At 47.6% G+C, this 72,089-nt stretch overlaps 1 protein-coding gene across 1 annotated transcript; it reads right to left on the bottom strand.

Moving 5' to 3' along the window:
• Positions 1-25,103: 25,103 nt before the first annotated feature.
• On the bottom strand, positions 25,104-52,497 carry LOC144807250 (uncharacterized). Its single transcript, XM_078673100.1, has 4 exons — positions 52,357-52,497; positions 48,402-48,456; positions 27,051-29,938; positions 25,104-25,157 (listed from the first exon to the last, which is right to left on the bottom strand). The coding sequence occupies exons 3-4, from the start codon at positions 28,554-28,556 to the stop codon at positions 25,104-25,106; spliced, it is 1,560 nt and encodes a 519-aa protein (XP_078529226.1). The 5' UTR covers positions 28,557-29,938; positions 48,402-48,456; positions 52,357-52,497.
• Positions 52,498-72,089: the final 19,592 nt, after the last annotated feature.

Below are 72,089 nucleotides of genomic sequence, written 5' to 3'. Positions count from 1 at the left end.
CCTAACCATTTGGATCAAAAACAACTTGGGTTTTCACGCAAAGGAAATTCTGGTAGAGAATGCTGACCTCCTAGGTATTACCCTGAGCAAAGCCAATACAAAGGCTTTTCTCCTAATTGATGTTTATGCCCGTGGCTGTCCGGGTGGGAGGAAACAAACTGTCCTGAACGACCTTGATCAATTTCTTAGGAAATCTAAAACTGATCAGTTAGTTATAATAGCGGGTGATATGAATACATCTTTCGAGCCCATTCTTACCTTGGCAGAGGATGTGGGATCCGAAGAAGATACTGCCTGGAACATCCCCCCGCTATCTATTATCAAGGGAGTCAGGGGCACCGAGGCAGCCTTGTACTGGTTGGGTTTCTGTCTGGAGTGGGGTCTTCGGGCAGTTAATGGGCACACACGTTCTGATAGTTCAGGGACAGCAACCTTTGATAACGGTCTGAGCTCCAGCCGTATCGATTATATATTGATTAATATTGAATCATGGTCATGTGTGAAAGATATGGTGGTGGAGTCCAGACCAGAGAGTGACCATAATCCTCTTTCCTTGGAGATTTTGGTCTCCGGTATGGGTGCCCCCCTTATGGGAACCAACTATCTAACGTCAGATGTAGTTCTGTGCGACAATAGGCGGCGAGTTAAATGGTCTAAGGTTTTAGATGATCTAGTGCTTATTCCTAAGATTGAGGAGCAGGTTCTCAATGTGTGGAGCAGGATGTCATCAATATCCCCCTCTGGTAATATCGATTTTACAATTACCATTCTTCATGAGGAGTGTTTTTTGGGCCTTAAAAACCTTCTTACAAAACCATTTAAGTCTGGCATTGTAAAGGTGCACAAAAAATGGTATAATAAAAGTTGTAGAGACGCCCACAGCAACTTAATAGTTGCTGTAAAAGGCCGGAATATTGATGATATTAGGATAGCCAGGCAGCGCTACAAGCATACTCTTTGGGTTGCCAAGCGGGACTGGGACGATTCTTACTGGCTTGACCTCCCCAGAGCATGTGAATCCTCTAACCAAACTGAATTTTGGTTGATTGTTAGACGGGGCAGGTACTCAGCTCCCCAAGCTCCGGAGAACCATGTCTCAGCCCAGTCATGGGTGGAATTTTTCTCGGCCCAATTCAAAGACTCAAGTGTAGCACTGGACTCATCCACTGTAATGGCACCACAGTCCACCCAACTACAATTGGGGGCCGGACTAATGTTTTTAGAATCTGATACCGTTCATGCTCTCGGGTCTGTCAAGTCTGGTAAAGCCCCTGGTTTAGATACCATACCAGCCGACCTTTTTAAACTAAACCTTGACCTATGGGTCCCCTATATTACGCATCTGGCGAATAACATCGCTGCTGGGGCTGAGATTCCTAAATCCTGGAAAGGGGCGGAAATTCTGCCAGTTTACAAAAAAGGAGACCGCTCCATCCCAAATAATTATCGGCCTATTAGCCTGATCGACTCGATCCAGAAAATAGTATCATGGATGGTTTTAATAAGAATCCAGGGCTGGATCGATTCAAACAACATTCTTTCCCCTATGCAGGCAGGGTTTAGATCTGGTACCAGTACCATAGATCAGGTGTTCCGTTTCTCTTTGCTTTTTTGGAAGGTGGTTCTTTTGGGTGGTGGGGTTTTATACGCCGCATTTGTCGACCTTAAGTCGGCTTTTGACTTAGTCCCTAGGAAGAAACTATGGGAGGCTCTTAGACAAATGGGCCTTCCCTTAGAGTTGTTGAGTCTAGTCCAGCGTTTACATGAGGATAATTTCGCTCAGGTAAGGTGGGGGAGCCAGGGTCAGGTGACCAAAAGCTTTCCTGTTCAACGAGGGGTGCGCCAAGGCTGTGTCATGGCCCCCACCTTGTTCCTTCTGTTTATAAACCAGGTGGTCCAATACTTTAACAACACACAGTCGGATGCACCCACTCTGGGCGGTCTTAAATATCCCATGCTAATCTTCGCGGACGACACCCTTCTCCTCTCGAAAACTAGGGGTGGGTTACAGGTAGCCCTGAACAGATTTTCAGAGTTCTGTAAAAAAAATGACCTGCAGATTAACGTTGAGAAAACCAAATTTATGGTTTTTTGCAAGAAAACCCCCTCAATTGTTCTGTTACACTTAACGGCGTTTTAATTGAGCAGGTCAAGGTCATGACTTATTTAGGTGTGACTCTTGACCATCAACTCAACTGGAATCCCCAACTGGAGACAACTAAACTTAAATTTAATCGCCTGGCTGGTTGTCTGGTCCAAGAACAAAATAAATCTTTCACGAAACGCATCACCCCTGCCCTAAAAATCTATGACGCCAAGGTCATCGCTGCAACCCTTTATGGAGCTGATGTCTGGGGTTACAAGGATTTATCATGTTTGGCCATTGCCCAGAATAGATTCCTACGGAACCTGGTAGGTCTCCCGCAGTCTGCACCTATAAAACCCCTGTTACTAGATCTTGGTTGCAGACCTATCACTGAGCTGGCACAGTATCGCCTAGTGGCACTATGGCGTCGTCTCTGGACAACCCCAGAGCTTAGCCTTTTCTCCCGTGAGCTTGATGAGGTAAAATCATTGTGGGGCGCGCTAAAGATACCATGGCTCAGGGAAGTCAAAAACATTCTGCATATGATGGGCCTACCAGAGCTATGGTCTAACCCAGGGGGGTGCATCTTCCCATCTAAACTTGAGTTTAAGGCCCTTTTTTGGGCCTGGAAAAGATCTATTTTAGTAACCCAATCTTCAGATGTAAACTTAACTGGTTTATTCTTGATGCATAAAGTCATTCCTTCTCTTGAGCAGTATTGGGATCTGATCTCCAAGGTATTAGACCGCAAACTGTACCACCAGTTCCGTACAGGTACCTTGCCTGTCAATTCCTTTACAGCGAAGTGGGTAACGAAAACAGGAAGCAAATGTTTCTGGTGTCCCGACCAGGAAGAAAGTGTTGGTCACCTATTCTTTGCTTGTCCTGTTTATCGATCCCCTCGTAACAAGTGGCTAAAACCCATATGTGCAACCCTGGATTGTAGCGGTCATCGAGATGCACTCTCTAAATTACAAGAAATCAGATCAGAAACGGTTGTGGTTTGCGTTGCCAAATTTTTGGGTTGGTCCTGGTTGATTCGAGCTAAGAGATTGAACATGCTTTTAAATTGATTGTTCTAACTATATGCACCTTTTTGTATCCTGTTTGTTGTGTATTCTGTGGATTACTAGCGGTATTAATTTATGTGTATGTTGTAATTATCTTATTTGTACTGGGGTTTCGCTAGTGGAACCTTTTTATTGCGAATGGTTTGTATGTTGTCTTTTATGAATTTCTTTTATTCGAAATAAAGACAAACTGAACTGAACTGAACTGATCAAACCTTTTCAGGACAAAAAAGTTCAAGTCTATCTTATTAACCCAGCCCAACTCAAGATAATTCATCATGGAAAGACCTTATATTTCCCATCAGAAATTAAGGCTAAAGAATTTTTAAACTCTATATAGATTTCAGACTGCGGATTCATTTCCTCTGCAGTATGGTGTTGGGGGGGGTAGACTGACAGCTATTAGTATGTATTAGTAGGAACCTAGAAACGAAATGAGTTGGTATTTGTGAACGCATACTAAAGGATGTAGGTATCGTAAGGATGCCCTCAAGGTTTAGGCAATGAAGTGAATTGTCAACCGAGGTATCTCTTTATACTAAGCTGATTTGTATCTGGATTTAGGAAATATGAGCTCTGTGGTCAAGCCCATTTAGGCTACTAAGCGGTATGAATGGAGTCCTCGCTGCAACGCTGCTCCCATCGTATGCACAGACTTAGTCTGAGCACCTCACAGAGGTGGGTGTGTGGCCAGGGGGCCAGTAAGGGAGGGGGCGGGGTGCATGGGCAGAGTGGGTGGGGGGAGCCTTGGGGGGTGTGGGAGTAAACAAAAAAGAAAAGAGAGCACGTGTTACTAATATACATATAAATTCAATTCGAAAAGGACAAATGAAGAAATGTTGTAATTTTATTTCAAAAAAGTTATTTTGTTGTTTGAGAAGCTGGGAAGGGATGGTGCAGGAAAATGCCTAAACTCAAGATTGGCTCCATAAACATTAACGGTTTGAACGACTGGAAAAAGAGGCTTAGATTTGAGGAATACCTTAAAGTAATAGATATAGATATTTTGGCAATACAAGAGACTCATCTGCCATGGAAGAATAAGCACTGGCTTAAGTTAAAAGGGTTTGAGATCCTGTCTTGTTCCTCTCAAACGTCTACCACAAGGGGTGTGGCTATTATTGGGAAGGTGGGCCTCGGTGGAGCTAAGCGCTGTAAGGCAGATGCCCTCGGTAGGTGGGCTATATGTGAACTGAACCTGGGTTGTACTATCTGTTCAATTTATGGAGCCAACTCGGATGATCCTGGCATTTTTGATTCTATCGAGAAAGAACTGATAGACTGGCCAGCTCCATTAATAGTCTGTGGAGACTGCAATATTTCGGCAGACTTTATTAACGATGTCCCATATACCGGACGTAAACCCAGGTATATATAGAGCCATATCCGCGTTGCTGCTATCTCATGGGCTAAGAGATGTTTGGGGCAATAAGGAACCATTGGACACTGGGTTTACTTACTTTTCACATCCTTTTAACAAATATTGTAAATTAGACTACTTCTTTGTTTCAGCCACAGAAATAAATAAGGTCAAAATCAATAAACTCCATATGATATGGATGTTAATCGACCTACAAAAGGACCAAGACCATGGACTTTCGATAGGAAATTATTAACTGATAGCGTCTATATTGAACATATTAGAAACTGGTCAAAGGCTTTTTTTGATGCCAACAGATATAGTGCTTCCCGGGGGGTAGTCTGGGACACTTATAAGGCTGGGTTAAGAGGGGAAACTATTAGCTACACTACTAGACAATGGAAAAGAACCAAGTTGGAAAGGGAGCTATTACTGGAAAGTTTGAGTAATGCTGAAAGGCAGCACCAAAGGGATATATGTCAGGGGCGGCAAGGACTGGAAACTCTTGAGAGGATTAATGCTATAAAAGCGGGATTACAGACTCAACTGGCCAAAAAATCCGCCCGGAATATCATACAAACAGAACCAGGCTGTATGAGACAGGGGAACAGGCTGGAAGGGCATTAGCGTTGCGTATCAAACAAGTTACGTCAAAAAATATAATTACAAAAATAGAGGAACCAGGGAGAGTATATGAGGAGCCTGCCGAAATTTTGGAGGTTTTCAGAAGGTTCTATCAAGATCTATACCAGGAGGAGGTGGTGACAGATACCCCAATTAACAGCTGGGAAAGTATAGGTCAAAAATTGGGTCAGCAGGAGAGGGAGGAGTTGGAACAGGTTATTACCATCGAGGAGGTAATAGGAGGACTGCAAGGTCTGGCAGCAGGAAAGGCAGTGGGCCCGGATGGGTTACCACTTGAAATATATAAATGCTTGCGGGAGGAAATATCCCCTCTTCTCTTAGACTTATTTAACGGGATTATGATCACTGGCAAGATACCCGAGTCATGGAAGAGCACCAATATTGTGGTGTTCCACAAAAAGGGTAAGCCCAAAGAAAATCCAGGGTCTTACAGGCCTATCTCCCTGGTCAATGCTGATAATAAGCTGTTTGCCAAGATATTGGCTACTCGTCTTGGGAGGATCATCGCGACCCTGGTCTCACCCTGGCAGCATGGGTTCATCCCAGGAAGAGGCACGACGAATCATATTAAAAGAGCGATTACCATATTTGACATCTGCGCTGCCGGGGGGGAGGGGGAAGCGATGGTCCTCCTAAACGCAGAAAAAGCATTTGACCGGGTGAGGTGGTCTTTCTTATGGAAGGTGTTAGAGGAGAGGGGGTTTGGCCCAAGGTTCCGACAGGCCTTGCAGGCAATGTATTCACCTCCCTCAGCCAAGATTCAGTTGATGGGTGGGAGTTCTGGGAAAATTAATATAACGAGAGGCACTCGGCAGGGTTGCCCCTGCTCTCCTATCCTATTTGCCCTGTATATAGACCCATTAATTATACAGATATTATCCAACATGGCGATACAACCAGTAATTATAAAAGGATTTCAAACAAAATTGCTTGCATATGCAGATGACCTAGCCGTTATTACGAACGATCCGGAATCTGCTATGAGGGAAATCGTGAGCATGACAAATTTGTTTGGGAAATTCTCAGGATATCGACTGAACGAAGCTAAGACCCAAATTCTGTGTTCTAAGAATATAACTAAAAAAGATGCTAGGTATGTCAATTCGGTGGTGTATCTTGGTATAACACTTAATTCACAACCAGGGAACATAATTGGAGATAATTTTACACCCCTCTTGAAATCAATGGAACAAGAGCTAAGGAGATTGAATACACTTCATTTATCAATAATAGGCAGGGCTAACGTCATTAAAATGACTATGTTTCCCAAGATTCTGTATAAACTTAGATCTATCCCATTTAAATTGGAAGATAAATTAATAAAGGAAATTGAAGCAATCTTTGTGAAATTCCTGTGGCAATATGGCAAGATTAGAAGATCAAACAAGTATATGTCTTTACCTCAGGAAAGGGGAGGTTTAGGTATGCCTAATATCAGGAATTACCACTGGTCCTGCCTCCTTACAGAAATGGCAATCCTCTTCGATCAGGGGAGGGCGACTCAGGGAGGGGGCCCTGATGATATTCCATCGATATTTCAACTGACATTGGGTGATCAAGCATTTGGGATACTTTTGAGAAAAACGGAAAGAAGGTATTATAAGAAATCACGGTACAAAATACTCGAAGGTATAGCCGGGGTCTGGGCATCTGTGCAGAAAGTAATGGGTATTCCAAGGTATAACCACCAAACTCCTTTATGCAACTCTGGTCTCTTCCCAAACCTGTGCATGGATGGATCCTGGAGACATTGGGAGCAGCAAGGCATTGTAACACTTGGGCAAATAATGGTGAAGGATGCATGCAGATCATTGTCCGATTTAAGGCTGCGATATACATTACAGGAAGGGCAAGAATATAAATATCTTCAGGTGGTAAATACAATTAGATCAGTAAGACCACGAATTACTTTGGGGAAAAGGAGTAATTTACTGGATTATCTGAAGGGAGGTGGGCGAAAAATTAATGGATTCTATAAAATCCTTATGGAAAGCTCTCCAGAGGACATGCTTAAGACCGAGGCAGCCTGGGCTGAAAAATTGGAGGATCCAGAAATTGATTTGGATAGAGCTCTTACTTTTGATAAGAGATTTCTGCGCTCCTCCAACCTTAGAGCTCAACATTTTAAAACCCTATTTAATTTGTATTATACCCCATCCAAGCTGTTTGAGTGGGGGATGAGGGCTGATAGTGACTGCCCCAGATGTGGCAAAGGTCCTGCAGATATTGTTCATATGTTCTATGGCTGCGAGAAACTAAACCCTATTAAAACTGAGATAATGGCTTTCTTGGAGGGGCTCCTGGAAGTCAAAATAACTCTATCCCCAACCCTATTTATTTTTGGATGCGATATCAATTTAAAATTAAGGATTGAGGAGGAAGCTTTAATCTTTATAGCAGTATCAGTATTCCGGATATTAATAACAGCTGCCTGGAAAGATTTAGAGGCCCCAACATTTCAAATGTGGATATGTAGGCTGTTGGGCATCCACAACATCGAGGGTGCTCTATATGAGCATAAGGGTTTAAAAACAAGACAGATGGGGTTACGGTTGTGGGCACCAGTGGCCAGATGGAGAACTATAAGGATGAGAGGTCAGGGGAACGAGAGTTAATGGTGTTTTTTCTTCTTCTCTTTAGTCTTTTTTTTTTTTTTTTCTCTATAATCTTTTTCATTCTAGTGTGACGCCACCAGTGATACTGAATATAAGAATCGGTTAAGATTTAAAATGACTTAACTATGAAAGTTCTTCTCCCCGTGGATTCCATGTTTTATTTATACATGTTCACAATTTGTCTAGGCTTGCTACTTTTTGGTATATTGTATGTTCAAATCTGGAAACAAATGTATATTGTTTTGTGTTATGTATACACGTACTCTCAAAAATTTTTTTTTTTAAAAATGGAACAGATAAGACCACAATAGTGCATGCAAAACCTATGCAAGAGGAAGCGCCTTTATATGTTCCTCCTAAAGGAGCGGGTACCAGTGACGATAAGTTTTCCACTGTTGCTAAGGGATATTTTATTTATAATTGGGTGTATACTCCATGGAATAGGGCAGATGTTATGGCATTAAAAGCTGCATTGCCTGATCCGCGGAAAAATCCTGCTGCCTTTTATGAGAAAGTTAGGGAGCCATAAATTCTTGCACCATGACGTTAGCTGATACTGATTTATTTTTCGGGCTAATATTACCTCCCGATATGTGGAGATCCATAGGTAAAGTTGATGATCATGCAGCTTATGGGGCGAAATGGGAAGATATTGAGACAGAAGACAAGGAAAGGAAACCAGCGAAAAAGCCATGTCAGTTGATTTTAGATCTCCCTGCTGCAATACTAACTAAGTTAAAAACAATCATTCCCCCTAGAAAGATTGACTGGACTATTTTAGCATCCTGTAAGCAAAAGGTAGATGAATCAGTTTCCGATTTATTTACGCGGTTTGAGGAAGCCTTTCATGATTTTAGTGGCTAGTCGCTAACGGATGATACGGGCCGACATCTTTTTGTAGATGAATATGTTATGAATTTATTGCCAGGAGTGGCTAGCCGTTTAAAAGCTAGCGAAACCTCTTGGACTACATCGTCTCCGGCATCCCTCCTGACGATGGCTCAATATTACGAGCGTCAGGAATTAGAATCGAAGGGTAGTGAGGATAAAAAGTCTAAAGAATTGAAAACAAAGGTTATGTTATCCCAGGTTTATGGTCCGCCTCCTAGAGGTAATGATAGAGGCGGACGAGGATTCTATGGTTCTTCATATACCCTTTCGAATTTGACTGTTGATCAATGTGCGTACTGTAGAAAATTTGGCCATTGGGCTGATGAGTGTCCATTGTTGCGCGCACAATGTTATGTTCGTGGTCGAGAACTAATGAGAAATCGAGCGGGATTTTCAGGTCCCAGGGGTAATACGAACGATCGTGCTAGGTTTGATTCTAATGGTTCAACACTTTTGATCGGCGTAATCAATATCAAATGTCTGATTATGTGCTGCCTGATTTACATGATTCTGCTTATGCATAGGATTGCGTAGGATGGGGTAAGGAATCAGTTGAAGTTCCGGTAGATCAGAGGGGTCCTTATGTTACAGCACATGTTTTTGGTTCTACTGATCAGTTTCTGGTTGATACAGGAGCTACTCGTAGCACCCTGTCTAAAAAATTGGTTCCGAGGGCTCCCCTGTCTGGCTTAACGATCACATCGATAGGGTTCGATGGAGCATCTTCCCTTAGCCCATTGTCACAACCACTTGCATTCCATGTCGATAAGTTTACTTCACCTTGTCCATTATTGCTTTCCCCAAACACACCAGACAATATTGTGGGTCTTGATATACTCAAGTATCTCAGAGCCACAATAAGATGTTCCCCTGAAGGAGTACGCGTGATATTAAACGATAATCATTCAGTGACAGACAGAGTTTGCATTATTAAAGAGGATACTGCATTAGCCTCCCTACCTACAACTTTGTGGGCTACTTCAGATACTGATGTGGGTCAGATGGTTATTCCTCCGGTGCATATTAGTGTAAAGGAGGGAGCCGTGTTGCCACGTTTGCCTCAGTATAGAATTTCACAGGAAGGTGAGGAAGCACTTACACGAATTGTACAAGATCTCATTGAAGCGGGGGTGGTTGAAGTTCCATTTAATGTTTGTAACAGTCCGATTCTCCCAATTCTAAAGCCTAACCACGCCCACTCCAGGAAGCGAGGAGCTTCAGTATATTACCGGCGCGGGCAAGGGCGGCTGGTTACTACAACGGGGCATACCAAGATAGGAACCAAGTAGGTTACCTGAGTACAGAGCAGAACCCACAAGTAAGTCCTATATTTCGAAATTTGCTGATACGCTCCAGGACTTTTTCCGTGTTCATACCCTTTTTTTACCTAACAGGTTACGTGAGCACACGGCTCTTGGAACCCGGACGCACATGAAGCGGATAATCGCTGCTTTCTGAGTAAGGCATTGCTAGTTTTAAAGGTACCTAGGTACCGAACGCTACATTTGACATTAACAATGTGTAATCCGATCCTTAGGATTGAATGATGTGGCGAGTCCTGTGTGTTTGTGAGACACGTGTGCTTTTTATATCATTACATATTTTACAACACAAGGGAACCCAAGGCGCAATTGTTAGGGACCTATGGGTAATACTTTTTTTACAGAGACAATGGTCCCTAAGGTAACTGAGTAAATTTAATACAAAATAGACTAAATAGTTCTATATTGGTGTCCAGCCGGACAGTTTAATTGCATATAATAAAAAATTTGTATCAAAAATTCGGTTAAAAGATATAAGTGGGACACCAGCCGGTGCCCGACTCAACAACCTTCAACAAGGAAAAAACATACAACATAAATTGTGTAGGCAAAACAAAAGGCAGTCTGATTAGTATAAAATATATACAGACTATACATAAACTACACATATGCACACATAATTACTAATAGAATAGTGACATTTGTGTATTAAGTCGACGACGTTTCGAACTACCATTGGTTAAGAGTTCATCTTCAGGACAATTGATCCTTTGCCTATTTACAGATACTAACATAAGTACCCATATTAGTGACACAATTGAAAAATAACATAAAAATCGACATACAATTACATGTAAGGGAAGAAAAAGAAATTAGAACAGAATGATTAGAAGGTTTTGAAAAATAAAGAAATTCGCATGTAAGTAATTCACAACTTAGATTACATTACAGAAGATCACTTTTGACCAAACAACTTACATTAGCTCAATTATAGGTGAGTGATTGCACCAACCCATGCAGCCCATGTGACATGGTTCTCATCTATATAGAATTTTAAGTTTGACAACGTGTGCTCGGGAAATATCAAGTTAAGAGGAAACTAAGCAAACCAGTATTTATCAACATAGGGGCTAATTTTAATTACCTCTGACATTAGGTTGTATTCAGGAGTTGGTAGATAATAATTATGGGCTGGCAAGCCCGTCGATTTGGTAGAGAGACCACCACTTGGTTATGGGTACATGGGGCTATCTATAAATTAAGAGAAACGAATATTACACCCCTTGTCACGTTTTTGTAAAAACGAGGGTCAGTGAAATAAGTGCAGAGGCTTACCGAATTACCTCTTACGCGTTGCCACTTTTAATTAGTAGTTTTGGCCGGGTAATGCAGTACTTGATAGAAGCACGTTCGGAAGTAACATTCTAGGGAGACATTAATTACAATTCCAGATAAACAGCCAACTCCATAACGTGTGGATCAACACTTACTAGCCACACAGCAACCAGACGCTTACCGGTGATAACAGAGGAAACGTCCACAATGGGGATCCGATTTCCAAAAGGGGACGAAGCCCTAGGTTAAAAGAGGATTGCAGATCATATGTCCGTTTCTTGATATAATCTCGGTCAGCACGTTAATATATATTACGAGCTAACACTCACCCGGGCTAGATAAGTCGCGATTCCTCGATGGGGATCAGTGCTTCCTGCAACTGACGGCGCACTGGAACTAACATGCCGCGCATGCTCTTTTAATATTAGCAATGGAAAGGGGTTTGTTGAGTGCGCATTTTGGGGGCCATTTTGAAGTGGTGTAAAGCGATAGAGTGAATAATGGTTATCAAGGGACTACTAATTCCGATAGCTAGTAAACTAAGTGCTTAATATTAAAGCACAATATTTTTTACATTTTAGTGCGTTTAATAGCCGAATAGCATTGGGTTTACATTTCTAAAAGGCCAAGGTAAAGTGCATGAATTTCTAAACATGAATTACAGGAACCGAAGACATTATGTCTGATTATTCAACCAATTGGGTATTTGGGTTATTTGGGGGTTTTTGGGGACTTTTTGTTCCAACAGCCCTGTGAAAAGTGCATTAATTGTAAATACAAAACATTCCCGATATTAATCACGGTACCCACATCCTGAATTACAAAAGACAATATTCTTCTCATATGGCAATTGATGGACCAGACCTTACATTAGGCCTCGATTACTACCGGATAACATTTCAGAACCATTTCATCACAGTATCATAAGACACTACCCATATATCATGAAAACCAGCAGACGATCTTATTCTCACTTGTCGGTTGGTGGATCAACCCTTGAATTAGGCCTCAATTCCTATCAGATCATATTCAAACACAGTTCACAACAATGAGGTCCAGTCCTCCAATTTATTTAGTCCTTCATGTAGACTTTGTGTCTTCAAAATCCAGTGTAGCTCCTCCTTATTCAGAAGTTGCTGGAGATTAGCACCTCGGGGGGGCACCTTGACCAATGTAATGACAGTCCACTGGAAGTCAAGTTCTGTGTGCCCCAGTTCCACGAAATGGTCAACCAAAGGAGCGTTTAGGGTCTTACATCGAATGCGGCTCCTATGCTGACACATCCTTAGCTTGACTTTTTGTGTAGTTTGACCGATGTAAATCTTAGGGCAACTACACATAATAGCATAAATAACATTATTACTGTTACAATTTGTCAATTGCTTACGAACATGTCTCACATCATTAAAAGAAAAATCAAAACCGGCCAGTGGCGTTTTATACTCCATAACTAAGAGTATAAAACGCCACTGGCCGGTTTTGAATGCAGGAACTTTGCAAATTGATAGACCTTTGTTTGCATTCAGAAAGTCAAAAAATATCAAGGATCATCTTGTCCGGGCTGCATTACCTGCTCCAGATCAATGTGAAACCTTGGAGGCTTTATGGTCATTACCGTGCATTACAGGTCATGCCAAATGTGGTAACTGCTAAAGCTGCAGAACTGCTCTGGGAGATAATGGGGGATCTCCTTCTGGTAGATGCATGGAGGGAAGCGCATCCGACGCGTAGGGAGGGCACTTGCATAACACACCACAGAAGTGCTTGGTCGCGATCAGACTACTGGCTGCTTACTTACATGCATGGGTGACTGAGACCTCACATCTTGCCCGCACTTTATCGGATCACGCCCCGGTACAGATAAACATTAGAATCCCCCCGACGTACACCCAGCCTTTTACATGGAGATTTTCGTCCGACGCCTTACGAGATCAGGTTTTCTGTGAGGGCCTTAGGGCCAAGATAGAAGACTATTTCACTCTCAATGAGGGCTCGGTGGACTCCCCTGGAGTGCTGTGGGAGGCCTTTAAGGCTGTTGTGAGGGGGGACTGCATAGCCCTAAAGACTGGAGTACTGCGCGACATACGAAACACACTACAGAGACTAGAGAGAGAAATACAAGACCTAGAGACACAGCAAGTGGACAGACCATCGTAAGAGACTTTAGCGCACATTAGATCCAAACTCACTGAATACCAAACTGAGGCGGAAAGGGATGTAGTGTACATGCATAAGCACGCAAAAGCCAGGAAATATGGCGAGGGGGATAGGCCTGGCAGGACACTTGCTAACCTACTACGTACACCATGGGGCACCTCTTATGTAGCGGAGATACAGACGCTAGGTGGTGAGACAGTACGTACACCACTGGACATACTGAAGGAATTTACTGATTACTACTCCGAGCTATACACCTCTAAACTATCCAAGTCACAGGCGGATTTAATCAAGTATTTAGATGAGATATGCCTGCATGGTTTAATGACGGAGCACGGCGATATACGGACCTACCGTTTACGGTGGAAGACATACGGAAGGTAATAAGAGCTATGCCAGGCGGTAAGGCCCCGGGAGCAGATGGACTTACAGCTGCCTTTTATAAGGAATACGCGGAACATTGGCTCCCTGGTTGCATCGTATGTATCAAGAGGCGTTAGAGGTCGGTAAACTACCGCCCACTGTACGTGAAGCTATAATTATCACGATTCTGAAGCCGGATAAAGACCCCACTAAGACGGACTCTTACCACCCGCTCTCCCTCATTAATCTAGATGCTAAGATCTACGCTAAACTAATTGCGGATCGACTGACGCCTATGGTGCCTCAAATCGCCTTGGCAGATCAGTCAGGATTTGTCTTGGGACGATCCACAGCGCATAACCTGAGAACTTTTTTCGGTATGCTCCATTACTTAGCCCCCCACGTACAGGCAGCGGCTGCCCTGCTAGACGCCACAAAGGCGTTTGATTCCCTGGAGTGGAACTATTTGTTCACTTTGATGCAGCGACTGGGTCTCAGCCCTCTCTTCCTGCAACATATCCAGTTATTATACACTGAACCCTCTGCCAGAATTCGAGTGAACGGGCGCACATCTGAGTCAATCAGCATAACCAGAGGCACTAGACAGGGATGCCCGCTATCGCCCCTGCTATTTGCTATCGCGACGGAGCCCCTGGAAGCCAAGTTAAGACAACAACATGCTCATAAAAGTATAGGGTTCACTACGCGTGGCATCCTCATCTCCCTATACGCCAACGATATCACTGTGTATCTCAACAACCCTAGTGACAATTTTGACACAATAATGCGCAAGTTCATTAGATATGGTGGCCTGACAGGCATCCAGATTAACTGGGCCAAATCCACTATGTTCCCACTAACTGACGGCACAACCCCGATTACCTCAGAATTTCCTATAAAGTGGACGACTGAGGAGGTGCGATATCTGGGTGTTCAGCTGAGCCGCTCGGTACAAGAGCTGTGGACCCTGAACTATGGCAGAGTAATAGACTGGATAGAGAGCAAAGTAGAGAGGTGGAAAAACCTCCCGCTGTCATTGACGGGGCGCATAGCCATCGCGAAGATGATAATTCTCCCCAAGCTGCTGTATTTTTTTGTGAACCTGCCTCTTCCTCTGAATTCGCACTTTTTCAAACGCTTACGCACTGCGGTGCTGATCCTAATATGGGCGAATAAGCAACCTCGCGTCTCCTGGCAGGTACTGACTTTACCCTACTTACAGGGAGGGCTGGGAGCTCCAGATTTTGAACTCTATGCTTATAGCGCGCAAGCACAATACCTACATTACTGGCAACATCCGGTCCCCTATCAACCGCATGTAGCAATTGAAATAGTAGCCCCTACCCCTATAAACACGGCAGTTTTTCAGCCGTACAAACACCCTAGACAGGACGTAGACACTGCTGAAAGTGTCAGGTGGGCCTGGGGGAAGATTGCAAGAAGAGCACACATTGATAAATTATATGCTCCGTCGATGCCATTGTGGGGCAATCCCATGCTGACACCGCTGACAGACGAGGCAATAGCGAAAAGGGCACGGTCGCACGACATACACAAGGGGGGTGACTTGTACATTTTTATCGCTGCAGGATCTATGCGGCACGGAGGCCCCCACGGCGTCCAATACCTTACTTTACTACCAGCTGAGAGCCGCGTGCAGAGCCACTTATGAGAACTTTCCCAATGAGCCGACGTCACTTCCAGCACTAGAGAATATACTAGCTAGCGCCTCGCCCTGCGAACTGGTAACGCGCATATATAGCATCACACAGCGGGGAAACCCATTAATAAGTACTAAATCGCGAGAGACCTGGAATGGTGAGGCAGACTTGGACATTACGGAGGAACAATGGGTATATTCCTGCACCCAACTGAAGTACCTGTCGCCAAACTATAGACTTAGGCTTATTCATTTTAATTATCTGCATCGTCTATACCGCACGCCCACTCAGATGTGCCGTATGGGACTGAGCGACGATAACAGGTGCTGGAGATGCAATGCACAAGATGCCAACTTCACACACATGGCCTGGGGATGCCCGGTAGTCTCACGATACTGGGGGGAGGTTCTCACGCACATTGAGCACATAACAGGCACCACTGTAGAGAGAACGATAAACATGGCGCTGCTGGGGTATGTGAGAGATATCCCGGTGAAACGACGTAAGCTCACGGCAATGCTTCTGCTGATGGCGAAGCGGCAAGTGGCCATCCACTGGCGAAAGAAACAACCCCCGGCAGTGGCGGCCTGGATACAGGCGGTCGTCTACTGCAAAGATCAACTTGAGGGATACTGGGAACAGATGCCGGGGAACTCCAGGCCTGCGGATATATGGCCCCCCTTTGTAGATTGGCTGAGACTGAGAGATGCGGACCTCCAGACGGAGTAGCCTGAGTTCAGTTGCTCACAACTAAGCCATAGACACTCTGAGGGGTGGGACTGTGAGACACTCGGGTTGCACACACGGAGCCACTCAGATGGGATGTGTGCTGTGGGGAATGGTTTATTATACGAAGAATAGAGATTTGCGACTAAGGAAGATAGCAATGGAGGATGTCGATGGTGGGATGCCTGATGTTACATAATGCACTGCGATGATTATAATCACAATACGAACTGCGCCCATGCATTTGCTTCGCACGCTGCCTGCCCCAGAGGTTGTTGTCAAAACAGCTGTGTATAAGCCTGTGATTACGATAGCTGCCGGCCTCCGGGTTGTAGGCTGAGAGCTGTGTATTGTATGGTGACCAAATAAAGGTTTTGACAATTAAAAAAAATATATATCTAGGATAGACATGATGCAAATTGTGAAAGGGAGAGGGCACATGTTACTTCCACCCTTTTCAAGTGGGAGTTCAAAAATATGGATGCAGCCCACAAGGTTCTGAGTTTCCCAATAGTGTACTGAACCCCAGACAGACCGGAGTCTTGAATCAACAAGAGTATATTGTAGTTACCAGACAGCCCAAGAGCTCTATAACAAGCAGAATCTACCATCCACGACTCTACACAAGAACAAAAAGGAGTTAGAATAGCCTAGCCCTTTTCCATGCCACCCTACCCCACAGCACTGCCAACAACCCCACCACACTAACCTTGAAAACCATAGCCCCTTTCCCCAAAACACCACCATCATCTGTTCCCACAAAACACTGGCCCTTTCTGCTCGCCCTAAAACTCATCCCCCACACTGCAACCTACCCTCAAAACACTATATGGCTACACTGTCTGCTTCTGCCATAACGCTGCCCTCTATCCTGCCACCTCCACCCAAACTGACCTCTACCCTACCATTGTCCCAATTGCCAAACTGTTGGACTTGGCCCTTTTGGCAGGTTCACCAGTGAACTTTTTGCCTTGAACTCTGACCTGATGTCAGTTGATTTGCGGCCTCTGCGCACTTTAGCACTGTGGCCCAGTGTAAAGTGTGTGCGCTCTCTGAGTGCGTGTGGTGAGAGTGGCCTGCCCTTCCATAGGAATGCATGGGGGATATGAATGTCCATGATAATTCCTGATGTGAGAGGAGTGTAGGGGCAAGTTATGGTATGTGCGGACTCGAGAGATTAAATGCTGCGCAATGGTGTGCGCAGATTTAATGTGACTAGTGGAGAAGTGCCACTTTTAGAAGTTGGCATTTCTGTGTGCAGTGAATGTGAATTGACTGTCTGGCTTGTGATTTACAGGAGCTGGCTGGTGTTCTTGGCTGCAGGAGCCAGGATGGGTCTGCCCGGTGGTGAATAGGGAGATCTGCATGTAGATGGGAGGGAGGAGTTGCATCTGGGACCTGAATAGGGCTGGGCCTTCCCTCTACAATGCTAGCTCCACCCCCCTGTGGTGCGTCTGATGTCCCTGGCCTGTCCTGTGAATAGAGGAGAGGAGCTGAGAAAAACAAAGTGCTCAAGTGCTCCTGAACCAGTTGTAACTGTGTAGTGGTTTTGCCCACCGCACGCCTGTGCGCGTGGGCTCTGTTAGCCTTGGCCACGAGCTGCCCGTTGGCTCTCGTGGGCACGTCATTGTGAACCGTTGGTCGGACGGTTGGTGCTGGCCATTTTACGCTGATCCGGCTTGCACGTCGGACATACTTGTGGGAACTCATTAAAGATTATATTTAAACTCCACTCCAGTCTTCGAGTCATTACACTCGATTTTGGCGACGAGGAGTAGAGTTCCCACAAAGAACCCACAAGGACTGTTGTTGTTGTCACGGTTGTGTGGAGACGAACTGAAGAAGAAAGTAACGTGTTACCGTTTATGGCTCGTTGTGGGAGGTGTGGAGCTGTGTCCTGCTTTGGAAGTTCACGGCTTGGCGTTGTGGCTTAGCTGTGTAGCAGCGAAGAATCGGTGGTGAAGCAGTGAAGTCGACGCGATCTAACGTGTTGTGAGGTAACGCGTCTCGGCTCCGCCTCTGCCAGTCCTCGCGTCGCTCCTCCCTCAGCCTGCTTGAAGCATACAAACAAGGTATTTCTTAAAGTGGAAGGAGGCGAATTGTTCGGAGCTTCTTAAATGAATGACAGCAAAGGCTCTTGAAGGAAAAAGGCTTTTTGGGAGTGTCTCGTCTGCCTGTAGTGGAAATAAATAGACATTGCTTAAAGCAAAAGGAGGCTCATTTCTGAGTTTCTATCGGTGCGGGGATTTAAGAGGAAAAAAAAAACGCCCAAGAAAAAAAATAGGTGTTTTTATAATCTCTCTCGTCTCTATGAAGAAACAACGCTTGTGACAGAATTTTGTGGTGTAATTCATAGTTTATTCAGCGTAAAACAACAGTGTGCACATTTACAGAGTGGCAAGAACACTTGCTGCAAGGAATATAAACAAAAAATCACAGTTTGGCAGCTGTAGTGGGATTTATCTTATGGGGATGAAACGGTATTAATGTGTTTTTCGGGCATAACAATTTTGAAAGAAATAAGAGGGTTACCTTAACTATTGTACGCCTCATGAATTTCAAGAAAAAGAAAGATTTTCAACAGAATAATTTTTTCAAAAGAACTGACATCTGTTTCAGGTGCGGGTATCCTTCTCACACAAAAAATGGGAGACCATGTCCTGCTAGAAACGCTGTATGTCGCAGCTGTGGCAAGATGGGTCACTTTGACAAAGTGTGCCAGACATATAAAAAAAACAATGTTCGTGTAGGTTGTGTTAAAGACACAAGCGATAGCGACAATGAGGATACTCTGAGTGAATTAAAAAACATGGTGCTTGTTGTGAACGATGGAGGTGTCAAGAGAGGAGATCCTAATGACTGTGTGGATCCGTATGTGGTTATTGAAGTTGGTGACCAAAATTTGAGACTACTAGTGGACTCAGGTGCACGAATCACAATGATTACAGAGTCACTTTTCAGAGAAAAATGGGGGGAAAGACCCCTACAACCACCAGATTGCGAGCCTGTGTCCTATGAAGGACGCAAAATAGAGCTTCTTGGGTATTTTGAGGATGTTATGGTTTTCAAGAACAGGCATATACATGGAAAAATATATGTGGCTGTCCACGGCCTGAACATTTTAGGATGGTTCCATCAAGGCTTGTTTAGTATGATGTTATGCCCAGGTGCAAGTGAACAGGTATTGGCTATCCGTGATTTCACACATGTTGAAGAACTGCTCAACAAATACCCTAAAGTATTTTCTGGAGAGTTAGGACGAATTAAAGGTTTCAGACACAAGATAAAGGTAAGAGAGGATGCCGTGCCTGTCAAACATAAGATCAGAAGCATACCCCTCAGTATTAGAGAGGACCTGGAAAAAAACGTTTGTCCAATTGAACCCATTGAATCTTCTGACTGGCCTTCGTCCTGAGTAGTTGCACGGAAAAAAATAATGGACTGAGAATTTGCTGTGACTTGCGCAGCCTTAATAAGGTGATTTGGGTGGACTCGCACCCCTTAACCCCTTAACCAATATAACAGAAATGTTGGGGGTGGTAGCAGGGGCCAAAGTTTTCTCTAAATTGGACCTGGCATATGCGTACCACCAGATTGAACTTGATAAAGAGTCACGCCACTACACTGCATTCAACTCTCCCTCTGGGATGTTCCAATTCTGTCGCTTGCCATTTGGCCTGGCATCGACAGCTTCTGTCTTCCAAAGGGTTATGGTCAACTTACTTAAAGACATAAAAAATTTAGCAATATTTCAGGATGATGTCCTTTTATTTGCTAAGGATCAATATGAACATGATGTGGTTCTTAACAAGATTCTCTCTATTTTTCAGGAGTATGGTGTGGTTCTTAAACGTGACAAATGTGTGTTTTCAAAAGACAAGGTGGAATATCTGGGTCACACCATCTCTAGTGCGGGGGTTAAACCCAAGCCCAGTCTAGTCCAGGCCATTTTGGATGCTTCCGCTCCATAGGACAAAGCGGGAGTTAAATCTCTGCTTGGTTTGACGGAGTTTTATGCACGCTTTATTCAAGACTATGCCACCAAAGTACGTCCTATTTCGAGTTTGTTGAAGGATACAAATGAATTTGTGTGGGACAATGACTGCAAACAAGCTTTTACTTGGCTCAAAGAACAACTGAGCACTGTCAAGGCGTTGAAACCGTTTGTACCTGATGTACCATGTATATTGACTGTGGATGCTACTAGCTATGGATTGGGAGCTATTTTAACAAAGGAAATTGGTCTTCAGGAGCATACTATTGGTTTTGCATCAAGGGTACTGAGGGAGGCTGAAACATATTATTCAGTCATTGAAAAAGAACTTCTGGCATGCTGGTGGGGAATTGAGAAATTCAAGAATTATCTATGGGGTCGGAAATTCACATTACAAACTGGCCATAAACCTTTAGTGGCTATTTTAGGAAATACCCACAATCGTAATGCTACCCCTCGCATAGCTCGTCTTGCATCAAAGCTTTTACAATTCAACTTTGAGATAACACACATAGCTGGGGGCAAAAATGTGAGGGCGGATGCTCTGTCACGCTTACCTCCAGCTGCCAGCGATGCCACTCAAGGTGATGATGACATTGACTATGATGAGAGGGAAGATTGTATTATAGCCAGTGTTGCGTTAAGGAATGTATGTTCAGTGGTGGAAGAAATTGGAGCGCAGCTATGGCCAAAGATGAAGTGTTAAAAGATGTAAAAAATTACATAGTCTAAGGGTGGCCAAGGGAAAGGAATGTGGATGTAGCCTTGCAACCGTTTGTGAAAATTTGTGATGAGCTTTCTATAGAGGATGGTCTAGTGTTCAGACTTGATAAGCTAATACCTCCTGGAGGGACAAGATCCACCTTACTAAAAAAAGATCACGAGGGACATTTGGGTGCCAATCTTACCAAACGTAGGGTCAGAGAATACTTTTGGTGGCCACAGATGGATAAGGACATTGAGACTATGGTGCAGGAGTGTACCATTTGTGCCAAGTCTCCGCATATCTAATCCCCCTCTCACTACAACACCTCTCCCAGAAGCTCCGTGGGAGAAACTAGGTATAGATGTTTTAGGGCCTTTTCATTCTCTACCCCATCAGTGTAAATTTGCCATCGTAATGATGGATTATTACACTAAGTGGCCTGAAGTTAGGTTTCTATCCAGAGCGGACTCTAAAGAGATTCTTGACTTCATGAGAGAGGGTTTCCCCAAATCCATTGTTTCTGACAACGGGGTGCAATTTGTGTCTTCTGACGTGGAAGAGTTTCTTAAAGAGTCTCCCATTACTCATCTAAGGAGTTCTCTTTACCATCCTCAAACCAATGGTTTGGTCGAGAGGCTCAATAGAGTCATTGGAGATTGTGTCAAGTGGGCCATTGAACACAACAAAGCTGTTTCCCCTTCTATAAGAACAATGTTGTGGTTCTACAGGACCACCCCTCATTCATCTACGGGGGTATCTCCCTTTGAACGTCTTAGAGGGAGAAATCCATGTACGGAATTTAGACCTGCTTGGATGTCTTAATGGTTTAGATCCAACACTACTTAACATGAACAAGATGAAAGGGTCAGACACAAGGTCGAAATGGTTCAATCCAAGCAGAAGGAGTACTTTGATGACAGGAAGCGGGTCACAAGCAGGGAGATTGCTGTTGGTGACAGTGTGAAAATAAAGAAACAGGGTTTTGTGAAAAAAGGAGAATCTAAGTTCAGTAAACCTGTTGTTGTAGACAAGGTGTGTGGCAGTGCTGTTCATGTCAATGGACGCAACTGGTGGAATTTGAACAAAATTGTAAAAACTAAAGATGTGGAGGATGTTATGCACACTTCTTGTGCAGGGTTCAATATCCAGCCTGGAAACATCTATATTGGAGGAAGGCCCACTTCTATCAGAATTTCGGGTAATGTCCCCTACGGTCTCTCTTGACCTTTTGTCTCGGCTTAAGTCCGGCTCCCCGCTCGACCCTGGGGAAAGTTGCTCCGGCTCTAAACGCGGTGCTCAATCCTTTACTTAATGCTTCACTGAGCACGGGTGTTGTCCCTCAAGCGTGGAAGCATGCATTGATTCTTCCACTGATCAAGAAAACTACCCTTGATCCTCTTATCCATGCTAACTACAGGCCTATCTCTCTCCTCCCTGCTCTGGCGAAGGTGACCGAGAAGTTCGTGCATAGCTCCATTACCAACTTTATTGAGAGTAATAACATACTTCATGACTCCCAATCGGGCTTACGCACGAATCTTAGCACAGAGACCGCCCTTCTCGAGGTCACCAATGCCATAAGGGAAGTTTTGGATACTGGAGGAAAGGCCATTTTGGTTATGCTGGATTTGTCGGCGGCTTTTGACACCGTCCCCCATGAAGATCTCCTTTTAAGACTCCAGGAGATCGGTTTTCATGGGACGGTGTTGAACTGGTTTGAGTCATTTCTGACCGGTCGCCGGCAAGTGGTCTGGGCACCGCCGTTTTCCGCTGAAATGCCGCCGCTGGAGGTGGGGGTGCAGCAGGGCTCTATCCTAAGCCCTGCGCTTTTTAACATCTATATGGCCCCTCTGGCGGCGGTTGCGGAATCTTTTGGTGCCCAGATCATAACCTACGCTGATGACACCCAGTTGCTCTTTACATCTGATAAGGGTAAGGATTTTGACGACCCACGGATTAGAGACTGTCTGGGAGCCGTCTTTACCTGGTTCCAGCGTCACAGCCTAAAATGCAACCCCGACAAGTCGGAATTGCTTTTTTTTGGATGTCCACCTGATCCTGGCTGGAAGGCCTGGTGGCCTTCAGACATGTCTCCGCCGGATACTGCCTCTTCCAAAGCTAAAAATCTGGGCTTTGTGATTGATGATGGCCTTACCTTTGGTCCTCAGATCATCGGGCTGACCGGCAAATGCTTCGGCCTCCTGAAAATGTTACGGAAATTCCTTCCGTTGCTATCACTGAAGCACAGAAAGATCATTGTGCAGGCCTTGATAGGCTTGCGTTTGGATTACGCGAACGTTCTCTATCTTGGCCTTCCGAAGTATCTCCTGACGCGACTGCAGATTGTGCAGAATTCTGCGGCTAGAGCCATTTTTGGTCTCCAGCGCAAGGCCGGAGCCACAGAGTTGCTAAAAAAACTGCACTGGCTCCCAGTCGCTAAGAGGATCGTCTTTAAGGCGCTTACCTTTGCCTTCAAGGCCCTTCACCGGATTGGCCCCAAATATCTACAGAAGCGCCTGGCTTTCTATGTACCTCGTAGGACACTACGCTCCGCGACTTTATCCAAAGCTCTGATTACCCCCATTTGCCGGGCTAGAATCGGAGGACGCTCTTTTCGCTTTCTGGCGTCTCACGGCTGGAATGACATGCCTGTCTTGCTCAGGAAAGTCGAGGACCTGCTCTCTTTTAGGAAAGGATTAAAAACTTGGCTTTTTACTCAGTAATTGTCTTTTCTGTTTTTTTCTGTTTCCGTAGTGTTATGTTTCTCTCAGAATGAGGGCTCTTTGTCAAAGCGCCGGGACACTCCAAGGAGTAGCCATGCGCTATAAAAGAGCATTTTTAACATAACATAACATAACTTCTACTAATGCATTCGATGTGTCACACAACCCAGTCTCAAGAGATTACAGAGTTCATGATTCATGCCATTCTCCTTCTGATTTAAGGAGGAGCTCAAGAGTGGTCAGAATTCCGGTCAGGTACCGACGTTAGTCCTTTTCCTCCTCTGCATCTTGTTTTCCTTTTCTTGTCTTTCTCTTTCGCCTCTCCTTCTCCTCTGTTCTCTACTTCTTCCCCTTTCCTTTCTCCTTCTGCCTCAGCTTTGTTTCTCTCTTCTTGTTGAGGAAAGGAGATATATGTAGTGGTTTCGCCCACCGCGCGCCTGTGTGCGTGGGCTCTGTTAGACTTGGCCACGAGCTGCCCGTTGGCTCTCGTGGGCACGACATTGTGAACCGTTGGTCGGACGGTTGGTGCTGGCCATTTTACGCTGATCCGGCTTGCACGTCGGACATACTTGTGGGAACTCATTAAAGATTATATTTAAACTCCACTCCAGTCTTCGAGTCATTACAAACTGGTTCTCTCCTAGCCCTGTGCAGTGTCACAAAGGGATTTAGCTGTATATATAAGGGGCTGTGATCCCATGAAAATGTTCTTGTTTGCTACTTGGATCTACCAGGGGCGTGCTGTTGCTGGGGCCCAGGGGAAGACTTGCCTCCCTGGGCCCGGCCCTGCCCCTGGATTCCTGGAGGATTTCTCAGGGACCCTTCTACTTTTGGATCCTGACAGAGGGGGGCTTGCTGCTGGTGGGGCCCAGGAGGGACCGCCATGAGGGCTTTCTCCTTGCTGGAGTGCCCTGTGTACTGGCCCATGGGCCCTACACTGCCCTCCCTGATGCCCAGGACTTCTTGGACCTATTGCTGTGTTCTGCTTTTACCAAGGCTTGCTACAGCCTTCCTGCGCTTTATATGAAGACTGGGCGCGCTTTTGATTTAGTGCCCCCAGCGAGGGAGAACCTGGGGCCTGAGCAGCGCGGAGCTGCAGCCTGGGCTGAGTGAACCACCCTCGTAGGGATTCCCCTCTCCTCTTGAGCCTTGTGGGTGCCCACCCCGATTATCTCGTTATTTATGGTGTACAGGTGCCCACCCTGCGTCTTAGCGTGCTATTTTTAATTTATGTGCTGGTGCCCACCCCGCGACTTTGCCTAATTAAGCGGGTGCCCACCCCGCTGTATATTTGTACTTATGAGGGAGCCTACCCCTCTTATTGCTGGAAAAGAGATCACGGCCACAGCCCGCGGCAAAACAGGAAGTCAGGCGCCGTAGTGCCTGACGGCGGGCGGGACTTTCGGTTTTGAAAGGAAGTCCCGCGAAGCCGCCCAAAGGAGAATGGTGGCGCATGCCCGTGCGGGGCTCCCATTGCTGAGGGAGAGCCCCCCGTGCAGTAGGACTGCTTTAAAGTTTGAGGATCCATCCTGGCGTGTGGGAAATATTCACAAGGTGAGGAATCTGCAGGTAAAGGAGTATCCACCAGAAAAAGCGTTACCGAAGGCAAGTAACTGGTTTGTTAGATTTTCCTGCTGTCGTATATTATCTAATTCCGGGTGGTGAACTCCGCTAGCAGAGTTTTCTGTAATCAGCGGAGCTTGCGGAGTTCCTAAAAACTCTGCGCTGTGGAGCGTTGCGAGGTTTTTTGCCCTCGCTTGCGCTCTTCAACGTCATGTACTGGAGCAAGGAAAATCCACATCCTGATGAGATTTTTCCTTGCTCGCGCTTGTCAAGGTCTAGTTGGTGAGCAAAATCAACTTCCTGGCGAGATTCGTCGTCGGATTTCTCAATGCGAGTAGCCGCGGCAGGACACAACCACTCGCGTTGAGAAACCTTACTTCGCATTGACAAAGCTGCCGCTCGAGTAGAAGCAGCTGCACCCTCTTGCGCTGCACATGGTGCCATTCACGATTAATTTTACAGGGCGGGACTACCAATCAGAGATCAAAATCACCACGAACTGCAGGACCCTAACACACTCCGCTGCTCGCAGAACTCCGCGTAGAGCAGTTGAGTTTTTTTGACACTTTGCGGAGTTCTTCATTGAGGAATCTTATCATGAAAATCTAGATTGCAGTCAAATGTTAAGAAACAAGGGTGAGTAGAAACCTTTTGGGTGGAAAAAATTTAAGAAATTAATATTGTGAATTTTTTGGTAATTAATTGATTTTTGCAAGTACTAACACTTCTCAATGTCAAGTAAAGACCTAGAGAGTTTTGTAACTTTCAGATACTCAAATTGTGGATTTTGATGCAATTAAAACATTTTCAAGGCCTGAAATTTCTTTGGAGGTTGCATGCGGGCAGCCTAAGTTATCCTGCTTGAATTTCTTGATTAATCCTATTGCAACTACAATATGTGCTCTCTCATGTAAAGTAAGGTTGTTAGAAGCTTTTCTGCAACTCAAGATATGCCTTACTTTTCACCTGGTGTGGGTGCATTTCTCATGTTTAGTGAGATCCCTTTTCTGAGTATAACGTTTCTGGCTTTCCCCTCCTGTATAAGGCTTTAGTCCAGTGTGAATTCTCTCATGTGAAGTGACATTGTATTCATGATTAAACCTTATCTGACATTCAGAACACACATCAGGCTTTTTCTCCCATGTGAGTTTGCTCATGACAAGTGAGAAGTAATTTGTGACCAAAACATTGCTTGCGTTTCGAGCACTCATAAGGTTTTTCCCCAGAGTGGGATCTCTCATGAAGCATAACTCTGTCTTTCAGATTCAAGCTTTTATGGGACTAGGATTTTCTCCAGTGTGGAGTTTCTCATGGTGAGATAGCGTTTTTCTCTGCAGCTTTTCTGGCATTCAGAGCACTCATAAGGTTTTCATCAGTATGGAGTCGCTTATGGTTAGTGAGGTTGTGCCTATCAAATAGGAATTAATTTCTGTCATTAATAACATAGGGAATGTTTTTTCCCTGTGTGCGTCTGCTCATGTAGAGTGAGATTGCGTTCAAAATTGATGCTTTTCTGGCACTTGGAGTACTGAAGTATTTTTGATGGTGTGTTTTCTTATGGTGCATGTAACCATCTCTACCTCTGAATCTTTTCTTACATTTAGAGCACTGATAATTTTATTCACCAGTGTGGATTCTCACATGTGCAGTGAGATCAGATTTACGGCTGAAACATTTTTGGCATTCGGAGCACTGATAAGGTTTTTCCCCAGTGTGGGTTCTTATATGGTGAGTGAGATTGATTTTTTCACTGAAACATTTGTGGCATTCAATGCACTGATAAGGTTTTTCCCCAGTGTGGGTTCTTCTATGCCGAGTGAGTATTCTTTTTTCACTGAAACATTTCTGGCATTCAGAGCACTGATAAGGTTTTTCCCCAGTGTGGAATCTCACATGTGCAGTTAGAAGTGATTTAAGTTTGAAATCTTTTGGGCATTCAGAGCACTGATAAGGTTTTTCCCCAGTGTGGGTTTGTATATGCTGAGTGAGACTGAGTTTGTTTTTGAAACATTTCTGACATTCAGAGCATGGATAAGCATTTTCCCCAGTGTGGGTTATTATATGTCGAGAAAGACTTCTTTTGTCACTGAAACATTTCTGGCATTCAGAGCACTGATAAGGTTTTTCACCAGTGTGGTATCTCACATGTGCAGTTAGAAGTGATTTAAGTTTGAAATCTTTTGGGCATTCAGAACACTGATAAGGTTTTTCCCCAGTGTGGATTCTTATGTGCCGTGTGAGACTACTTTTTATTCTGAAACATTTCTGGCATTCAGAGCACTGATAAGGTTTTTCCCCAGTGTGGGTTTTTATATGCTGCGTGAGACGGCATTTTTCATTGAAACATTTCTGGCATTCAGAGCACTGATAAGGTTGTTCCACAGAATGAGTCATTGCATGTTGAGAAAGACTTTGTTTGTTACAAAACCTTTTCTGGCATTCAGAGCACTGATAAGGTTTTACCCCAGTGTGGATTCTTGTATGTTCAGTGAGTCTGATTTTTACACTAAAAGATTTCTGGCATTCAGAGCACTGAAAAGGTTTCTCCCCAGTGTGGGTTCTTATATGATGAGTGAGACTGTTTTTGTCAATGAAACATTTCTGGCATTCCGAGCACTGATAAGGTTTCTCTCCAGTGTGGGTTCTTCTATGCCGAGTAAAACTGGTTTTGGCATTGAAACATTTCTGGCAATCCGTGCACTGATAAGGTTTTTCCCCAGTGTGGGTCCTTGTATGTATAGTAAGTCCTCTTTTGTCACTGAAATATTTCTGGCATTCAGGGCACTGGTAAAGTTTTTCCCCAGTGTGGGTTAATACATGTCGAGAAAGACTTTGTTTTTTACAAAACCGTTTCTGGCATTCAGAGCACTGATAAGGTTTTTCCCCAGTGTGGGTCCTTGTATGTATAGTAAGGTCTCTTTTTTCAATGAAATATTTCTGGCATTCAGAGCACTGGTAAGGTTTTTCCACAGAGTGGGTTAATACATGTCGATATAGACTCTCTTTGAAACTAAACCTTTTCTGGCATTTAGAGCACTGGTAAGGTTTTTCGCCAGAGTGGGTTATTACATGTCGAGAAAGACTTTGTTTGTTACAAAACCTTTCCTGGCATTCAGAGCACTGATAAGGTTTGTCCCCAGTGTGGATTCTTATATGTTCAGTGAGATAAGATTTACTGCTGAAACTTTTTTGGCATTCAGAGCACTGGTAAGGTTTTTTCACAGAGTGGGTTAATGCATGTCGATAAAGATGCGGTTTGATACTAAACCTTTTCTGGCATTCAGAGCACTGATAAGGTTTTTCCCCAGTGTGGATTCTCATATGCTCAGTGAGATTAGATTTACGGCTGAAACTTTTTTGGCACACAAAGCACTGAGAGAGGTTTTTCCCAGTGTGCATTCTCTCAAATTCAGTGAGATGAGATTTATGGCTGAATCTTTTTTGGCACAGGTAACTTTTTTCCCCAATTTGGGTTATTTTGCTTTGATTGAGGCGGGTTAGAACACTGAATTTGTTCTCACACCCCGTGTTTTTATAAGGTGTATTCCTAGAGTTACATTTAGTTTTTTCTTGCTTATATGCCACTGTAAGAGTGAACCCGATTTTAGAGTCGGGCTTGTTTAGATAATGTTCAGCATTTATCTCTAAAAGAAATTGTGTGTAATCTTCTTAACACTTGAATTGAGCAAAATATGTCTCGATGCAGCCCTGTAAAACCTGTCGAAATGTTTCTAGCAGATAACAGTCTTTTGGTTATAGCCTCTCCGGCAGCAACTTATTTTGCGACTGAAGTTTCTCTCAAATCTATTTGTATAGGTTCTTAGCAATGCAGTGATAAGGTGTTAGTCTAATATTTAATGATTAAACTGAGAAGTACCTTTTTGCATTGGCGTAATGGCAGTAACTGAGAACATTAGAACATGCACAGTACTATTGTGGCTCACCAGTCGCAGAACCAAAGTTCCTTTTACCCTTTGTATGTTTGGTGTAAGGGTAAGGATTGTAGTTCTGAAGACGAGGATTTATTTACATTAGCTATGGCACAACGGTGCTCATTAAATCCATTTTTATATTTAACAGTTTTACAAATCACTCATGCACAACAGATAATGTTGAGGCGATTTACATAGAATTACAGAACAGTACACAATAAAAAGGAAACAATCTGAGATGGTCATTAACACAATAAAGTGGTGAATTATTAAGGTTTTCGTCAGAGTGAGTAGAGTGGGTTGAGGTGTTATATCCCGAGGCATATAGTCTCAAACTTGCGTAACTGGTTAAAACGGTTGTTGAACAAAAGTCATTTTCCAATCTTCTGGTTGTTAGCGTGTCAGCTTTGGAGTCTTCTTTCAGTGTCTTTTCTTTGATGGTTTGCAGAAGAAACCTTTTGCTATATCTTTCTTTTATGCAGTGTGTGCTTCCACTCTGGAATTACATGATGCTTTAGATCATGTGTGCTTTAGATGAACGTTATTCTGTCATTCTGAGGCAATTTGTCTTTCTGATAATATTTCAGATGAGGATGTTGTGATTGGTCTTTCTGGCATTATTTCTGATGCTGTGTGGACAGATATGACTTTGCTCTGGGTTAATGAAATGCAAAATTAGAGACTTCACTTACAGGTATAGTACTTTCCTCAGCTCTCGCAACACCGAGATTTTGGAAATTGTTTAAACTTAGAATGCTAGATGTCCTTCAGTTTTTCAAAATAATCCTTCTTATGGCACGAACATTCCATTGGCTGGTGCTAAATCTTGCTTTCTTCGTCCGTAATTACCTATAGTATTAAAATTAAATAGTTAATAGATATAAATATCCCCAAAAATAATTTACAAGCCATATCATTGCAGAATTGCAGAATTTTGAAAGTGTTGAGCTGTTTTTCAGACAGAGCAGAGTCTAGAATGGTAGCCTGAGAGTACTTGGATGTAGGAGTGAGGATTTGTAGAATTTTCAACATTTTATTAAGCTTAGAAAGGATATATGTACCCTATGGACTTGCATCATAGAACCCCAAAAGCAGGACTTAAAGTCATATGGACAGGCACCAAACAGATATTTAAAATAGAATACTATTAATTAAAATGTAATGTAGATTTCTAGGATGGGCGTTTCCCTCTGCCCTGAGTTACCACCTACTTGTATCTGGTATCCTGACTTTTGAGCTCTGGCCTCTGCCGCACTCAAATCTTTTGTGTATTGCGAGGACTATGCCTAGACCGATCCCTCAACGACGGTCCAGAGTATGAATCAAGGGCAAAGTACTTAAGGAGTACTTTAATGTGTTCACTTTATTCCACCTGATTATCAGTAGTTAGGCTTTTCTGCACATGGATTTACCAGGTGCAGAAAAACAGGACACAATTTTTTTCCAGACAGAAAAATTAGACTGAAAAGACCCACAAGACTCTGGGTGCAGCAGAAGCAGCCAAGACTTATGCTGTTTTTTTACTAACTGGGGGAAACATAATTCTTCCCTCTGTTAGAAAGTGCTTTCCTCTTCCCTCCCCTGCTTCACCCATCTCCCCCAACCAACCACATGCATATATCTACCACCTTCTTAAAACAAGAGGTAAATAAAAGCAGAAAAACACTATGTAATAGTGAATGGCATGTGGTATGACAGGCAGGAGAATCTGTTCCTCGTGGCAACTCCCCAGTCCATGGCGTCAAACTTGTAACTGCATGTTACTGGGATAAATCTACCACAAAACAATTACATGAGATTTTTCTGCCACCTGTGCAACTTCTAACAAGGGACTATGAGAGATCTTGGACCGGTCCTGTGACCTGGAGGGTCACACCAAGTGTGCCCACATTTAAGGCAGAGGACTGTCATGGGTTTTACAGCTAGAGCGGTAGTGGAAAGCACCCTGTTGTAAGTATCAATAGCCTGATGAGTTCTTTGCATCATGGTCAGTGGAGTGGCTTTCTACTGACACACCCATGTAATGCTCCATTTCTATGCCTGTGCCCAGACTTTGCAATAACATCAAGAGCATGTTTAGGGTGTTGGTGTGCGTAGCATAAATGCAATGTGAGAGTGCGACAGAGTAAACTGCATCTCCTGCCTGCCAGTTGTGTATACAAGTGGAACCATCTATCCCTCTTTTATACCCCAGTTCAAAGTCCTCTGTTACCAAGGAATAATGTGCTCTACAAAGTACTCAGGTGCCTGCTGTGACACCAGGGATGGTGTCAGCCTGACAATTTATCTAAGTTGAAGGGACATCACCTGCCGGCTGAATTAATTAATGGAGAAGCTGTGCACCTGTCCTGAAGAGCCTAGAAGTCTGCCTAGAAGCCTGCCTGTCTAGTAAGAAAGGAAAGGGAGTTTAACTATCCAGCAGGAGGACAAGACTGTCCTGGAAAAAGCAAGGTCCGACACATCCTCGTTATCTGTAGGGCGGGCCAGAAAGCCATGCAGCAGGACCAGCTAGTCTGAGGGATGCCAAGACTCTCCCAACAGTTCAAGGCAGAAAATAAAACTCTACGACAATATGATTGTTGAGACCCAGTAGGATGATTGTGTGCTGCCAACCGTCCCGTTCAAGGTTGCATTTGCCAAATTCCTAACACAACAGAGACTGAATCTACTGACTTCCTGGAGAGCCTGTGTTGGGCTTTTAGCAGCTGAATTTCTGACTACTCTGTGTCAGAGGCCCATGAGGGACTACAACTACTCCAGTGTCGAAAGCCCTGTCTGAGCTCACGCCTGTGGTCCAGCCGGCCACAATGTGGGCTCAATTGCTGATGGTCGGGTCTCCAGAGGGGGCTGCACTTACAGACAGGCCAGGTGTGACTGCTACCTTGGGACTGCTGATCTTCAGGCAACTGCAAAGAAAAGACAGAGTGGGTGCCCTACTGAACGCATCACTATATCCAGGACAAAACCGCTCCACAAACGCATGCTGGTCGGTCACTGCTCTCTCGAGTCTTCGCGCGTGCCATTCAAGTGTCGGGAAACAGGAAAGAGACCCAAACAAGACTGACTCATCCTGTGAAAGGGTAAGACACTTACGACAGAGCATACAGGCATTGGGATGACTGGAGTGACAGAACTGCACCTATACTATAGTCATGATGCTTCTAAATGCCCCTAGAGGAGAAGAGGGTATCAGAACCGGATGCACCTGTCTGCAGCACATGGTAGTCTGGCATGCCTGCACTATCTTTTCACCCAACTGTACATAAAGATGATTTTAGAGCCGCTACGCACATAGTAGGGGGAATCTCAGACCATTCGCTGGTGGAGTTGCAACTCGATGGTCCGGTTGTGGCCTTCATGCTACCCCCAAGGGTTGATCCGTGATATTTAAAAGACAAGACGTTCAAAGCTCGTATGAGAGATAGAGCAGAATTCTATTTTAAGGAGAATGGGTGGCCTGTTGAATCAGTTTGCGTGCTATAGGGTGAATTTAAGGCAGTGATTCGAGGCCAGACACAAGCCTTGATTGGGAGAATGTCCAAGGAACGTAAATTGAAGTGCGAGGCTCAGGACAAGGAATGTGCTTTCCTGGAGGTTCGCTTGGCAAGTGGGGAATCAGTTTCTCTCCCATTACACCATCAACTGAAGCAGCACACATTAAGAGCACTAATGGAAAATAGCGGGCACTAATGCGCTGGCTACCCAGCATTGTCTCTATGATGTCGGTGATAAAGCCAATGAGTTGCTTACATGGTTAGAGAGACAAGACAAAGGACGGAACTGGATCCTTGAGGACACAGACAACAAGGGGACGGAAATACTGGGAGAGACTTCCTGAAAGACCTGACCCTGCCAATGCTAACGAATGAGGACCGAGACGCACTAGACCAAGACCTGACAGTAGACTAAATAAATTAGACAATAGGAACCTTGGAAACAGGGCAAGCGACTGGACCTGATGAGCTCCCGTTAGAATTATATAAAAGCATGATAGATAAAATCAGGGAGTACCTCCAGAGTATATGAAAATAAGGGTGTCTCCCGGAGGACCAAAGAACGTCTGAGGTGGCTGTCATCCAAAAAAGGACGAACCGGCAACTGAGTGTGGGTCTTATAGACTTATCTCCCCGCTTAATATTGTGATTAAGGTCCTTGCGAACGCCCTGGCGATCTGCCTGCGGACAGTAATTGCAACAGTGGTCAGCCTGATCAACTGGGATTTATACCACACCAAGGAACGCGCTTAAATCTCCGACACCTTAATGGAGTACCATATGCAATAGGGGATTCCTTTGCTGAACCAGTGGCGCTGCTCTTACGCTCTTGTATGTGGCCACTCTAGCGCGCATGCGTGTCAATAATACAGTCTACCGAGTCTTTGCCGTCCGACAGGGATGTTCCTTGTCTCCTATGCTCTTCACACTTGTTTGGGTTCACCACGACCTCTCATATGGGGTATTCCAGTTGATCAGGATATAATATCAACTGGAAGAAGTCCTTAATATTCCTGCTGGTGGCAGGGACCCTGTGGCTGTAGTCTAGGTGCACAGTTAGGGTGGCACTACATGGCTTTAAATATTTGGTTGTGTTCATTACAAGAGAGCACAGGCAGGAACATACTTCCGAAATTAGACCGTCTTCGCTGGGATTCCCCACACTTGCGGACGATCTCCTTACTGGGCCAGGTGGCCCTATTTGAAGTGATGACGCTCCAGGGTCTCCTGTACATTGTGCAAAAAATGCCCTTTAAGATCCCACCAGACATTTTTTTTCAAAAGGTAGTCTGAGAACTTCAGCTTCTGTTGTGGGATGGCGGCACGTCACGCTGAGTAAGGTGCAGAGGGGAGTTTATTAAGGTGGACTGGCGGTCAGGAGTATTCACAAGTATTACTGGGCCACGCAGCTGGTGGCAGTCAACAACTGGGTTTTTGCGGACTGTGAGGATCCTGCTTACCGGGTAGATAGATTGGCCATGGGCAAGAGAGGTTACCCCTCCCCAGTGCTGTATCGAAGAAAGTATGAGTGCACCCTACCTACTCATACCCAAACATTGGTAAGGGTGTGGAAAGAGGCTACCAAGTATTTAGGCTGGGAAGGTAAGCTGACTGAAATTAATCTAGTGTAAGATGGTGATCTCTTAAGTGCAGTGGGAGGATTGCAGGGCTTCATAAAATGGGGATTGATTAGCTTAGAACGGCCCGTCGATGTGTGGAGGGGATAGGCACTTGTGTCCTTCACGATCCTACAACAAAAGTATAAATTAGGCGACTAAACACAGTTCTGACATTTGCAGGTGGCCACGCTCTGCAAAGTCACATCCGGGAAGGGGGGCAGTTGCCTGATGCATCCCTACTGGAGGACCTGCTGCTAACTAATCCCGGACCGAAAAAGCAATCTCAACCATGTATAGGAAGTTGATCTGCAATTCTCTGGATCCCTTGGGGACGCAGAGAGCTGTGCGGGAGAGGGATCTAGGCAAGCTTTGCGATGGCGATTGGGTGGAGGCCATTCAGGATGCCAGGGAGGTGGCATTTAGAACTCATTTTTGTCTAATTTAACTGCAGATACTGATACTGCCAAATCAATGACCCTGTTTACATTAAAGGGCAGCTTGAACTCAGAGCTCAACAACAGACTTGATTGAATAAATAACCAGCACACTGCTTATCTTGCCAAGACACAGGTACTTTGTAAAACTCTTTTTATTGAACTAGTGCTCAATCGATAGTGTTGACACCGAAAATACGGGGCACATTAGTGAGAGTGATTAGATCAAAAACACAAAGTCTGCAAATATAGAGTGAGTAACATAGCTTGGCTTGTCCTGACACTCCCTGGCCAAATCCCACTACATAAAACTAGATTGCCCTTTATTGAAGGCAGGTAGTCCTCCCAAGGTTCTGGAGGTCGCTGGGCTGCAAGTCAATAGTTCTCCACAGATCCTCACCAGCAGAGAAGGCCGCGGTGCCCGGCTCTTCTTAGGTCGCCAAGAACTGAAATTCAGGGTCTGGGGATGCCACCTAAAATCTTGATTTAAGGGTGTTACAAGGGAGTGACAGGTAGAGGCTAATTGGCCCCTTTCCTGGGGTGTCTATACCCTCTATCATGCCCACCTCCTGTGGGAAGGGGACACAGTCCTAGCCCTGATTGGATAAGTCCCATCATCTTCAAGATGGTGGGCACTACAAAGTGTACTTCACCTCGCCTCCAGCTCCTGAGGGGTGGATTTGAAAGAGGGGGCGGGGGTTGCACCTCCTGTTCTATCTAAGGTTTCCCACCTGTCCTTGCGCCTAAAAGGGGTTGAGGACAGGAAGATCGCTTGCTCCCCCTAACAGGAGAGGCTGGGGTCGCATTACAAAGGCAGCAAGGCCTTTGAAAATCCCGGCCACAGATGGCTTTGCCTGACTAGGGGGAGGAGTGAGCACCTCCACCCAGGAAAGGCATTGTTATCAATCTCAAAGTGCACATGCACTCTCCCCATGAGGACAGAACACACTCTGGTGGTAGCAGGCTGGCTTAGGACAGTCGATGACCACACTAAGGATTGGTAGATTTTAGGGGACCCCTCTAAGGGGCACTCTGTGTGCAATTTTTAATAAATTGGACACTGCAATCGGCACAAGTTTATTATGCTGAGATGTTTGGTACCAAATATCCCATATTTCATTGAAACCTTCATGGAGCTGAGGAACTCGTAATGACAAGTGTGCAGCCAATGTACTTACTATAGAGCTTCCCTGGTCACTTGCAATATCCAGGAATCAACAAGGATATTGTAAGGGCATATCTGCTCATGCAGCTGCGCCCTCACAGGAGATATCCCTAAAGCAGCGTTCACTATAAGGCCTGCTAGAGGGGCGTCTTACCTATATCTCAGACAGTCCCTATGGGCATCGCATACAGGGATGTGTGCCACGTCGACTCTTCAGTTGTGTCTGCACCAAGATACACAGCTGCAGTGGCAGTATGTATGTATGTATGTATGTATGTATGTATGTATGTATGTGTGTATGTGCTTGGTGAGGGGTCCCTTAGGGTGGCATAATTTGTGCTGCAGCCTTTAGAGACCCTCTTTAACCACAAGGCCCTTGGTCCCAGAGGTATCTTTTACAAGGGACTTATAAGTGAGCTAATGGGGTGACAACCGTGGAAACGACTGGTACACTTTAGGGAAGGAGATCTGGCTCAGGGGACCTGGTTGGCAGGGACCCTGTGCCCTTCCAGTCAAAACTATATAATTTTCCAGGTAGAAAGTGAAGGCTAACCATGTCCAAAACAGGCCCTTTCCTACATTGAGACATTTTTCCTAGGACAGCGAAAACTCTACAGCAGGTCTTGCTCACAGTCCTTATACTGTGACTGCCACTACTGGACATTAATCTTGAATTGTTAAAGCAGGGCCAGGATCTGGACGGGAGCCAATGAAGAGGAGGGCAACTCACCAGATAATAGAAGTCTTCTGTCTTCACACTCACTCAGAGAGAACAATGCCATCCCATGTATTGCAGGAGAAAGAGGCCACAACCCTCAGTGAAACACTCACCTCTCAGATGGGATTCGTTAATAAGAATAAAATGAAGATAACCCGTCCCTGGGGACCCCACAGATACACCGTTCCTACCAGTACTATAAATGCTTGGGGTCCCGCAGGCAAACCTAACAGTGCTACAAAGGCTTAGGGGCCCTACAGGTAAACCTTTCCTAACCCAGGCTACAAATGCTATGTGCTCACTGCAGCGGGACTGGGCGCTCTAGGAGTGCAATTAAGTTACTTGGCATTTGTAACGAGGTAGGGGGGCGTAGCCCTCGTGAGTGGTGGAATCCCTGCCCTGCTGACCTGACGTCTCCGCCTTCTTCACAGACTGACGAGTGGAAGGACGGTCTGACCGGACCGGACGACGAGGAAGAGGATGGCGGCTCCTTTAATTGGGCGTTCACGTCTGAGGAGGAAGGTCCGGCCCCGAAGGACGTCAGAGCGACCGGATTGTCTAAAAGACAGGAAGTACTGTACACAGGGTGTGTAATCACCCCGGAGGAGAAGGCGGAAGTGAGCGGTACGGAGGAGAGCGGAGGAGAGGACCCGAAGGAACAGCGTGGAGAAGAAGGAGGGATCGAGACCAGAGGAAAGCCCGGAGGCCAACGACCCCGTGAACCGCCGTGCCACACTCCCGAGGGAGGAGTGTGGCTGTCACAGGTACGGCGGCGTTGGGCAGCCTGGGTGGGGAGCAGAAACGCTCGAGTGTAAAAAGTGTATATATCCCTGTTCGTCCCTTCCCTCTGGTTTCCCTACCATTCCAATACCTTTCCCTTCCCGGTTCCTTACTTCAACCCCTCCTTTTCCTTAGTTCACGGAGCACTGTACATAGAGAGAGCAAGTGTCACGGTGTTCACCCTCACATCCCCCGGGTCCCCTGGTGCACCTCCCATAGAGGACTTGACACTAACGGCCTCCCTCTTTGTTTGGTCTCTTCCATGTCGCGGAGCCGACAGTATCCGGAGTAAAGATACACCAAGCCCTAGGGAGAGACGGGAGAAGATCTTCAACACGGACCAAAGTACTTTTGCCAGAGAAAGACTGACCTTGAGAAACCGAAGGACGTTTATGTCTAAACCTCTGAGAACCATTAAAATAAAACCCTCTTTGAATCCTACACCTGGTGTCACGGTCGTCCCTACTCCCACGCCTACAGCATTTATCTACCCTTAGCAAAGCCAAGTGATAAAGGCAGTAGATCAGGATGATTCTGCTTGATCAGAAGTAGCTCTCACTATCAAAAAGGTGAAGACCCTGGTATAACACAAACGCAGACATGCGGTTAGGCTCTACCAGGACAAGTAGTAAACTATTAATTTATGTATCTGTAGGATTAGATTGCATTGCAAGTTAATTCTTATGTCACTATTTTCCGCATGCTACATATAACATAGATTCCTCACATGCTGACCCTGATGAAGGGAGAACCCCCCAAAATGAATTGGGGCAGACTGAATTTGAATTTACTCGCTGAACAGTGGATTTTGAAAGTGATTCTATGAGAATAAATATGCTTAAACTGGAATACAGGTGGATTTGCTTCCAAGGGAAGGAGACATTGATGCACTTTTACGGGTACAAGCTGTGGAGCAGGAGACACAGACCAGATCTAGTCTGGCAATATATAAACAACTGTAGCCAAGTACATCTACCTTCTGGCACGCGATGAGTGGATTACATAAACATGACAATAATGAATGAAAAATACACGGCATGCATAGACAAGGTTTGCTATGTAACCTCTGGACTCCTGTAAACCTAAACAACCACCAGTAATCAGACACTAGGGACATCACCTGAAGCTCCTAAGATTCTCTTTTTGTTTGGTATCTTGTTTTTAGAAAGTGGGTTTTCAGGATAAGCTATTTTTAGATGTGACTTCTTTTATTCCAGGATGGGCACTAGTTTTAACATTGTCATCTTTTATACTCTGCATACCAAGTTGCTGATTTTTTTTCACGCATCCCTCATTTCCCCGAACAGGAAACGTCTGGGGGTGGGGTGTGTCAGGTAGCCCCTGTAGTAGACGATTGGATAGAGGAAAAGGATTGCCATTCCATCCCTTCATATATTTCTCCCCTCCTATATTCACAGTCCCCTTTAACCAGTTGTACGCTTTGCTGTCATCAAGAAGTGGAGAGAGGGGAATCGGCAGGCGGCCCTTTTAAGCCGGAGCTGAGGACGGACATCAGAGGATACACTTGAAGAAGGGGGGCGGAGAGCGCGTCAGGTTGGTCCAGCTACACGCGGCATGGGAACGCGAGAAGAGAAACAAGTGGGGGAAGACCGGAAAGACAGAGAAGGACTAACAGCCTTACGAGAGAGCGAACCGGAGCCCAGGGGAGGTCATAGCTTGTCTGCGCTTTAAGGCTGTAACTGCCGCCTATCTTCATAGTGCAAAAAAACGATGGATTTAGGCCCAGATCCTTGTACTGGGGTGAATGTATGACATTGTTCTACATTCTGTCCATCAACTGTGTTTTTTGCAATTTTCACCCCGAGTGGGCTGGGTATGCTCAGACGTGAGTCCCAGGCTCTCCACACCACTGGAGTCAAGCTATCCAGGCTGATGAAGGCTGATAGCCAGAAACCGGTCCTTGGATGCTTGATTCCGGTCTGGGAAAGACATGGATTGGTAGTTCGGACTGGACTGTTCCCATGAGGCACAGGGTCAGAGCTGATTTGCATATAGCTAGTGTCTAACCCAGGGTGGTGTGGAGTGCAAAAAAACGATGGATTTAGGCCCAGATCCTTGTACTGGGGTGAATGTATGACATTGTTCTACATTCTGTCCATCAACTGTGTTTTTTGCAATTTTCACCCCGAGTGGGCTGGGTATGCTCAGACGTGAGTCCCAGGCTCTCCACACCACTGGAGTCAAGCTATCCAGGCTGATGAAGGCTGATAGCCAGAAACCGGTCCTTGGATGCTTGATTCCGGTCTGGGAAAGACATGGCTTGGTAGTTCGGACTGGACTGTTCCCATGAGGCACAGGGTCAGAGCTGATTTGCATATAGCCAGTGTCTAACCCAGGGTGGTGTGGAGTGCAAAAAAATGATGGATTTAGGCCCAGATCCTTGTACTGGGGTGAATGTATGACATTATTCTACATTCTGTCCATCAACTGTGTTTTTTGCAATTTTCACCCCGAGTGGGCTGGGTATGCTCAGACGTGAGTCCCAGGCTCTCCACACCACTGGAGTCAAGCTATCCAGGCTGATGAAGGCTGATAGCCAGAAACCGGTCCTTGGATGCTTGATTCCGGTCTGGGAAAGACATGGCTTGGTAGTTCGGACTGGACTGTTCCCATGAGGCACAGGGTCAGAGCTGATTTGCATATAGCCAGTGTCTAACCCAGGGTGGTGTGGAGTGCAAAAAAACGATGGATTTAGGCCCAGATCCTTGTATTGGGGTGAATGTATGACATTGTTCTACATTCTGTCCATCAACTGTGTTTTTTGCAATTTTCACCCCGAGTGGGCTGGGTATGCTCAGACGTGAGTCCCAGGCTCTCCACACCACTGGAGTCAAGCTATCCAGGCTGATGAAGGCTGATAGCCAGAAACCGGTCCTTGGATGCTTGATTCCGGTCTGGGAAAGACATGGCTTGGTAGTTCGGACTGGACTGTTCCCATGAGGCACAGGGTCAGAGCTGATTTGCATATAGCCAGTGTCTAACCCAGGGTAGTGTGGAGTGAAAAAAAACGATGGATTTAGGCCCAGATCCTTGTACTGGGGTGAATGTATGACATTGTTCTACATTCTGTCCATCAACTGTGTTTTTTGCAATTTTCACCCCGAGTGGGCTGGGTATGCTCAGACGTGAGTCCCAGGCTCTCCACACCACTGGAGTCAAGCTATCCAGGCTGATGAAGGCTGATAGCCAGAAACCGGTCCTTGGATGCTTGATTCCGGTCTGGGAAAGACATGGCTTGGTAGTTCGGACTGGACTGTTCCCATGAGGCACAGGGTCAGAGCTGATTTGCATATAGCCAGTGTCTAACCCAGGGTGGTGTGGAGTGCAAAAAAACAATGGATTTAGGCCCAGATCCTTGTACTGGGGTGAATGTATGACATTGTTCTACATTCTGTCCATCAACTGTGTTTTTTGCAATTTTCACCCCGAGTGGGCTGGGTATGCTCAGACGTGAGTCCCAGGCTCTCCACACCACTGGAGTCAAGCTATCCAGGCTGATGAAGGCTGATAGCCAGAAACCGGTCCTTGGATGCTTGATTCCGGTCTGGGAAAGACATGGCTTGGTAGTTCGGACTGGACTGTTCCCATGAGGCACAGGGTCAGAGCTGATTTGCATATAGCCAGTGTCTAACCCAGGGTGGTGTGGAGTGCAAAAAAACGATGGATTTAGGCCCAGATCCTTGTACTGGGGTGAATGTATGACATTGTTCTACATTCTGTCCATCAACTGTGTTTTTTGCAATTTTCACCCCGAGTGGGCTGGGTATGCTCAGACGTGAGTCCCAGGCTCTCCACACCACTGGAGTCAAGCTATCCAGGCTGATGAAGGCTGATAGCCAGAAACCGGTCCTTGGATGCTTGATTCCGGTCTGGGAAAGACATGGCTTGGTAGTTCGGACTGGACTGTTCCCATGAGGCACAGGGTCAGAGCTGATTTGCATATAGCCAGTGTCTAACCCAGGGTGGTGTGGAGTGCAAAAAAACGATGGATTTAGGCCCAGATCCTTGTACTGGGGTGAATGTATGACATTGTTCTACATTCTGTCCATCAACTGTGTTTTTTGCAATTTTCACCCCGAGTGGGCTGGGTATGCTCAGACGTGAGTCCCAGTCTCTCCACACCACTGGAGTCAAGCTATCCAGGCTGATGAAGGCTGATAGCCAGAAACCGGTCCTTGGATGCTTGATTCCGGTCTGGGAAAGACATGGCTTGGTAGTTCGGACTGGACTGTTCCCATGAGGCACAGGGTCAGAGCTGATTTGCATATAGCCAGTGTCTAACCCAGGGTGGTGTGGAGTGCAAAAAAACGATGGATTTAGGCCCAGATCCTTGTACTGGGGTGAATGTATGACCTTGTTCTACATTCTGTCCATCAACTGTGTTTTTTGCAATTTTCACCCCGAGTGGGCTGGGTATGCTCAGACGTGAGTCCCAGGCTCTCCACACCACTGGAGTCAAGCTATCCAGGCTGATGAAGGCTGATAGCCAGAAACCGGTCCTTGGATGCTTGATTCCGGTCTGGGAAAGACATGGCTTGGTAGTTCGGACTGGACTGTTCCCATGAGGCACAGGGTCAGAGCTGATTTGCATATAGCCAGTGTCTAACCCAGGGTGGTGTGGAGTGCAAAAAAACGATGGATTTAGGCCCAGATCCTTGTACTGGGGTGAATGTATGACATTGTTCTACATTCTGTCCATCAACTGTGTTTTTTGCAATTTTCACCCCGAGTGGGCTGGGTATGCTCAGACGTGAGTCCCAGGCTCTCCACACCACTGGAGTCAAGCTATCCAGACTGATGAAGGCTGATAGCCAGAAACCGGTCCTTGGATGCTTGATTCCGGTCTGGGAAAGACATGGCTTGGTAGTTCGGACTGGACTGTTCCCATGAGGCACAGGGTCAGAGCTGATTTGCATATAGCCAGTGTCTAACCCAGGGTGGTGTGGAGTGCAAAAAAACGATGGATTTAGGCCCAGATCCTTGTACTGGGGTGAATGTATGACATTGTTCTACATTCTGTCCATCAACTGTGTTTTTTGCAATTTTCACCCCGAGTGGGCTGGGTATGCTCAGACGTGAGTCCCAGGCTCTCCACACCACTGGAGTCAAGCTATCCAGGCTGATGAAGGCTGATAGCCAGAAACCGGTCCTTGGATGCTTGATTCCGGTCTGGGAAAGACATGGCTTGGTAGTTCGGACTGGACTGTTCCCATGAGGCACAGGGTCAGAGCTGATTTGCATATAGCCAGTGTCTAACCCAGGGTGGTGTGGAGTGCAAAAAAATGATGGATTTAGGCCCAGATCCTTGTACTGGGGTGAATGTATGACATTGTTCTACATTCTGTCCATCAACTGTGTTTTTTGCAATTTTCACCCCGAGTGGGCTGGGTATGCTCAGACGTGAGTCCCAGGCTCTCCACACCACTGGAGTCAAGCTATCCAGGCTGATGAAGGCTGATAGCCAGAAACCGGTCCTTGGATGCTTGATTCCGGTCTGGGAAAGACATGGCTTGGTAGTTCGGACTGGACTGTTCCCATGAGGCACAGGGTCAGAGCTGATTTGCATATAGCCAGTGTCTAACCCAGGGTGGTGTGGAGTGCAAAAAAACGATGGATTTAGGCCCAGATCCTTGTACTGGGGTGAATGTATGACATTGTTCTACATTCTGTCCATCAACTGTGTTTTTTGCAATTTTCACCCAGAGTGGGCTGGGTATGCTCAGACGTGAGTCCCAGGCTCTCCACACCACTGGAGTCAAGCTATCCAGGCTGATGAAGGCTGATAGCCAGAAACCGGTCCTTGGATGCTTGATTCCGGTCTGGGAAAGACATGGCTTGGTAGTTCGGACTGGACTGTTCCCATGAGGCACAGGGTCAGAGCTGATTTGCATATAGCCACGGTCTAACCCAGGGTGGTGTGGAGTGCAACAAAACGATGGATTTAGGCCCAGATCCTTGTACTGGTGTGAATGTATGACCTTGTTCTACATTCTGTCCATCAACTGTGTTTTTTGCAATTTTCACCCCGAGTGGGCTGGGTATGCTCAGACGTGAGTCCCAGGCTCTCCACACCACTGGAGTCAAGCTATCCAGGCTGATGAAGGCTGATAGCCAGAAACCGGTCCTTGGATGCTTGATTCCGGTCTGGGAAAGACATGGCTTGGTAGTTCGGACTGGACTGTTCCCATGAGGCACAGGGTCAGAGCTGATTTGCATATAGCCAGTGTCTAACCCAGGGTGGTGTGGAGTGCAAAAAAACGATGGATTTAGGCCCAGATCCTTGTACTGGGGTGAATGTATGACATTGTTCTACATTCTGTCCATCAACTGTGTTTTTTGCAATTTTCACCCAGAGTGGGCTGGGTATGCTCAGACGTGAGTCCCAGGCTCTCCACACCACTGGAGTCAAGCTATCCAGGCTGATGAAGGCTGATAGCCAGAAACCGGTCCTTGGATGCTTGATTCCGGTCTGGGAAAGACATGGCTTGGTAGTTCGGACTGGACTGTTCCCATGAGGCACAGGGTCAGAGCTGATTTGCATATAGCCACGGTCTAACCCAGGGTGGTGTGGAGTGCAACAAAACGATGGATTTAGGCCCAGATCCTTGTACTGGTGTGAATGTATGACCTTGTTCTACATTCTGTCCATCAACTGTGTTTTTTGCAATTTTCACCCCGAGTGGGCTGGGTATGCTCAGACGTGAGTCCCAGGCTCTCCACACCACTGGAGTCAAGCTATCCAGGCTGATGAAGGCTGATAGCCAGAAACCGGTCCTTGGATGCTTGATTCCGGTCTGGGAAAGACATGGCTTGGTAGTTCGGACTGGACTGTTCCCATGAGGCACAGGGTCAGAGCTGATTTGCATATAGCCAGTGTCTAACCCAGGGTGGTGTGGTGTGCAAAAAAACGATGGATGTAGGCCCAGATCCTTGTACTGGGGTGAATGTATGACATTGTTCTACATTCTGTCCATCAACTGTGTTTTTTGCAATTTTCACCCCGAGTGGGCTGGGTATGCTCAGACGTGAGTCCCAGGCTCTCCACACCACTGGAGTCAAGCTATCCAGGCTGATGAAGGCTGATAGCCAGAAACCGGTCCTTGGATGCTTGATTCCGGTCTGGGAAAGACATGGCTTGGTAGTTCGGACTGGACTGTTCCCATGAGGCACAGGGTCAGAGCTGATTTGCATATAGCCAGTGTCTAACCCAGGGTGGTGTGGAGTGCAAAAAAACGATGGATTTAGGCCCAGATCCTTGTACTGGGGTGAATGTATGACATTGTTCTACATTCTGTCCATCAACTGTGTTTTTTGCAATTTTCACCCCGAGTGGGCCTAGTATGCTCAGACGTGAGTCCCAGGCTCTCCACACCACTAGAGTCAAGCTATCCAGGCTGATGAAGGCTGATAGCCAGAAACCGGTCCTTGGATGCTTGATTCCGGTCTGGGAAAGACATGGCTTGGTAGTTCGGACTGGACTGTTCCCATGAGGCACAGGGTCAGAGCTGATTTGCATATAGCCAGTGTCTAACCCAGGGTGGTGTGGAGTGCAAAAAAACTATGGATTTAGGCCCAGATCCTTGTACTGGGGTGAATGTATGACATTGTTCTACATTCTGTCCATCAACTGTGTTTTTTGCAATTTTCACCCCGAGTGGGCTGGGTATGCTCAGACGTGAGTCCCAGGCTCTCCACACCACTGGAGTCAAGCTATCCAGGCTGATGAAGGCTGATAGCCAGAAACCGGTCCTTGGATGCTTGATTCCGGTCTGGGAAAGACATGGCTTGGTAGTTCGGACTGGACTGTTCCCATGAGGCACAGGGTCAGAGCTGATTTGCATATAGCAATATAGCCAGTGTCTAACCCAGGGTGGTGTGGAGTGCTAAAAAACGATGGATTTAGGCCCAGATCCTTGTACTGGGGTGAATGTATGACATTGTTCTACATTCTGTCCATCAACTGTGTTTTTTGCTACCAGCAAAGCGTACATTCAGTTGTACGCTTTGCTGTCATCAAGAAGTGGAGAGAGGGGAATCGGCAGGCGGCCCTTTTAAGCCGGAGCTGAGGACGGACATCAGAGGATACACTTGAAGAAGGCGGGGCGTAGAGCGCGTCAGGTTGGTCCAGCTACACGCGGCATGGGAACGCGAGGAGGAGAAACAAGTGGGGGAAGACTGGAAAGACAGAGAAGGACTAACAGCCTTACGAGAGAGCGAACCGGAGCCCAGGGGAGGTCATAGCTTGTCTGCGCTTTAAGGCTGTAACTGCCGCCTACCTTCATATTGGGGTCAAAACGTCGACTTTTGTTTTCACCTCAACAACGCCTTACGCTAACAGTTAACCTGATACATGCAGGAGCTTTTTGAGCATGTTGTCTAACTAAATGGTCATGAACAGTTGATGTCGTTCTTCATAACTGGCTCACATTTGAAGCCAGGGCTATTACGGACTGTTTTATAAACTATGAAGAAATGTTTACTCTTTAGATAGGAGTTAAGATCTGCTATATTTTACCTTCACCCTGCACTGCCTCCCCTTCTCCCCTCTTCCCTTGGGGCACACATTTTTCTATGATGATTATGAAATTCCTTTATTGGTTTTGTAATTTGTGTAATCCTTTGCTATGTTATCACACTGTGAGTAAAAACAAGTGTGATAAGACTTCAGTTTAGTTGTATTTTCATTTAGTATTCAATTGTTTGTCTGTTATCTGTACTGGGACCCCCTTGTATATGTAACAGCTTGTCGGCGGGCAGAACACCCGAACCTGGCGGAGGAGGGAAAGCCGAAGCAGAAGACCAGACCTCACTGAAGGACGCAGAGTCACCACGCCACGGCCCCGGAGTGACGTGGCTCTTCCAGGTGCGTGGGCGTCTACAGGGCTTTTGGAAAGGGGCTGAGTAAGAGAGGGACGGGAGGGAAGGCTGAGGGGTGAAAGGGACCAAGGGAAAAGGAAATAAGTGAGACGGAAACAGAGACAAGAGCAGAAATCATCAGCTACTCTTTTTCTTTTGGTTGCTCCAACCTCTACACCACAGCTTTCCAAACTATGTGGCGCGACCCATATGCAGGTGTGTCGCATCGGCAGAGTCGAGCTGCAGGGGCTCTTAGAAGGGGCGAAGCAACAACAAAGCCTTATTAACATGCACAAGGTCTTAAAGACCTGTGAAGTGCTCAAGTGCGGCTGTGAGCGGTCCCGGGCTGCCACACACGACGGGGCGGGGGGGAGGGAGTGCTGAAGTAGTGTGACCACCGTTTTTGGCGGAGTGTCCCAGTGTCCCGACACTTTTCTCCAAAGTAGAGAAATGTCCGGGTTTTACAACAGCGTCCGGGTAAAACATCCAAATGTCCCGGTTTTAGCATGCTGTTTAGATCACCCCCGCAGGCCTTCCAGCAACAGGCAGAGTGGCGCTGCAGGGGCTCTTATATGAATAACAACAAAGCCTTATTAGCACGTTAAATGGTCTTCATTTGTGGATAGTCCATTTGGCAAAGGGCTCTTCAATGACTGAATACAGTGGGTTATTGGGTCCAGGGGGTTGGCCTGGGGTTTGGGGCAGCCCCGGGATCGCGGTGCATTGGGAAAAAAAGCTGCCAAGAAGCCCTATAGAAGCTTTCACATTTACATCATACTGCACGCTGCGGCTTGTAACCTTACGAAAACAAAAACATAAACAATTCAGTTCAATGGAGAATGCCCGTGTGAGCCTTGGGCATGGAGGAGTGCGGGGGAGGGAGTGAGTAGGGGCGCTGCGCACCTGGGCACCACCAATACAGGAAAATATAAAAAAGATTTAAGAATGAAAGCAACATTGTTTCCTCTTTGTCACAGACCCTTATGGAACCCACAGAATATGTTGGTCGGGGGAGAGGGATAGAGTGAGACAGAGAGAGAGAGAGTGAGACAGAGAGGGAGGGAGTGAGATAGACAGGGAGGGAGACAGAGAGTGAAACAGAGAGAGTGAGACAGAGGGAGACGGAGGGAGAGACAGAGGGAGACCGAGGCAGAGACAGAGGGAGAGGGAGGGAGACATAGAGAGAGAGGGAGGGAGACAGAGAGGAAGGGAGACAGAGAGGAAGGGAGACAGAGAGGGAGGGAGACAGAGAGGAAGGGAGACAGAGAGGAAGGGAGACAGAGAGGGAGGGAGACAGAGAGGGAGGGAGATAGAGAGGGAGGGAGACAGAGAGGGAGTGAGACAGAGGGAGGGAGACGGTCGGCAGGAGAGGGAGTGAGACAGAGAGGGCGTGAGACAGAGAGGGCGTGAGACAGAGAGGGAGGGAGACAGTCGGAGGGAGAGGGAGTGAGACAAAGAGGGAGTGAGACAGAGAGGGAGTGAGACAGAGAGGGAGTGAGAGAGAGGGAGTGAGAGAGAGGGAGTGAGACAGAGGGAGTGAGACAGGGAGGGAGGGATACAGGGAGGGAGGGAGGGAGACAGTCTGAGGGAGAGGGAGTGAGACAGAGGGAGGAAGACAGAGAGGGAGGGAGACAGAGAAGGAGTGAGACAGAGAGGGGTTGAGACAGAGAGGGAGGGAGGGAGACCGATGGAGGGAGACAGATGGAGGGAAAGGCCACCTCTGCCACTGATTCCCTCACTAGTACCCTTTAACAGTGTCCCTCAAGTCTCTCTGTGTGGGGTGTGTGTGTGTGGGGGGGGTGTGTGTGTGGGGGGTGTGTATGGGGGGGTGCGGGGGTGTGTGTGGGGTGTGGGTGTGTGGGGTTGGTGTTGGGTGTGTGGGGTTGGTGTTGGGTGAGTGGGGTTGTGTGTGTGGGGGTTTGTGTGTGGGGGGTGTGTGTGGGGTGGTGTGTCTGTGGGGTGGTGCCTGTGGGGTGGTGTGTGTGGGGTGTGTGTGTGGGGTGGGGTGTGTATGTGTGGGGCCCGAACCCACCATAGGTGGTTCGGGCTCGCTCGCTGCGCTTTCTCGTGTTACTGTGTCCCTGAAAATATTTTCACAAAAGGGTGTGTCACCAACAAGAAAAATTTGGAAAGCTGTGCTCTACACCCTCCCTTCACATTTATGCATAGTTATTATTTATCCCTCACATCCTCCTTGGACTAAACCATAAAGCAAAAACACTTACCTGAGTCTTTTCCTTCTGTCCGAGGGACGGCGGCGGCCAAGGCACACCTAAGGGACTGAAGAATATAACAGAGACAATCAATCATTGTGATTTCCTGTAATACTAATAAAAAGTGCATACCAAGAAATTATTCAATGCAGTGTGCTCCTTCTTGACCGACTCTTCTACAACGGGGAGCTACATACTTTCCCTACAGGGAATGGGAGACAGAAACACAGAGACCAACAGACACACACATACGGGAAAGCATAGTAGGAAAACGCTATATACAGTTTTTATATGCTTGCATATGTACATTGTTAGGTCTCGCTATTATATCCCGCAGGGATTAATAGCGAGAGTATATAGTAGGCAAAACAAACTCTTGACCAAGCGCAGATTCCGTCCAGTTCATGTGAACCAGTCGTGTGAGACGCGCGTCCACGTCAAACCCATCAGCCTCGCACCGCAATGGAATGCTGCCTCCCAAGCTGCTCCCCCGCCATCAGACTTCAAAGCAATGCGCTCCCGCCCCGCACCCCCACAGCAATGCCAAGAGCTTGTTTAACAAAAGCGAACGGTGCCGCTGGTTTCATTTATGCAGTCTGCATTAGGAAAACTCTGGTCGTGCAATCTATGTCCTAGTTGTGTTTAAAACACAAAACCGCAGTGGTGTGAGACAGTTTCTTTTTCTTGCCTTCTGCTCCCCTGATTGTACTCGTTTTTCTAGCCTCTGCCCCCCTGATTGTGCCCGTTCTCTTGCCTTCTGCTCCCCTGATTGCACTCATTTTTCTTGCCTTCTGCTCCCCTGATTGTGCCCGTTCTCGTGCCTTCTGCTCCCCAGATTGTACTCGTTCTCTTGCCTTCAGCTCCCCTGATTGCACTCGTTTTTCTTGCCTTCTGCTCCCCTGATTGTGCCCGTTCTCTTGCCTTCTGCTCCCCTGATTGCACTCGTTCTTCTTGCCTCTGCTCCCCTGATTGCACTCCTTCTTCTTGCCTTCTGATCCCCAGATTGCACTCCTTCTTCTTGCCTTCTGCTCCCCTGATTGTGCCCGTTCTACCAGGACAAGTAGTAAACTATTAATTTATGTATCTGTAGGATTAGATTGCATTGCAAGTTAATTCTTATGTCACTATTTTCCGCACACAACATACAACATAGATTCCTCATGTGCGCCCCCTGATGAAGGGAGAACCCCCAAAATGAATTGGGGCAGACTGAATTTGAATTTACTCGCTGAACAGTGGATTTTGAAAGTGATTCTATGAGAATAAATATACTTAAACTGGAATACAAGTGGATTTGCTTCCAAGGGAAGGAGACATTGATGCACTTTTACGGGTACAAGCTGTGGAGCAGGAGACACAGACCAGATCTAGTCTGGCGCTATATAAACTCTAGCCACACACATCTACCTTCTGGCACGCGATGAGTGGATTACATAAATACTACAATAATGAATGAAAAATACACGGCATGCATAGACAAGGTTTGCTATGTAACCTCTGGACTCCTGTAAACCTAAACAAACACCAGTAATCAGACACTAGGGACATCACCTGAAGCTCCTAAGATTCTCTTTTTGTTTGGTATCTTGTTTTTAGAAAGTGGGTTTTCAGGATAAGCTATTTTTAGGTGTGACTTCTTTTATTCCAGGATGGGCACTAGTTTTAACATTGTCATCTTTTATACTCTGCATACCAAGTTGCTGATTTTTTTTCACGCATCCCTCATTTCCCAGAACAGGAAACGTCTGGGGGTGGGGTGTGTCAGGTAGCCCCTGTAGTAGACGATTGGATAGAGGAAAAGGATTGCCATTCCATCCCTTCATATATTTCTCCCCTCCTATATTCACAGTCCCCTTTTACCAGTTGTACGCTTTGCTGTCATCAAGAAGTGGAGAGAGGGGAATCGGCAGGCGGCCCTTTTAAGCCGGAGCTGAGGACGGACATCAGAGGATACACTTGAAGAAGGCGGGGCGTAGAGCGCGTCAGGTTGGTCCAGCTACACGCGGCATGGGAACGCGAGGAGGAGAAACAAGTGGGGGAAGACTGGAAAGACAGAGAAGGACTAACAGCCTTACGAGAGAGCGAACCGGAGCCCAGGGGAGGTCATAGCTTGTCTGCGCTTTAAGGCTGTAACTGCCGCCTACCTTCATATTGGGGTCAAAACGTCGACTTTTGTTTTCACCTCAACAACGCCTTACGCTAACAGTTAACCTGATACATGCAGGAGCTTTTTGAGCATGTTGTCTAACTAAATGGTCATGAACAGTTGATGTCGTTCTTCATAACTGGCTCACATTTGAAGCCAGGGCTATTACGGACTGTTTTATAAACTATGAAGAAATGTTTACTCTTTAGATAGGAGTTAAGATCTGCTATATTTTACCTTCACCCTGCACTGCCTCCCCTTCTCCCCTCTTCCCTTGGGGCACACATTTTTCTATGATGATTATGAAATGCCTTTATTGGTTTTGTAATTTGTGTAATCCTTTGCTATGTTATCACACTGTGAGTAAAAACAAGTGTGATAAGACTTCAGTTTAGTTGTATTTTCATTTAGTATTCAATTGTTTGTCTGTTATCTGTACTGGGACCCCCTTGTATATGTAACAGCTTGTCGGCGGGCAGAACACCCGAACCTGGTGGAGGAGGGAAAGCCGAAGCAGAAGACCAGACCTCACTGAAGGACTGACCCTCTTATGATCCCTCGGAGGGTCTGTACAAGGGGTGACCGGTGACTGACCCTCTTGTGATCCCTCGGAGGGTCTGTACAAGGAGTGACCGGTGACTGACCCTCTTATGATCCCTCGGAGGGTCTGTACAAGGAGTGACCGGTGACTGACCCTCTTGTGATCCCTCGGAGGGTCTGTACAAGCAGTGACCGGTGACTGACCCTCTTGTGATCCCTCGGAGGGTCTGTACAAGGGGTGACCGGTGACTGACCCTCTTATGATCCCTCGGAGGGTCTGTACAAGGGGTGACCGGTGACTGACCCTCTTATGATCCCTCGGAGGGTCTGTACAAGGGGTGACCGGTGACTGACCCTCTTATGATCCCTCGGAGGGTCTGTACAAGGAGTGACCGGTGACTGACCCTCTTGTGATCCCTCGGAGGGTCTGTACAAGCAGTGACCGGTGACTGACCCTCTTATGATCCCTCGGAGGGTCTGTACAAGCAGTGACCGGTGACTGACCCTCTTGTGATCCCTCGGAGGGTCTGTACAAGGGGTGACCGGTGACTGACCCTCTTATGATCCCTCGGAGGGTCTGTACAAGGGGTGACCGGTGACTGACCCTCTTATGATCCCTCGGAGGGTCTGTACAAGGGGTGACCGGTGACTGACCCTCTTATGATCCCTCGGAGGGTCTGTACAAGGAGTGACCGGTGACTGACCCTCTTGTGATCCCTCGGAGGGTCTGTACAAGCAGTGACCGGTGACTGACCCTCTTATGATCCCTCGGAGGGTCTGTACAAGCAGTGACCGGTGACTGACCCTCTTATGATCCCTCGGAGGGTCTGTACAAGGAGTGACCGGTGACTGACCCTCTTATGATCCCTCGGAGGGTCTGTACAAGGAGTGACCGGTGACTGACCCTCTTATGATCCCTCGGAGGGTCTGTACAAGGAGTGACCGGTGACTGACCCTCTTCTGATCCCTGGGAGGGTGTGTACAAGGAGTGACCGGTGACTGACTCAGCTTCTTCAACACTTCAATGCTCCCCCCGCCGCCCCATGACCACACTGGGGGCGCTGGCAGCTCCAACCTCCCCCCAGCCCCCGCGGCTGTTGAAATGTCCCAGATACAAAGCGACCAACGCACCTTAGAAACGGGGATTGCTGCAGCCAGGCTTAGAATAGTCAGTCTCACGCGCCGTGCAACTGCGCATGCGCAGAAAACAGACACTGTCTCCAGCATGCGCAAAGAGTCCAGTACCAATGGAGCTTGTAAACTGCGATTAGAGTACCTCACCTCTCCTTGTGCACCGCTCAGTGGGGGCAGCAGGGCCTTGGGGAGAGGTGGGGGCAGCCCCGCTGAGTCCGGCACCGGGGGCCCGGCTGCCTGTAAGGAGTGTGTCCCGGTGTGTTATTGCCCCGGAGTGACGCGCGAGCTCACGCCGAGCCACAGGCGCGCGAACAAAACATGGCGTCTCACGGCTGCGCACGCGCAGGACCGCTCGTCACTGCTGCGCATGTGCGGAGCGAAGACAAACCTTTCTATCGCCGAGTTAGGGCCTTGCTCGGAGTGCAGCCTGTGCCCTGGACAGAAGATACTCAGTCTCACTGCGCCTGCGCAGAGCAAAGACACTTCCCCCAATATAGAGGAGCCAACCCGAGACGCTTTGCCCTGAAATCTCAGCGTTTGCTGTGTCGCGAGGCGCCTCGTGGTCCTTGGTGGGAGAGGTGTCTGTCCTCCGCGCATGCGCAGTTAATCCAAGGCCTCTTTACCCCGCGCTCATAGTTCAGTCCTGCACTCGGGCTCAGCAGAGAGCCCAGGCCCCGAAATAAACCCCAGGTGAGGCCCGACCAGGTGAGGCCAAGAGATACAAAGACTGTCTGCTGCTGGAGGGTCTCGAGCCTGCTCTCCGGGGTTCATTTGTTGTTGTTGTTTTTGTTGCATCGATCGATGATTATTTTGTCTCAACAATGCTCATTGGCCCTCACTGCTGGAGTTGGGTCGCTCTTTTCAAGGCCTCAGCAAACGGGGACATTTGTTTCACCTGAAAAGTCTGTGATGAGAATATTGACCTAAATCCCGTTTGTGGCTTTCACCAGAGTGAAGGGGGGCCGCCCCGCCAATCGAAAGTGAAAGAACCCACTCCCAGGCAGCACCGACTGCGCCTCATTGCACCTGGGAGAGTGAAGGGGGGCAGCCCCGCCAATCGAAAGTGAAAGAACGCACTCCCAGCAGCACTGACTGCGCCTCATTGTACCTGGGCCTGCACAGCATCATCTGATGAGGCTAAAACTCCCCCAAATATGACTCAACCTCACTAGGGCCTCAGTAACCAGGCAGCGGTCAGCCAATGCCCATCAGGTAAACAAGCATTGGCAACGCACTCCCAGGCAGCAGCGACTGCGCCTCATTGCACCTGGGCCTGCACAGCATCATCTGATGAGGATAAAACTCCCCCAAATATGTCTCAACCTCACTAGGGCCTCAGTAACCAGGCAGCGGTCAGCCAATACCCATCAGGTAAACAAGCATTGGCAACGCACTCCCAGGCAGCAGCGACTGCGCCTCATTGCACCTGGGCTGGGCCTGCACAGCATCATCTGATGAGGCTAAAACTCCCCCAAATATGACTCAACCTCACTAGGGCCTCAGTAACCAGGCAGCGGTCAGCCAATGCCCATCAGGTAAACAAGCATTGGCAACGCACTCCCAGGCAGCAGCGACTGCGCCTCATTGCACCTGGGCCTGCACAGCATCATCTGATGAGGCTAAAACTCCCCCAAATATGTCTCAACCTCACTAGGGCCTCAGTAACCAGGCAGCGGTCAGCCAATGCCCATCAGGTAAACAAGCATTGGCAACGCACTCCCAGGCAGCAGCGACTGCGCCTCATTGCACCTGGGCCTGCACAGCATCATCTGATGAGGCTAAAACTCCCCCAAATATGTCTCAACCTCACTAGGGCCTCAGTAACCAGGCAGCGGTCAGCCAATACCCATCAGGTAAACAAGCATTGGCAACGCACTCCCAGGCAGCAGCGACTGCGCCTCATTGCACCTGGGCTGGGCCTGCACAGCATCATCTGATGAGGCTAAAACTCCCCCAAATATGTCTCAACCTCACTAGGGCCTCAGTAACCAGGCAGTGGTCAGCCAATGCCCATCAGGTAAACAAGCATTGGCAACGCACTCCCAGGCAGCAGCGACTGCGCCTCATTGCACCTGGGCCTGCACAGCATCATCTGATGAGGCTAAAACTCCCCCAAATATGTCTCAACCTCACTAGGGCCTCAGTAACCAGGCAGCGGTCAGCCAATGCCCATCAGGTAAACAAGCATTGGCAACGCACTCCCAGGCAGCAGCGACTGCGCCTCATTGCACCTGGGCCTGCACAGCATCATCTGATGAGGATAAAACTCCCCCAAATATGACTCAACCTCACTAGGGCCTCAGTAACCAGGCAGCGGTCAGCCAATGCCCATCAGGTAAACAAGCATTGGCAACGCACTCCCAGGCAGCAGCGACTGCGCCTCATTGCACCTGGGCCTGCACAGCATCATCTGATGAGGATAAAACTCCCCCAAATATGACTCAACCTCACTAGGGCCTCAGTAACCAGGCAGCGGTCAGCCAATGCCCATCAGGTAAACAAGCATTGGCAACGCACTCCCAGGCAGCACCGACTGCGCCTCAGGTAAACAAGCATTGGCAACGCACTCCCAGGCAGCACCGACTGCGCCTCATTGCACCTGGGCTGGGCCTGCACAGCATCATCTGACGAGGCTAAAACTCCCCCAAATATGTCTCAACCTCACTAGGGCCTCAGTGACCAGGCAGCGGTCAGCCAATGCCCCTCAGGTAAACAAGCATTGGCAACGCACTCCCAGGCAGCACCGACTGCGCCTCATTGCACCTGGGCTGGGCCTGCACAGCATCATCTGATGAGGCTAGAACTCCCCCTAATATGACTCAACCTCACTAGGGCCTCAGTAACCAGGCAGCGGTCAGCCAATGCCCATCAGGTAAACAAGCATTGGCAACGCACTCCCAGGCCGCACCGCTGCGACTCATTGCACCTGGGAGAGTGAAGGGTGGCAGCCCCGCCAATCGAAAGTGAAAGAACGCACTCCCAGGCAGCACCGACTGCGCCTCAGGTAAACAAGCATTGGCAACGCACTCCCAGGCAGCACCGACCGGGCCTCATTGCACCTGGGCCTGGGCCTGCACAGCATCATCTGATGAGGATAAAACTCCCCCAAATATGACTCAACCTCACTAGGGCCTCAGTAACCAGGCAGCGGTCAGCCAATGCCCATCAGGTAAACAAGCATTGGCAACGCACTCCCAGGCAGCACCGACTGCGCCTCATTGCACCTGGGCTGGGCCTGCACAGCATCATCTGATGAGGCTAGAACTCCCCCTAATATGACTCAACCTCACTAGGGCCTCAGTAACCAGGCAGCGGTCAGCCAATGCCCATCAGGTAAACAAGCATTGGCAACGCACTCCCAGGCCGCACCGCTGCGACTCATTGCACCTGGGAGAGTGAAGGGTGGCAGCCCCGCCAATCGAAAGTGAAAGAACGCACTCCCAGGCAGCACCGACTGCGCCTCAGGTAAACAAGCATTGGCAACGCACTCCCAGGCAGCACCGACTGCGCCTCATTGCACCTTGGCCTGGGCCTGCACAGCATCATCTGATGAGGATAAAACTCCCCCAAATATGACTCAACCTCACTAGGGCCTCAGTAACCAGGCAGCGGTCAGCCAATGCCCATCAGGTAAACAAGCATTGGCAACGCACTCCCAGGCCGCACGGCTGCGACTCATTGCACCTGGGAGAGTGAAGGGTGGCAGCCCCGCCAATCGAAAGTGAAAGAACGCACTCCCAGGCAGCACCGACTGCGCCTCAGGTAAACAAGCATTGGCAACGCACTCCCAGGCAGCACCGACTGCGCCTCATTGCACCTGGGCCTGGGCCTGCACAGCATCATCTGATGAGGATAAAACTCCCCCAAATATGACTCAACCTCACTAGGGTCTCAGTAACCAGGCAGCGGTCAGCCAATGCCCATCAGGTAAACAAGCATTGGCAACGCACTCCCAGGCCGCACCGCTGCGACTCATTGCACCTGGGAGAGTGAAGGGTGGCAGCCCCGCCAATCGAAAGTGAAAGAACGCACTCCCAGGCAGCACCGACTGCGCCTCAGGTAAACAAGCATTGGCAACGCACTCCCAGGCAGCACCGACCGGGCCTCATTGCACCTGGGCCTGCACAGCATCATCTGATGAGGATAAAACTCCCCCAAATATGTCTCAACCTCACCAGGGCCTCAGTAACCAGGCAGCGGTCAGCCAATGCCCATCAGGTAAACAAGCATTGGCATAGCCAGTAGGTCTCGCCTTTAGGACCTTATACGTGTTTAGTTATCCAGCACAATATCCTTGGTGCAACAACATCAACTGCTGCATGGCTAAACACTTATAAGGTCCCAAAGGCGAGACCTATTGGCTATGCCAATGCTTGTTTTAATTGGTTCCTGTTTGTGCCTTTTAGAGATGCAAGGTTCTGTTTCGTCCTCCTGTCTAACTACTCCCGCATTTTGTTGATCTAGGTCACAGGTACTCACAAACATTTTCGCAAAGTTTGGTCTGTGGTGTGACCGAGGGCCGCACTGATGCCAGCACGGTGTAAAGTCGGGGTAGGGAAACAAAGCATGTATATCTAGTGGCTGCCTTTAAGAATGAAGGTGTTCCTAAAGTTAACGGCCTAGTTACTTCCTTTTCCTAACTGCAATTAACCTTTAAATAAGTGTTTGCTGTATATGTACGTTTCTTTTTCATGTTAGTTCTAAGTCAAGCAAACGGCAGCCCAGTGCTGCTGCTGCCCAGGGGTCCGCAAGTAAAGACCTGAAGGGCTTTATGCGCCCCCCGGGCTGTACTTTGAGTATCACTGATCTAGATCCTCCCGGCGACCACCCCAGCTACATGTGTATTTCCATGTTCTTCGAAAAGGGGTCGCAGTTGAGCAGACAGGCTTGTCAAGTTTTCAAAGAAGTGTGAGTGTGACGAGGCTGGTGTATTTATTCACCACTTAACTAATCAGTCTCCTGTCCCTCCGTCCTCACGTAAGCCACAATTTGTGACACATTTGCTATTTTAAGGATTGTAATAACATCACTTTTGTATATTTAAGTCCATACAGATACTGAAAACAGCAAACCGCAAGTACAAAAATGAAAAGTACAGGGGGCACGAGTCCTAAACAAAACAAAAAATAGGTTTCAGAGGACATTGCAAGTCTAATATGCCTCTCTTTAATGGTAATGAACCGTGATTCACGTAATATAAGCACTCACTTGAGCAGTGTATACCCTCATGTACATAAATAAAGAAGGCTTAAATGTATTTTGGTACAACAATGTGGGAGAGTTTTAATGAAACGTGGGGGAACATGTTAACATTGACTTTTATTGGGCTGAGCAAGTTTCCAGTGGGAAAAAGCTAAAATATTGTAATGCATGATATAGAATGAATATAGTGCTCTCTGAATCTGACTTGCATATCTATGTACTTTTTTTACTGCATTGCATAGATATTCTACGCAGTAGTCTATTATTAATTTCCTTTTGCATGATAACTGTGCATTACAGTTAGCTTATAGATGCCACTTCTTCAGCTATTCACTAATGGTGAGCATTTTTATTTTGGTGCCCGTAAATATTCTCTATCTCAGTGCGACCCTGATAGTTGGCAGCTCACTAGCAATTCATTTGATGTTTACTAAATACCAGGCAGTTGAAGTAAACCCACTACTTGCTACCAAATGGGTGTTTGGACCCGCAACAAACTGGAACAAGCATTTGCAAAGCAATTGGTCTCACATTTACGCAAGTTTGAGCTATTGGCATTGTAAATGACAATGCCTTTTATTTATGTTTTGGGTTTCAAAACATAAATAAAATGCTTTGTCATTTACAATCCCAATAGCTTAAACTCGTGTAAATGGCCTACCTGTTGCATTGCAAATGCTTGTTATCTTCAGTCTCATGGTCTTTTTAGTAACATTAGAAAACTTAAATTTGAAGCTTTTGTGTGGGCTCTTATGGCCTAGGGCGCTGTACACACAACAATACATTTCTAATTCGTTGTCAACAAAGTTTGAATTTGAATGATTCTGCCCAGGTTTAACCAAAAGCTGTCAGTTACTGAAACATTTTACATAGTGTATTTTCCTGTCAACAAATAAACATGTGTGTGGCATAAATGCCTTAGTGGCCGCTTACTTCCTTGAAGTACTATTTTCCTTACAGTAAAGTCCCCAATTTAATTATATTCAAATGGCATTAGATTTATGGAATTCCCCCTTCCCACCCCACAACAGAAGCAATCCTATGGATTACCTAGATACCTGTGTATGTGGTTTGATTGTCACAGTTGTCCTTGAGGACTCCGATTCTGGTGTGCATTACTGGGTCAATGGTGAAGATGGACATATACTGTTTGAAGAAGTTATGTCCAGTGGTCCTTTTGGCAGCGGCTATAAACCACTCGCGCCTCTTTGTCCCATGCTCCACTGGCATCCCACTGATTTTTCATGGAAGATTAAATCTGCCCCTGTAAGTGTATCCCGCCCCTGGGAAGCCCGTGCAATCTATTCAAAGCCAATGGCCTGTTACATTAAACCACGCGAGCTACCGGGGCAGAACCCACAGAAGGCCGCCGCGGTGTGTGCATCTGCGGCACGGCGGCCGTGATCTCAGGGCTTCTACGCTTGGTTTCTTGGCCTCCAGGTGTAATATTACTGTAGCACCAAGGCAGCACCGACTGCGCCTCATTGCACCTGGGCTGGGCCTGCACAGCATCATCTGATGAGGCTAGAACTCCCCCTAATATGACTCAACCTCACTAGGGCCTCAGTAACCAGGCAGCGGTCAGCCAATGCCCATCAGGTAAACAAGCATTGGCAACGCACTCCCAGGCCGCACCGCTGCGACTCATTGCACCTGGGAGAGTGAAGGGTGGCAGCCCCGCCAATCGAAAGTGAAAGAACGCACTCCCAGGCAGCACCGACTGCGCCTCAGGTAAACAAGCATTGGCAACGCACTCCCAGGCAGCACCGACCGGGCCTCATTGCACCTGGGCCTGGGCCTGCACAGCATCATCTGATGAGGATAAAACTCCCCCAAATATGACTCAACCTCACTAGGGCCTCAGTAACCAGGCAGCGGTCAGCCAATGCCCATCAGGTAAACAAGCATTGGCAACGCACTCCCAGGCAGCACCGACTGCGCCTCATTGCACCTGGGCTGGGCCTGCACAGCATCATCTGATGAGGCTAGAACTCCCCCTAATATGACTCAACCTCACTAGGGCCTCAGTAACCAGGCAGCGGTCAGCCAATGCCCATCAGGTAAACAAGCATTGGCAACGCACTCCCAGGCCGCACCGCTGCGACTCATTGCACCTGGGAGAGTGAAGGGTGGCAGCCCCGCCAATCGAAAGTGAAAGAACGCACTCCCAGGCAGCACCGACTGCGCCTCAGGTAAACAAGCATTGGCAACGCACTCCCAGGCAGCACCGACTGCGCCTCATTGCACCTTGGCCTGGGCCTGCACAGCATCATCTGATGAGGATAAAACTCCCCCAAATATGACTCAACCTCACTAGGGCCTCAGTAACCAGGCAGCGGTCAGCCAATGCCCATCAGGTAAACAAGCATTGGCAACGCACTCCCAGGCCGCACGGCTGCGACTCATTGCACCTGGGAGAGTGAAGGGTGGCAGCCCCGCCAATCGAAAGTGAAAGAACGCACTCCCAGGCAGCACCGACTGCGCCTCAGGTAAACAAGCATTGGCAACGCACTCCCAGGCAGCACCGACTGCGCCTCATTGCACCTGGGCCTGGGCCTGCACAGCATCATCTGATGAGGATAAAACTCCCCCAAATATGACTCAACCTCACTAGGGCCTCAGTAACCAGGCAGCGGTCAGCCAATGCCCATCGGGTAAACAAGCATTGGCAACGCACTCCCAGGCCGCACCGCTGCGACTCATTGCACCTGGGAGAGTGAAGGGTGGCAGCCCCGCCAATCGAAAGTGAAAGAACGCACTCCCAGGCAGCACCGACTGCGCCTCATTGCACCTGGGCCTGGGCCTGCACAGCATCATCTGATGAGGATAAAACTCCCCCAAATATGTCTCAACCTCACCAGGGCCTCAGTAACCAGGCAGCGGTCAGCCAATGCCCATCAGGTAAACAAGCATTGGCATAGCCAGTAGGTCTCGCCTTTAGGACCTTATACGTGTTTAGTTATCCAGCACAATATCCTTGGTGCAACAACATCAACTGCTGCATGGCTAAACACTTATAAGGTCCCAAAGGCGAGACCTATTGGCTATGCCAATGCTTGTTTTAATTGGTTCCTGTTTGTGCCTTTTAGAGATGCAAGGTTCTGTTTCGTCCTCCTGTCTAACTACTCCCGCATTTTGTTGATCTAGGTCACAGGTACTCACAAACATTTTCGCAAAGTTTGGTCTGTGGTGTGACCGAGGGCCGCACTGATGCCAGCACGGTGTAAAGTCGATGTAGGGAAACAAAGCATGTATATCTAGTGGCTGCCTTTAAGAATGAAGGTGTTCCTAAAGTTAACGGCCTAGTTACTTCCTTTTCCTAACTGCAATTAAGAGCCCTAGGCTCTTATGGCCTAGGGCGCTGTACACACAACAATACATTTCTAATTCGTTGTCAACAAAGTTTGAATTTGAATGATTCTGCCCAGGTTTAACCAAAAGCTGTCAGTTACTGAAACATTTTACATAGTGTATTTTCCTGTCAACAAATAAACATGTGTGTGGCATAAATGCCTTAGTGGCCGCTTACTTCCTTGAAGTACTATTTTCCTTACAGTAAAGTCCCCAATTTAATTATATTCAAATGGCATTAGATTTATGGAATTCCCCCTTCCCACCCCACAACAGAAGCAATCCTATGGATTACCTAGATACCTGTGTGTGTGGTTTGATTGTCACAGTTGTCCTTGAGGACTCCGATTCTGGTGTGCATTACTGGGTCAATGGTGAAGATGGACATATACTGTTTGAAGAAGTTATGTCCAGTGGTCCTTTTGGCAGCGGCTATAAACCACTCGCGCCTCTTTGTCCCATGCTCCACTGGCATCCCACTGATTTTTCATGGAAGATTAAATCTGCCCCTGTAAGTGTATCCCGCCCCTGGGAAGCCCGTGCAATCTATTCAAAGCCAATGGCCTGTTACATTAAACCACGCGAGCTACCGGGGCAGAACCCACAGAAGGCCGCCGCGGTGTGTGCATCTGCGGCACGGCGGCCGTGATCTCAGGGCTTCTACGCTTGGTTTCTTGGCCTCCAGGTGTAATATTACTGTAGCACCAAGGCCGCAGGCCACGGCTCTCATTCGGTCCATTTTTTTCGTAAATGTATTGTTTAGGTGAGGGGTTAAATTTCTCTTAATTTCCAACAGGAAGAGGACTTTTCTGCGGATGCGCCCTGAAAAATCTGTTAACGTTATTCATTGCATAGGAAATTAAAGGTGGTGGACATGGTGGTGGTGGTGGGTGCGGTGGTGGTGGTGGTGGATGTGGTGGTGGACATAGTGATGGTGGTAGACTTGGTGGTGGTGGTGGATATGCTGGTGGTGGTGGACATTGTGGTGGACATGGTGGTGGTGGACGTGGTGGTGATTGACGAGGTGGGGATGGACACGGTGGTGTTGGACATAGTGATGGTGGACGCCGTGGTGGACGTGGTGGTGGTGGTGGCGTGGTGGTGGTGGATGTGGGGGTGGACGTGGTGGTGGACGTGGTGGTGGGCATGGTGGATGTGGTGGTGATGGACGTGGTGGTGGTAGACGTGGTGGTGGCCTCGTGGTGGTCGTGGTGGACATGGTGGTGGTGGAGGTGGTGGTTGTGGACGTGGTAGTGGTGGATGTGGTGGTGGTGGATGTGGTTGTTGTGGACGTGGTGGTGGTGGATGTTATGGTGGTGGACGTGATGGTGGTGGATGTAGTGGTGGACGTGGTGGTGGACATGGTGTTGTTAGTGGTTGTGGTGGACGTGGTGGTGGATGTGGTGGACGTGGTGGTGGTAGATGTAGTGGTGGTGGTGGACGCGGTGGTGGTGGATGCGGTGGTGGTGGACATAGTGGTGGTGGACATAGTGGTGATGGACGTGGTGGTGGACGTGGTGGTGGTGGACGTGATGGTGGTGGACATGGTGGTGGTCGACGTGGTAGTAGTGGACGTGGTGGACGTGGTAGTGGTGGATGTGGTGGTGGTAGTGGATGTGGTGGTAGTGGATGTGATGAAGGACGTGGTGGTGGTGGATGTGGTGGTGGTGGTAGTGGTGGTGGACGTGGTGGTGGTGGGTGTGGTGCTGGTTGACGTGGTGGTGGAGGTGGGTGTCGTGGTGGTGGTGTACATGGTGGTGAACGTGGTGGATGTGGTGGTGGTGCACGAGGTGGTGGTGGTGGTGGAAATGGTGGTGGTGGATGTGGTGGTGGTGATGGACGTGGTGGTGGATGCGGTGGTGGTGGATGCGGTGGTGGTGGATATGGTGGTGGTGGTGGACGGGGTGGTGGATGGGGTGTTGGTGGATGTGGTGGTGGTGGACGTGGTGATGGTGGTGGACGTGGTGGTGGTGGACATGGTGGTGGACATGGTGGTGGACATGGTGGTGGACATGGTGGTGGTGGACGTGGTGATGGTGGTGGACATGGTGGTGGTGGACATGATGGTGTTGGACGTGGTGGTGGGTGTGGTGGGTGTGGTGGTGGTGGACATGGTGGTGGTGGTGGTGGACATGGTGGGGTGGACGATGTGGACGTGCTGGTGATGGATGTGGTGGCGATGGACATGGTGGTGGTTGTGGACGTGGTGGTTGTGGTGGAGTTGGTGGTGGTGGATGTGGTGGTGGTGGACGTGGTGGTGATGGACGCAGTGGTGTTGAACGCGGTGGTGGTGGATGCCGTGGTGGAATTGGGGGATGGACGTGGTGGTTGACGTAGATGTGGTGGTGGTAGACTTGGTGGTGGCCTCGTGGTGGCCGTGGTGATGATGATGGACATGTTGGTGGTGGACATGGTGGTATTGGTGGATGTGGTGGACATTGTGGTGGTGGTGGACGTGGTGGTGGACAAGGAGCCTCGTATACCACACATATAATAATACAGAACAGAGCACCCTTCGAGTGGATGACAGTGTAGGCCACATAACTTTCAAGCCAGTAACCCCCCATGCATGCAATCATCCTGCACACACTTTCCTTAAAGCGACTTCCTAGCTGGTGACCCACATGCATGCACTCACCCTGCAAACACCTTCCTTAAATCGACTTCCTAGCTTGTGACCCCCATGCATGCCTTCGCCCTGCACACACTTTTGTTGCAATAACTTCCTAGCCAGTGACCCCCCATGCACGCACTTACCTTGCACACACTTTCCTTGCGGTGACTTCCTAGCTGGTATTCACCATGCACGCACTCACCCTGCACGCACTCTCCCTGCAGTGGCTAGTGGCTACCTAGTTGGTGACCCCCTTTGCACACACTTTTCTGGCAGTGACTTCCTAATCGGCTGTGGTGACTTCCTAACTGGTGACCCCCATACACGCACTCCCCCTGCACACACTTTGTTGTAGTGACTTTCTGCAAGAAGCCTCTCTATGCACAATCTCACTGACACACTCCCTCTGATATAACGTCTGCACAATGGTTCCCGGTGCACACATTTCTCTGTAGACACGCGCCTTGCACGCACTTTCCATGAGGGGTGTCACAGCGATATATATACCGCCAGCGCGTTTTCAGGGTATCGGTGACGTATCACGCACTGCTGGCAACAGTTGTTCTCAGACACTACCTGCACTCACAGTCCCCTCACAATCACGCTGCACACACCTTCAACGAGCAGCCCTTCATCGCTGCACACAGCCCTCCAGCAGACAGTCATTACACACACTGGTTCACCCTCTCCTTGCTTCCTCACCACCTGCACGGATGCAACCTTCACACGGTGATTCCATACACTCACTATCACCCGTGCACACATCCAATCTCCCCACAGTGACTTCTTGCAGTGTGCGCCCTATCCACACTTCAACCACACGCGTGCACATACAGTCCCGGTACACAGGGTCTTCCCCTCCCATACAAACTCACTCCTTTCAAGATCTCACTGTGACGGCTCACTACCAGACCTCTGATCACTCCCCGAGTTACACCTTCAACCAGTGACGCGCTGATCGGCCTCCCTCCGTGGGGCATCCAATCTCACACCAGAGGAGCGCCCGTTTACACACTTATCACACTATCTGCTCCATCCTTTTGTTGTTGTTAGCCACTGCCATGGCACTCCTCACTGTGGTAGTGCCCCCAGCCTCCCCTCTTCAATGCCCTCGATGAAGTCTGCAGCGATCCCCTCTCGTGCACAGCTCCCAGGTACACGTCGGTGTCCTTCTCCCACCAGCAATGTCCCCTCCCCCCCTTGCAGGGCATCCCTTGCCCCCTGCACCGCCCGTCCCCGAACCCTGTGTTACCCTTCTAACCCCTGAATTACTGCTTGTCTACTACAGTGCCCTTTCGCTCCCTCTTCAGCACATCTGTTACCCCCACCAGGCCCTCTCTCGCTCAAGCAGTGCAGCTTTCACACCACCTGGAGTTCTTTCTCACCTCCAGCAGAGCCCCTCTCACCCTTAGTAGCGCCACTCTCATCCCCAGCAGCACTCCTCACAGCGTCCTCTCACCACCCCACAGCGTCCCTCACATCCTCGCAGCACCGATCACACACTCGCAGTGCCCATCACACCCTCGCAGTGCCCATCACACCCTCGCAGCACCCATTACATCCTTGCAGCGCCGCTCTCACACCAGCTACAGTTCTCTCACCTCTCGCAGCCCCCTCCCACCCTTAGCAGCCCCCCTCAAGCTTTGAAGCCATCACTTTTGCATATTTATCTTATGCAACTAACAACCATTGACAAAGCCAATAGTCCTGGCCTGTAGTAGATGTAATGTTACTTGTTATATATGGATGGAATGGCGATGCAGCAAAATACCAGTGGGGCGACACACTATGCCGAGCATGTATTTTCAGTTTGGGTTTTTAAGCCACGCCCTTCATTACATCGACCACGTCCCTCTGGGAGCCATCACAAGGTTTTTCATTCCACTAAAAGCCCTTTCTCCGGTATAGTGACTTCCTGCTGAACTGGGAGAACAAGTTCACTCAGACTTGGCAGTCCGCTCCAGAGAGACTAACCCATGCCCGGGCCCCTCATCCATTGGCACCTTGTGATTCTTACAGCGTTAAAGTTCATATCTCATTCCCCTTATTGGATTTTGTCATTTTAGTGTCATTTTATTCAATACATTTTACTTTTTTTTTTCTATTTTGGTTTGGGTTTTTTATTGTTTTGCATTTTGACTTTTACTTTTTTGGTTTCTTCATAAATATTTGACATATTACCTTAAGTTAAGCCTGCCTGTTCCGTACTTAGGTACCAGGGGGTTGATCCTAGATTAATTGAATGGCTTTGAAAGTTCATTCTGACAACGGTTGTGTTTGTTCCTCATCTACCGTAAATATTAATTCAGTTTCTTACAGAAACTATCTGAAATTATCTGCAAAACAGGCAGGAGACAACCTACCAGGCTTGAAGCACCCTGTGGACAAACTGGAATATGGGAATAGTATTGTGTGGCAATAGAATCTCTAAAAAAAATTCAGCTTGGAGATGAACCAAGAATCACGCTTGAATGTCACAGCTTTTTAAAACAAGGTAGTCAGGAAAGTGTGGCGAATATATTGCAACACTTTGCATTTTGGCAGCCCCAAGCAAATTTGAGAACAGAGTGGATGTATGTAGCAGAGACGAGTTTGTTCACCCAAAGTGAGTGGTGATATCCGCTTTGCTGGTCTGCCTGAAGTTATGATGCTGCTGACAGTAGCGTGTCTGCTAAAAGCGATGGCGTGACTGGTGGATCTATGAAGCCAAATAAGAGAAAGTTATCTTCCGACACCACAGTCTTCGTGACTGAGACCAGTAATACTGAAGACTCTGAGACTCACAGCAGTAATTTCTCCTTTCAGAGCGTTATTGCTGCAGATGGAGTGAAGCCCAGTAGTAAGCACATCACTAAGGTACCAACAAAGTTTAATATTGTTCATTTGTATTAACAGTTTCTCTTTTGCAGCTTTTGGAAATGCATTTTCTAGTTTTGTTGCTTTTTGGTTCGTTTTTTATTGTAGGCTGTTATCTTCGGTCTAAAGGGAAAGATGTTGTAGTGTGTGACTGTGGCGTGGGATCACGAAGAGACCTAAGACCAGTTTGGGGTAGGTAAGGTTTTATTTTGGAAAACGTCTTTTTTCATGTCAGGTTGTCAAGGTGTCTCTCTGAAAAGCTCTGGGGTCCGTGATGGCGTCTGGTTATGGTCTTGTTTCCAGATGGTTAAGAAGCAGACTTCAGGGGATTTTCCGTTCTTCCTAACTCCTCGTTGGACTCTGCCAGGGAAAAGAAAAAGGTACAGGTTGTCAGGATATGTACTCTATCTGGACTCTCCCACAGGGAACCGGGCAAGTGCAGGGGACACCCGTGCTAAGGTGCTAAACACTTTATTAAACGTGCGAGGGTGCAGAGGCATGATTACTGGTGAGAAGGGGTATATTTACACGGTGAAGACAAAGAAAGGTTGGGCATATATTGTGGCACACACGCGGCTACGGTTTACAAGAACCCCGTCTTCCACGGATTCGGTGGCCTCCTGGCTTACTCCTGTCGTCCTCCGGTTCGCCTCCAAAAGCTCCGTTCTCTGCTCCTCAAGTCCGCTCTCCCACTCTTGATCCTCGGTCGGTGATGTCACACGCCAGGACATCTTCTTCCACGTTTTTACCCACTAGGAATCCCGCGTCGTCATCAGGGGCCGGAGCTGCATACTCGTGTGTCTTCCAGTTAAAGGGGCCGTCATCCAATTCGTCGGCTAGTTCCCAGGAACAGGCTTCTCCCCTGTTCCAGTTATGCTGATAATGAGGCAGAGAGGTGGAGGACGTCAGTTCACTACGCCACCACTCAACATTATCCGGTTCTTTACCCCCCGTCCCCTGCCCAGTGTTACGTTCCTCCCCCCCTGGTTTCTGCCGATTGGGAAGAATGAATTATCTGGATAGGAAATCAGCGTTTCCATTCTCAGTGCCCTTTCGATGTTGTATTGAAAAAGAAAAAGGTTGTAGAAAAAGGAACCACCTGAGTACTCTAGGGTTATGGGCTTTGGTCCTATTCATCCATTGTAGCGGGGCGTGATCTGTATAAAGTACAAAAGGCTTGCCTTCTAGGTAGTACTTTAATTTCTCCACCGCCCACCTTATCGCCAGGCATTCTCTTTCGATCGTGGGATATTTGCACTCCCTAGGATGTAGTTTCCGGCTAATGTAGAGGATCGGATGTTCTAATCCGTCCTCTCCTATTTGGGACAATACAGCTCCTAAGCCCATGTCCGAAGCATCCGTGGCTAAAGAGAAAGGTTTACTGAAGTTGGAAGGTATCAAAATTGGGCTTGTAGTGATGGCCACTGTAAGGGTCTTAAAGGCTTGTTTAGCCTCCTCCGAAGTATTTAGAATGGAAGAGGGTTTAATATCCTTTCTTAAAAGGTCTGTGAGCGGAGCTGCTGTCACCGCAAAGTTGTCTATAAATCTCCTGTAATAGCCTATAAGGCTTAGAAAGGCTCGTATCTCTCTCTTTGTTTTGGGGAAGGGAGTATTCATGATGGCTTTTACTTTTTCCTCTTGAGGGACTATAACACCTTCCCCCAACATATACCCCAGGTATTTAACCTTGGAGAATGCCGCTCTAGATTTTTTTGAGTTAATGTGTAACCCTGCCTTGTGTAGGGCTTCCAGAATAGCTGTTAAGTGTGTGAAGTGGTCTGACCAGGTATTGCTGAAAATTACAATGTCGTCAAGACAGACGGAACAGAAGGAGGAAAAGGGGTGTAGGATGGTATTCATCAACCTCTGGAAGGTCGCAGGCGCCCCATGCAGCCCAACGGGCAAGACGTTGAACTCATATAGGCCCTCCTCTGTTGCAAAGGCAGTCTTTCGTTTATTTTCTTCCCTAAGGGGTACCTGCCAGTACCCCTTAGTGAAGTCTAGCATGGTAATAAACTTGGATTCGCCTATCCTTTCTATTATATCATCCACCCGGGGAATGGGATAGGCATCAAAGGAGGAGATGTTATTTAAAGCTCTAATGTCCATAATGAACCGGGTCGTCCCGTCCGGTTTAGGAATCATTACAATAGGGGACGACAAGTTACTTCTAGATGGACGATAACCCCCAACTTGAGCATGTCCTGTACTTCCCTTTTTATATCCTGTCGTCATGCTGCCGGCACCCTGTAGGGTTTTTGTTTCACACATTTCTCTGGTTCTGTTTCTATTTTGTGCTCTATCAAAAGTGTTCATCCTGGCAGGTCCTAAAACATTGGAGAGAAGGGATGTAAGGTATTTTGGAGCTCAGTTTTCTGGGCGTATGTAAGTTCTTCATTAACAGGCAGTTTTTCTAAGGTGCTCTGTTCTGACCCAGTAGGGATTCCGAATTGAGCTACCTTGGGTATCGGACCGATCCATTTTTTTAATAGATTGATGTGAAAGGTCTGCCTCCTCGAAGGGGAGATCTGGACCCTGTAAGTGGTTCTCCCTATGGTGTCTACTATGGGATAGGGACCCAGCCATTCACTCCTGAATTTATTAGTGGAGGAGGGTAACAACACTAAAACCCAGTCTCCCCTTTCTAGGGTTCTCCATTTCTTGCCTTTGTCATAATATTTCTTTTGCCTGTTCTGGCTATTTTCTAAGGAAGAGTATGCCAAATCTCTCAGTTTGCTGAGCTAGGACTACAGCTGTTGAGTATACTCTAGTAGGGTTTTCTGTTCGTGGTGTTTTTCTTGTTCCCAAGTGTCCTTCGTTATTTCGAAGAGGGACCAAGGTTGTCAGCCGTACAGCAGTTCAAAGGCTGAGCAACCTAAACTACTTTGTACCTGGGCCATCAGTACATATAGTGCTAAGGGTACGACTTGGTCCCAGTCTTTGTGTTCAATGGAGAGCATTTTTTTTAGGATTATTTTCAAGGTCCTGTTGTACCTTTCTACCAACCCATCTGTTTGGGGGTGGTAGGCTGAGGTTTTTATGTGAGACAAATCTAGCAATTTACATACTTCCTTCATCAGTTTGGAGACGAACGGGGTCCCCTGGTCTGTTAAGATTTCCTTTGGAAATCCCACCCTCGAGAATAATTCTATAAATTTCTCGGCTATGTTCTTAGCATTGGGGATTCTTAAGGGAAAGGCCTCCGGAAACCTAGTCGTGTAGTCCACTAGGACCAGAGCATAGGAATGTCCTTTTGCAGTGAGCTGTTGGGGTAGCACTAGTTTCTTTTGGATCACGGACTGCCTGCATCCTGAATCCAACAGCGCCCTTATTTGTCGTTGATTGACCGTTACCCTTACATAGATGGTCCCATCTCAGCGGTGTACATCACGGCCGTAGGTATGTACCCCACCTCCTTTGGTTCTTCAGGGGCCTTTCTTCTGGGACACAGTCTAGCGATATGGCCCCATTCGCCACACTCGAAGCACTGGGGGCCTTTGAAAACTGGTTCCTTTCTTATGGGTTTCACTTTTGGCTGCTCTGGGCTGACTTTGAACTTCCTCTCGTGTTTTGGTACTGCGGACATCTTTGTAGTTTTTTCTTGGTCCCAAGCGAGAGACCAAGGCTGCGCTCGGGAACAATTGGTGGCCATCTCTACGGCTTGTTGGGCAGTAAGGCCAGAATGTTGCTTAAGCCAACGTTGGCTTCCGTATGGTAACGCTTCCAGAAACTGTTCCAAGTATATACTAGTCATTATCTCTTCTTTGGACCGGCTCTCGGGTTTCAGCCACTTATCGGCTGCCATTCTTAACCGGAGATATAGAGTCTTGGGGTTTTCACCAGGAATTCCTTTTTCTTTCCTGAACCGTTCACGATAGGCCTCTGAATCTAATCCTAAGTGGTCCAGGATTATTTATTTGATCTCTTGATATGGCTTATTCCCTGTGGCATTGGCAACCTGGTATGCAGCCTGAGCTTCCCCGGTTAACAATGGGGCCAGAAAGAAGGGCCATTTTTCTTCTGCTCAACCACAGGCCCGGGCTGCTCTTTCAAAGTTAGTCAGAAAGGCATCTGGATCCTCCCCTGCGTTGTATTTTTGTAATGATACTCCCGAGGGATGCGTCGGGTGGCTCTTCGTTCCCCACCGGGTAAAGCACTGGGTTGTTGGACCGCCTTATTTAAGCCTTCGATTTGGGCCGTAATGGTGTTCTTGAAAACTTCCCTGTCTGCTTGAGCCGACGTCATTTGTCTTTCTACCGCCCATTCTAACTTTTCTTGTCCCTTTATAAGGTGTTGTATGATTTGGTCCATCTTCTGTTGCGGGATGGAAGGGGGATATCCCACTTCTGACACCAGTTGTGGCGTGGGATCAAGAAGAGACCTAAGACCAGTTCGGTGTAGGTAAGGTTTTATTTTGGGAAAACTTCTTTTTATGTCGGGTTGTCAAGGTGTCTCTCTGAAAAGCTCTGGGGTCCGTGATGGCGTCTGGTTATGGTCTTGTTTCCAGATGGTTAAAAAGCAGACTTCAGGGGATTTTCCGTTCTTTCAAACTCCTAGTTGGATTCCGCCAGGGAAAAGAAACAGGTACAGATCGTCAGGATATGTACTCTATCTGGACTGTCCCACAGGGAACCGGGCAAGTGCAGGAGACACCCGTGCTAAGGTGCTAAACACTTTATTAAACGTGCGAGGGTGCAGAGGCATGATTACTGGTGAGGAGGGGTATATTTACACGGTGAGGACAAAGAAAGGTTGGGCAGATATTCTGGCACACACGCGGCTACGGTTTAGAAGAACCCAGTCTTCCTACCCAGCCCGCCAACCGCTGCCATACCTGTTGTAGCCACACTCCTCCCTCGGGAGTGTGGCACGGCGATTCACGGATCCAGTGGCCTCCTGGCTTACTCCTGTCGTCCTCGGGTTCGCCTCCAAAAGCTCTGTTCTCTGCTCCTCCGGGCCGCTCTCCCACTCTCGATCCTCGGTCGGTGACGTCACACGCCAGGACATCTTCTTACGCGTTTTTACCCCCTAGGAATCCCGTGTCGTCATCAGGGGGCGGTGCTGCGTACTCGTGTGTCTTCCAGTTAAAAGGCTGTCTTCCAATTCGTCGGCTAGTTCCCAGGTACAGGCTTCTCCCCTGTTCCAGTCATGCTGATAATGAGGCAGAGAGGGGGAGGACGTCAGTTCACTACGCCACCACTCAACATTATCCGGTTCTTTTCCTCCCGTCCCCTGCCCAGTGTTACAGTGACCTTAATGCTGCAATTTGCATTTCATTACCATCATTTGCTTACTCTGGAGAATCTCCAGGGTGTAGGAGGTTTGCTGTTCCAGAGTTCTTTATTCAGCTTCTGGGCAGTTATCACTCTGTGGTGATCTGGGTCCTGTTTCTCTGCTCTTCTTGTAGTAGCTCTTATCAGAGCTTCATCCATCCGCCAACGATAATAAGATGCCAGGCATCACCCAGCACACAACACAGACTATGTTGGGCTACGTAGGCGCAGTTAGAGCGAGGATAAAGTTCTCCGAACCCATCAGGCTGTGAATGTAACCTAAGGGCTTAAGATGAAATGAAGAGCTTACCTCCTTCCTGAGTGGCTCCAGACTGCTCTGTGCAGACCCGATAGCTGGCAGCACCCTGGAGTATGTATGTATAAATCAGATTATGTTGGAAGTAACCTGCAATATAGTGGCAGGCAGCACCCTGCCATAGAGTAGGGTTTCTCATAGTGTTTTAATTACTGACACATTAATGGAGATTGTCTTTTAACAGGCAGAAGAACAACACTGACCATACATTTTTCTGGGTTTGTCTTTAAAATGACGTACACATTAGGAATGGCATTTCGTTCTGCTG

Source organism: Lissotriton helveticus, unplaced genomic scaffold (genome assembly GCF_964261635.1).
Source record: "Lissotriton helveticus unplaced genomic scaffold, aLisHel1.1 SCAFFOLD_892, whole genome shotgun sequence".
In the NCBI taxonomy this organism is placed as follows: domain Eukaryota; kingdom Metazoa; phylum Chordata; class Amphibia; order Caudata; family Salamandridae; genus Lissotriton; species Lissotriton helveticus.
Note: the sequence above shows the minus strand (reverse complement) of the source record. Positions and strands in the feature narration are given on the sequence as shown.

Bases quoted from the DNA above. Each gene is read 5' to 3' on its own strand.
- LOC144807250 (XM_078673100.1), bottom strand. From the start codon at position 28,556: ATGCACACTGGGAAAAACCTCTCTCAGTGCTTTGTGTGCCAAAAAAGT. The intron at 25,158-27,050 runs GTGAGATTCCAC...CTTTACCTGCAG, and splicing joins AATCACTTCTAACTGCACAT to ATTCCTCACCTTGTGAATAT.